This window comes from Lolium rigidum, chromosome 1 (genome assembly GCF_022539505.1).
Source record: "Lolium rigidum isolate FL_2022 chromosome 1, APGP_CSIRO_Lrig_0.1, whole genome shotgun sequence".
Taxonomy (NCBI): domain Eukaryota; kingdom Viridiplantae; phylum Streptophyta; class Magnoliopsida; order Poales; family Poaceae; genus Lolium; species Lolium rigidum.
This window is the reverse complement of record NC_061508.1, coordinates 57,202,046-57,273,806: the sequence shown is the minus strand read 5'-3', so window position 1 is coordinate 57,273,806 and position 71,761 is coordinate 57,202,046. Positions and strand designations below refer to the sequence as shown.

Sequence of the window (71,761 nt, the reverse complement as noted above, 5' to 3'; positions counted from 1 at the left end):
GCATTGCCTGTTTTGCTATGTTTGATGGATTTCTTTGTTCCATTAACTTCAAGTAGCTTTGTGCAATGTCTAGAAGTGTTAATAATGATTATGTCACCTCTGAATATATGAATTATGCACTAACCCTCTAATGAGATTGTTTCGAGTTTGGTGTGGAGGAAGTTTTCAAGGGTCAAGAGAGGAGGATGATACAATATGATCAAGAAGAGTGAAAAGTATAAGCTTGGGGATTCCCCCGTGGTTCATCTCTAAACATTTTAAGAAGACTCAAACATCTAAGCTTGGGGATGCCCAAGGCATCCCTTCTTCATCGACAACTTATCAGGTCACCTCTAGTGAAACTATATTTTTATTCCGTCACATCTTATGTGCTTTACTTGGAGCGTCTGTTTGTTTTTGTTTTTGTTTTTTGTTTGAATAAAATCGGATCCTAGCATTCTTTGTTTGGGAGAGAGACACGCTCCGCTGTTTCGTATGAACACATATGTTCTTAGCTTTATCCTTAATGTTCATGGCGAAGGTTGAACTGCTTCGTTCATTGTTATATGGTTGGAAACGGAAAATGCCGCATGTGGTAAATGGTATAATGTCTTGAATAATTTGATACTTGGCAATTGTTGTGCTCATATATAGACCATGTTTAAGCTCTTGCATCATGTACTTTGCACCCATTAATGAAGAACTACATAGAGCTTGTTAAAATTTGGTTTGCATGATTGATCTCTAGAGTCTAGATATTTTCTCGTTAATGTGTTTGAACAACAAGGAGACAATGTAAAGTCTTATAATACTTACAATATGTTCATATGTGAGTTTTCCTGCACCGTTTTATACTTGAGTTTGCTTCAAACAACCTTGCTAGCCTAGCCTTGTATTGAGAGGAATTCTTCTCGTGCATCCAAATCCTTGAGCCAAAAACTATGCCATTTGTGTCCACCATACCTACCTACTACATGGTATTTCTCTGCCATTCAAAAGTACATTACTTGAGTGCTACCTTTAAAAATTCTATCCTCTGTCTTTGCAATATATAGCTCATGGGAAAATAGCCTTAAAAACTATTGTGGTGAAGAATATGTACTTATGTGTCTTATTTCTTAATAAGTTGCTTGTTGAGCGGTAACCATGTTTCTGAGGACGCCATCAACTATTACACCTTTGTTGAATATCATGCGAGTTGCTTGATGTCTACGGGAGCTTCTATTCTTGTAGACAGTGTTGGGCCTCCAAGAGCAGAGGTTTGTAGAACAGCAGCAAGTTTCCCTTAAGTGGATACCCAAGGTTTATCGAACTCAGGGAGGAAGAGGTCAAAGATATCCCTCTCATGCAACCACTGCAACCACAAAGCAAGAAGTCTCTTGTGTCCCCAACACACCTAATAGGTGCACTAGTTCGGCGAAGAGATAGTGAAATACAGGTGGTATGAATAAGTAGTAGCAACGGCACCGAAAAGTGCTTTGCCCGGGACGAGTAAACAAGCGGTAGTAACGCGGTAGTAGTAACGCGTAGTAGTAACGCAGTAAAACAGTAAACAAGCAGCGATAGCGATATTTAGGAACAAGGCCTAGGGATTACACTTTCACTAGTGGACACTCTCAACATTGATCACATAACGAGAATAGATAAATGCATACTCTACACTTTTGTTGGATGATGAACACATTGCGTAGGATTACACGAACCCTCAATGCCGGAGTTAACAAGCTCCACAATAATGCTCATATTTTAGTAACCTTTAGTGTAAGATAGATCGAAAGACTAAACCAAGTACTAGCATAGCATGCACACTTGTCACCTTCATGCATATGTAGGAGGAATAGATCACATCAATATTATCATAGCAATAGTTAACTTCGCAATCTACAAGAGATCATGATCATAGCATAAACCAAGTACTAACACGGTGCACACCTTGTCACCTTTGCACACGTGCGGGAGGAATAAAACTACTTTAATAACACATCACTAGAGTAGCACATAGATAAATTGTGATACAAAACATATTGCAATCATAAAGAGATATAAATAAGCACCTCACTATGCCATTCAACGGTGAATAAGTATTACGTGAAATCTAGCCTAAGAGACCCACACGGTGCACACACTTGTCACCTTTACACACGTGGGACGAGGAGTCTCCGGAGATCACATAAGTAAAACTCACTTGACTAGCATAATGACATCTAGATTACAAGCATCATCATATGAATCTCAATCATGTAAGGCAGCTCATGAGATTATTGTATTGAAGTACATAGGAGAGAGATGAACCACATAGCTACCGGTACAGCCCCGAGCCTCGATGGAGAACTACTCCCTCCTCATGGGAGCGGCGGCGGTGATGAAGATGGCGGTGGAGATGGCAGCGGTGTCGATGGAGAAGCCTTCGGGGGCACTTCCCCGCTCCGGCGGGGTGCGGAACAGAGACTCCTGTCCCCCGGATCTTGGCTTCGCGATGGCGGCGGCTGCGGAAGGTTTCGTGGTTTTCGTCGAACGCCCCGAGGTTTTTAGGTCGGGGGCTTTATATAGGCGGAGAGGCGGCGCGGGGAGGGCTTACGGGGGGCCCACACCCTAGGGGCGCGCCCCCCTTGGCCGCGCCGGGGTGTGGTGTGGTGGCCCTGCCCCCCTTCTACGGCGGTTCTCGTGTGTTACGGATGCTTCCGGGTAAAATAGGAACACAGGCGTTGATTTCGTCCGATTCCGAGAATATTTCGTTACTAGGATTTACTGAAACCAAAAACAGCGAGAAAACGAGAGCGGCACTTCGGCATCTTGTTAATAGGTTAGTTCCGAGAAAATGCACGAATATGACATAAAGTGTGCATATAACATGTAGATAACATCAATAATGTGGCATGGAACACAAGAAATTATCGATACGTTGGAGACGTATCGGCATCCCCAAGCTTAGTTACTGCTCGTCCCGAGCGAGGTAAAACGATAACAAAGATAATTTACGGAGTGACATGCCATCATAAACTTGATCATACTATTTGTAAAGCATATGTAGTGAATGCAGCGATCAAAACAATGTATATGACATGGGTAAACAAGCTGAATCATAAAGCAAAGACTTTTCATGAATAGCACTTCAAGACAAGCATCAATAAGTCTTGCATAAGAGTTAACTCATAAAGTAATAATTCAAAGTAAAGGTATTGAAGCAACACAAAGGAAGATGAAGTTTCAGCGGTTGCTTTCAACTTATAACATGTATATCTCATGGATAATTGTCAATGCAAAGCAATATAACAAATGCAATATGCAAATATGTAAGAATCAATGCACGAGTTCACACAAGTGTTTGCTTCTTGAGATGGAGAGAAATAGGTGAACTGACTCAACAATGAAAGTAAAAGAATGGTCCTCCATAGAGGAAAAGCATCGATTGCTATATTTGTGCTAGAGCTTTGATTTTGAAAACATGAAACAATTTTGTCAACGGTAGTAATAAAGCATATGCATCATGTAAATTATATCTTATAAGTTGCAAGCCTCATGCATAGTGTACCAATAGTGCCCGCACCTTGTCCTAATTAGCTTGGACTACCGGATTATCACCGCAATACATATGCTTTAACCAAGTTTCACAAAGGGGTACCTCTATGCCGCTCGTACAAAGGTCTAAGGAGAAAGCTCGCATTTGGATTTCTCGCTTTTGATTATTCTCAACTTAGACATCCATACCGGGACAACATAGACAACGAGATAATGGACTCCTCTTTTAATGCTTTAAGCATTTGACAACAATTAATTCTTTTCTCATTAGAGACTTGAGGATGTTTGTCCAAAGCTGAAACTTCCACCATGGATCATGGCTTTAGTTAGCGGCCCAATGTTCTTCTCTCACAATATGCATGCTCAAACCATTCAACTCGGTGTAGATCGCCCTTACTTCGGACAAGACGAACATGCATAGCAACTCACATGAAATTCAACAATGAGTTGATGGCGTTCCCCGATGAACATGGTTATCGCACAACAAGCAACTTAATAAGAGATAAAGTGCATAATTACATATTCAATACCACAATAGTTTTTAAGCTATTTGTCCCATGAGCTATATATTGCAAAGGTGAATGATGGAATTTTAAAGGTAGCACTCAAGCAATTTACTTTGGAATGGCGGGAAAATACCATGTAGTATAGGTAGGTATGGTGGACACAAATGGCATAGTGGTTGGCTCAAGTATTTTGGATGCATGAGAAGTATTCCCTCTCGATACAAGGTTTAGGCTAGCAAGGCTTATTTGAAACAAACACAAGGATGAACCGGTGCAGCAAAACTCACATAAAAGACATATTGAAAACATTATAAGACTCTACACCGTCTTCCTTGTTGTTCAAACTCAATACTAGAAATTATCTAGACTTTAGAGAGACCAATTATGCAAACCAAATTTTAGCATGCTCTATGTATTCTTCACTAATAGGTGCAAAGTATATGATGCAAGAGCTTAAACATGAGCACAACAATTGCCAAGTATCACATTACCCAAGACATTATAGCAATTACTACATGTATCATTTTCCAATTCCAACCATATAACAATTTAACGAAGAGGAAACTTCGCCATGAATATTATGAGCTAAGAACACATGTGTTCATATGAACCAGCGGAGCGTGTCTCTCTCCCACACAAGCATGATGTAATCCAATTTATTCAAACAAAAACAAAAACAAAAGCACACGGACGCTCCAAGTAAAGCACATAAGATGTGACCGAATAAAAATATAGTTTCAAGAGAAGGAACACGATAATTTATCGATGAAGAAGGGGATGCCTTGGGCATCCCCAAGCTTAGACAGCTTGAGTCTTCTTGATATATGCGGGGATGAACCACCGGGGCATCCCCAAGCTTAGACTTTTCACTCTTCTTGATCGTAGTATATCATCCTCCTCTCTTGACCCTTGAAAACTTCCTCCACACCAAACTCGAAACAACTCATTAGAGGGTTAGTGGACAATAAAAATTAACATGTTCAGAGGTGACACAATCATTCTTAACACTTCTGGACATTGCATAAAGCTACTGGACATTAATGGATCAAAGAAATTCATCCAACATAGCAAAAGAGGCAATGCGAAATAAAAGGCAGAATCTGTCAAAACAGAACAGTCCGTAAAGATGGATTTTATTAGGCCACCAGACTTGCTCAAATGAAAATGCTCAAATTGAATGAAAGTTGCGTACATATCTGAGGATCACTCACGTAAATTGGCATAATTTTCTGAGTTACCTACGAGAGAATTAGACCCAGATTCGTGACAGCAAAGAAATCTGTTTCTGCGCAGTAATCCAAATCTAGTACTTACTTTACTATCAAAGACTTTACTTGGCACAACAAAACACAAAACTAAGATAAGGAGAGGTTGCTACAGTAGTAAACAACTTCCAAGACACAAATATAAAACAAAGTACTGTAGCAAAATAACACATGGGTTATCTCCCAAGAAGTTCTTTCTTTTTAGCCATTAAGATGGGCTCAGCGAGTTTTAATGATGCACTCGCAAGAAATAGTATTTGAAGCAAAAGAGAGCATCAAGAGGCAAATTCAAAACACATTTAAGTCTAACATGCTTCCTATGCATAGGAATCTTGTAAATAAACAAGTTCATGAAGAGCAAAGTAACAAGCATAGGAAGATAAAACAAGTGTAGCTTCAAAAATTTCAGCACATAGAGAGGCATTTTAGTAACATGAAAATTTCTACAACCATATTTTCCTCTCTCATAATAACTTTCAGTAGCATCATGAGCAAACTCAACAATATAACTATCACATAAAGCATTCTTATCATGAGTCTCATGCATAAAATTATTACTCTCCACATAAGCATAATCAATTTTATTAGTTGTAGTGGGAGCAAATTCAACAAAGTAGCTATCATTATTATTCTCATCAAGTGTAGGAGGCATAGTATAATCACAACAAAATTTACTCTCCATAGTAGGTGGCACCAAAAGACCACTATCATTATCATCATCAAATAGGAGGCAAAGTATCATCAAAGAAAATTTTCTCCTCAATGCTTGGGGGACTAAAAAGATCATGAAAACCAGCTTCCCCAAGCTTAGAACTTTCTATATCATTATCAACAATGGTGTTCAAAGCGTTCATACTAATATTACTACCAGACATGCAAATAAGATTTCATAGGTTTTTTAATTTTCGCATCAAACAATCCATGTTTTAAATCAGGAAATAGAATAAGAAGCTCACTCTTGTACATTATGCCAAACTAGTGTAAACAAGAAACAACAAGATGCAATTGCAGGATCTAAAGGAAATAGCTTCGAGCACACACACAACGGCGCCGGAAAAATACTTTACACGAGACCGTAGTATGAGAGCCTTTTACCTTTCCTCCCCGGCAACGGCGCCGAGAAAAGTGCTTGATGTCTACGGGAGCTTCTATTCTTGTAGACGAGTGTTGGGCCTCCAAGAGCGAGAGGTTTGTAGAACAGCGGCAAGTTTCCCTTAAGTGGATACCCAAGGTTTATCGAACTCGGGGAGGAAGAGGTCAAAGATATCCCTCTCATGCAACCACTGCAACCACAAAGCAAGAAGTCTCTTGTGTCCCCAACACACCTAATAGGTGCACTAGTTCGGCGAAGAGATAGTGAAATACAGGTGGTATGAATAAGTAGTAGCAACGGCACCGAAAAGTGCTTTGCCCGGGACGAGTAAACAAGCGGTAGTAACGCAGCGGTAGTAACGCGAGTAGTAACGCGATAGAAACGAGTAAACAAGCAGCGATAGCGATATTTAGGAACAAGGCCTAGGGATTACACTTTCACTAGTGGACACTCTCAACATTGATCACATAACGAGAATAGATAAATGCATACTCTACACTTTTGTTGGATGATGAACACATTGCGTAGGATTACACGAACCCTCAATGCCGGAGTTAACAAGCTCCACAATAATGCTCATATTTTAGTAACCTTTAGTGTAAGATAGATCGAAAGACTAAACCAAGTACTAGCATAGCATGCACACTTGTCACCTTCATGCATATGTAGGAGGAATAGATCACATCAATATTATCATAGCAATAGTTAACTTCGCAATCTACAAGAGATCATGATCATAGCATAAACCAAGTACTAACACGGTGCACACATCTGTCACCTTTGCACACGTGCGGGAGGAATAAAACTACTTTAATAACACATCACTAGAGTAGCACATAGATAAATTGTGATACAAAACATATTGCAATCATAAAGAGATATAAATAAGCACCTCACTATGCCATTCAACGGTGAATAAGTATTCCGTGAAATCTAGCCTAAGAGACCCACACGGTGCACACACTTGTCACCTTTACACACGTGGGACGAGGAGTCTCCGGAGATCACATAAGTAAAACTCACTTGACTAGCATAATGACATCTAGATTACAAGCATCATCATATGAATCTCAATCATGTAAGGCAGCTCATGAGATTATTGTATTGAAGTACATAGGAGAGAGATGAACCACATAGCTACCGGTACAGCCCCGAGCCTCGATGGAGAACTACTCCCTCCTCATGGGAGCGAGCAACGGTGATGAAGATGGCGGTGGAGATGGCAGCGGTGTCGATGGAGAAGCCTTCCGGGGGCACTTCCCCGCTCCGGCGGGGTGCCGGAACAGAGACTCCTGTCCCCCAGATCTTGGCTTCGCGATGGCGGCGGCTCTGGAAGGGTTCCGTGGTTTTCGTCGAACGCCCCGAGGTTTTTAGGTCGGGGGCTTTATATAGGCGGAGAGGCGGCGCGGGAGGGCTTACGGGGGCCCACACCCTAGGGGGCGCGCCCCCTTGGCCGCGCCGGGGTGTGGTGTGGTGGCCCTGCCCCCTTCTCCGGCGGTTCTCGTGTGTTCCGGATGCTTCCGGGTAAAATAGGAACACGGGCGTTGATTTCGTCCGATTCCGAGAATATTTCGTTACTAGGATTTCTGAAACCAAAAACAGCGAGAAAACGGAAGCGGCACTTCGGCATCTTGTTAATAGGTTAGTTCCAGAAAATGCACGAATATGACATAAAGTGTGCATATAACATGTAGATAACATCAATAATGTGGCATGGAACACAAGAAATTATCGATACGTTGGAGACGTATCATTGCTATGCATGTTCGTCTTGTCTGAAGTAAGGGCGATTTTCATGATCAAATGGTTTGAGTATGCATATTGTTAGAGAAGAACATTGGGCCGCTAACTAAAGCCATGATTCATGGTGGAAGTTTCAGTTTGGACAATTAATCCTCAATCTCTTATGAGAATTTTAATCGTTGTTGAATGCTTATGCATTAAAGAGGAGTCCATTATCTGTTGTCTATGTTGTCCCGGTATGGATGTCTAAGTTGTGAATAATCAAAAGCGAGAAATCCAATGCGAACTTTCTCCTTAGACCTTTGTACAGGCGGCATAGAGGTACCCCTTTGTGACACTTGGTTGAAACATATGCTATGCAATGATAATCCATGTTAATCCAAGCTAATTAGGACAAGGTGCGAGCACTATTGGTATACTATGCATGAGGCTTGCAACTTATAAGATGTCTTATACATAACACATATGCTTTATTACTACCGTTGACAAAATTGTTTCTTGTTTTCAAAATGAAAAGCTCTAGCACAAATATAGTAATCCATACTTCCTCTGCGAAGGGCCTATCTTCTACTTTATTGTTGAGTCAGTTTACCTACTTCTTTCTATCTTAGAAGCAAACACTTGTATCAACTCGTGTGCATTGATTCCTACATGTTTACCTATTGCACTTGTTATATTACTTTGTGTTGACAATTATCCATGAGATAAATATGTTGAAGTTGAAAGCAACTCGCTGAAACTTATATCTTCCTTTGTGTTGCTTCAATGCCTTTACTTTGAATCTATTGCTTTATGAGTAACTCTTATGCAAGTCTTATTGATGCTTGTCTTGAAAGTATTATTCATGAAAAGTCTTTGCTATATGATTCAGCTTGTTTACTCATTGTCTTCACCATTGCTTCGAATCGCTGCATTCATCTCATATGCTTTACAATAGTATTGATCAAGATTATGATAGCATGTCACTTCGAAATTATCTTTGTTATCGTTTACCTACTCGAGGGCGAGTAGGAACTAAGCTTGGGGATGCTTGATACGTCTCAAACGTATCTATAATTTCTTATGTTCCATGCTACTTTTATGATGATACTCACATGTTTTATACACATTATGTGTCATTATTATGCATTTTCCGGCACTAACCTATTGACGAGATGCCGAAGAGCCAGTTGTTGTTTTCTGCTGTTTTTGGTTTCAGAAATCCTAGTAAGGAAATATTCTCGGAATTGGACGAAATCAACGCCCACGGTCTTATTTTTCCACGAAGCTTCCAGAAGACCGAAAGGACTACGAAGTGGGGCGACGAGGTGACGCCACACTAGGGCGGTGCGGCCCAGGCCCTGGCCGCGCGGCCCTAGCGTGTGGGCCCCTCGTCAGCCCTCCGACTCCGCCCTTCCGCCTACTTAAAGCCTTCGTCGCGAATACCCCAGTACTGAGAGCCACGATACGGAAAACCTTCCAGAGACGCCGCCGCCGCCAATCCCATCTCGGGGGATTCAGGAGATCGCCTCCGGCACCCTGCCGGAGAGGGGAATCATCTCCCACAGGTCTCTTCATCACCATGATCGCCTCCGGATTGATGTGTGAGTAGTTCACCCCTGGACTATGGGTCCATAGCAGTAGCTAGATGGTTGTCTTCTCCTCATTGTGCTATCATGTTAGATCTTGTGAGCTGCCTATCATGATCAAGATCATCTATTTGTAATGCTACATGTTGTGTTTGTTGGGATCCGATGAATATTAAATACTATGTCAAGTTGATTATCAAGCTATCATATATGTTGTTTATGTTCTCGCATGCTCTCCGTTGCTAGTAGAGGCTCTGGCCAAGTTGATACTTGTGACTCCAAGAGGAAGTATTTATGCTCGATAGTGGGTTCATGCCTCCATTGAATCTGGGACAGTGACAAAAAGTTCTAAGGTTGTGGATGTGTTGTTGCCACTAGGGATAAAACATCGATGCTTAGTCTAAGGATATTTGTGTTGATTACATTACGCACCATACTTAATGCAATTGTCTGTTGTTTGCAACTTAATACTGGAAGGGGTTCGGATGATAACCTGAAGGTGGACTTTTTAGGCATAGATGCATGTTGGATGGCGGTCTATGTACTTTGTCGTAATGCCCTGATTAAATCTCATAGTACTCATCATGATATATGTATGTGCATTGTTATGCCTTCTTTATTTGTCAATTGCCCAACTGTAATTTGTTCACCCAACATGCTAATTATCTTATGGGAGAGACACCACTAGTGAACTGTGGACCCCGGCCCATTCTTTACATCTGAAATACAATCTACTGCAATTGTTCTTTACTGTTCTTCGCAAACAAACATCATCTTCCACACTATACATCTAATCCTTTGTTTACAGCAAGCCGGTGAGATTGACAACCTCACTGTTACGTTGGGGCAAAGTACTTTGATTGTGTTGTACAGGTTCCACGTTGGTGCCGGAATCCCTGGTGTTGCGCCGCACTACACTCCGTCACCAACAACCTTCACGTGTTCCTTGACTCCTACTGGTTCGATAACCTTGGTTTCATACTGAGGGAAAACTCGCTGCTGTACGCATCACACCTTCCTCTTGGGGTTCCCAACGGACGTGTGTTAACCACTACCACGCCAACAGCAGTCACCGTCGTCGCCGGCGATTGCGACCACCATCGGCCACGCCGTCAAGCTCTCTGTGCTCCTGGTGAGCTACTCGTTCCACTGGTGCCCTCGGCCAGCTCGATTATGTTGTATATCGTTGCCGCACCGAGAGCCTGTGAGTGCCGCCACTTCACCTCACCGTCGTTCATGCTCCGGCGACCATTAGGTAGCGGCGATCACGTCATTCGCTTCCCCATCGTGTGCTGAAGCCAACCGTAGCACCCAATCGTCCGGGGATGGCCCGAGTCGCCGGCGCTGTCGTCGACTGCTCGCCGGAGAGCTGCTTGCGTGCCACGTCCCGATTTTGACTTGGTCATCCCTCACATGGCAGCCAACGTGGCATTGGCCCCACTAGTCAGTCACTGGGGTAGCACTAGACCGGGTAGCTTTAGTGTTTCTATTTTCAATTTAAATCTCAGAAATCACTGAAACTTTACATAAATAGATTAAATTCATTTTAGCTTAGAAAAATATAAATAATATACCAAAATGCTCGCAAAAATAAACTCTATTCAAATAAAATAAAATAAATAAAAATGTGTGTCAAAAAAAATTCACTTATTTTTAACTTTATTAATTATGCTTTTTCATTTGTTTTAAAAACAATTTGAATTCAATAAATTAGATTAGTTTAAAAATAAAATAATAGTTATTGAGTAAGTAAAGAAAATTTTAAGATTAATTTTCTTAATCTTCTTTTCATTAATTTAAATATTAGAGGTAGTTTATAAACCCTAATTTGAAAATTACCATTTACTATTTTCTTTAAATAATAATAAAGCAATAAAATATTAAAAGCCAATATTATTTTGGTAGCTCAAAAATTGTTTACTTAAACATTCTTTACTTAGAAAGTTATTATTTTTGAATCTAGTAATTATAAAACCCTAGTTTCTAATTAAACCCTAACTAGTAATTGTTTTAATTCTTAAACCCTCTAAAAATTAATAACATGTTAAATTTATTATTAACTTTATTTCAAGTACTTAATCACATTAAACCTAGCACTAATTATTATTTTAAGAATTGTATCACAATGTAGAAACCCTAGTTCTAATATTAACAAGAATCTTGATCTCATTATTTTATGTGTTCATCCTAAATTGTTTCAATTCTAAAAGTCTAATTGTTTATCACATGTGATCATACAATCCACACCTTACTCATATGTCCAATTTAAGATAATGGAATCATGTTTGTGATCCACTAAAATAAAAACCAATTCACATGAGGTCATCATTTCATGTCTTTATTTTTTATTAATACCTTTAGGATCCACTAGTGCCACTTAGGAGCAAACCATAACTTGTTATTCACCTATTAATACCATAGATCATCATTCTTAGTATCACACCATTGAAATCAACCTCAAGTTTCATACCCTAGTAGAATCATGATGATCAATCATAATACTAATCTTGTGTAGTAATTCACATGGCATGCTCATACTCAACTAAACCCTACTTAAGGAATAATAAGACACCTAGCCTAGACACCCATTAGTGATTACTTAATAAAGCAAATGGGAAGACATAGTAAAGCTAATGCTTAACTCATAGCACCACTTTGATAACCATCCTTTGATATGATACCTATAATCAACCATGGTAATAAACATGTCAATTTGCTGCATATTGACACATTCTAAATAAGAACCAACTAGTTCCTAGTAGTGATCTAAATGAATCCCAGTAGTAAACCTTAGAAGCACATAGCTCCTATTTATAGTAGTTCTTGTTCTAATTTAACCTGTTCTTCAAAAGTTATTCTTTTGAAATATAACAATTAATCATCAACCATGCATTAAAGAACTTAAAACTGACCACTACTCTTTATATGTTATGCAACCACTATTCTTTGTGTGCATGATTGTTATAATGCCTTCTATCACTTGTTTACAATATCAATATAACCAAACCCTATTAAGAACCTTGTTTGAGAACCATTCTAAAAGTGCAATACACCCTAATGAAATCTTTACAACTCATCCATCTTAAATCATCGAGGTTAGGTTACGCTCGAGACGATTGCATATCATACTATGCATTATAAAATCTTTGCCAATTCTTTAAACATTGACCTTACCGGACGATGATGATATTTCAGCATTTGGAGTTATTACGTATCGAAGCTTTTGCCTGCATCATCTTGCAGTCAAGAAAGGCAAGTTCATCACTTGATCATGTCATTTGATTATTTTTATCAAACTATATGCAAAGTACTATACTTATCACTCTTGCATTGAAAAGCAAAATATTATTTTACAATTATGAATATGACTATGTGGTGGGCAATGGAACCATGGTATGTTTTGATATGGTGGTGGTTCCATTGCATGGGTGAATGGATCGTAGCGAACAAGAGGGGGGGGGGGGTGAATGGCGCTACGGCAAGTTTTAACCTTTTTCAGTTTTAGCGCAACGGAAGGTAAAGGTGATAACTTTTGCAATAGCGGTGTTCCTACAATGATGCTAGGACATGTGCAACAAGTAAAGGAATCAACAAGATAACGAGAGTAAGGAGCGAGACAACCGGGGGGGCGCGAGGCGAGTCGAGGTTTGTTTCCCGCAGTTCCTTCCAATAAAGGAAGTACGTCTGCGTTGAGGAGGTGCTAGTCTCACACAAGAGACTAGGCGGCCACACCACGAAGGAAGGCCTCACCCTCTTCCTCGAGAGAACTCCACGAAGGTGCTCTCCCTCTTCCACTAAGGCACCGGTCGAGGCGGTGATTCCTTCACAAGGTTGGGGCGAGCTCCACACACAAGGATGCTCCCAACACCCTATGGAGCTAGTACATCACCAAGCTAGACTCCATAGCTGCACATCTCCAATGCTCCACCATAGGAACCCATCTCCAATGCTCCACCAAAGGAACTCTTCCAACGCTCCACCAAGAAGCTCATCCAAGGCTCCACCAAGAAGCTCCTCCAAGGCTCCACCAAGAAGCTCCTCCAAGGCTCCACCAAGAAGCTCCTCCAAGGCTTCACCAAGAAGCTCCTCCAAGGCTCCACCAAGAAGCTCCTCCAAGGCTCCACCAAGAAGCTCTTCCACCAAAGGAACCCTAACACCAAGATCCACTAAGGACTACCACGAATTGGTGAACTTTCTCTCGGTAGTATGATAGATCGGGGTCTCCTCCACCACCTCTCAAAGTATGAGCAAGATTGGTTGGGTGGATGAGGAGATCCCTTCAATTTTGAGCTCAGCAACAATGGAGGAGAGAGAGAGAGAAGAGCTTGGGCTGGCTGGAGAAGAAGGGGCCTTTATATAGGTCCCTCCAAATCCAACCGTTACATGTTGTTTTTGCCTAAGTGGTACTACCGCTTCTGGAAGCGGTACTACCGCTCTGAGTTCGAATCCCCACTGAACTTATCCACGTGGACACATTGCGGTAGTACCGCACGCGGTACCGCTCGAGGTACCGCAACAGGGTCCAGAGCTTACTGGACTCGAAGCGGTACCGAAGCGGTACCACAGCGGTACGACCGTAACGCGTTACGGTACTTGAGCGGTACCGTGGGCGGTACTACCGCTCTCAAGCGGTACTACCGCTCATGGTACCGTAAAGGTACCGCAACGTGTTCTGTGGGGCATTTCCGTGTGCAATCCTCAGAGCGGTATCTCGGGCGGTACCAGTAGGGGTAGCGGTACTACCGCTCCTGGTACCGGTAGTACCGCTATGGCTAAAACAGCTTTTTCCTCTTTTCCTCTCCTACCATGTTACCTCACGACACACACACAAAACCAGAAAACCTAAGATCTACGCTTCAGTCTTCCGATCATAGTGTGTTCAGCGAGGGCACCGTACACCTACAAATCCATCAAAGATAATCTTTGTGCACGGTTAGAATTGTTCGAGTGTTGTTATCAAACACACAAAACAAGGGTCATAGATCTTGCTCTTACAATCTCCCCTTTTTGGTGTTTGATGACAACACACGAATTTGCAATAATTCATAGGATATTATGATAAGGTATATGATTTGTAAGAGTAGACGAAGCTCCCCTAGATGTGTGCATATTTAGAATATGCATTTGTATACAAATGCACACATCCTAGAGAGAAACTCCCCCTAGATTCTACAAACCAAGCATAAGTGCTAAGAAGAACATATGATAAGATCATATAGCACAAGTACACTTTAGAGGCAAGAGCAATTGTATATAGGGGAGTTTGGATGAACCTTTTCATACCTTTGCCTTGAGAAAACCCAAACTCATCATAATAATAAGTGCCTCCATAGGAATGATGTGGCCAATCAAAGAATAAATAATGGAGACCATTGACCATTAAGCTACGCACGATTAAGTCTTAGTACAAACGGGGCGATCGGGAGATCCACGAATAGAGTAGCAAACACACATATGAATAAAGTTTCGAATAACTAGGGGAAAGATTTGATGCCAAGGCCGAAAGAACCAAAACGAAGCCACCAAGCCCTTGGCATCCCCTTGCAAATTCCCGTCCTAATAGATCAACTTCTCCCCATTTGGCATCGAGACACCAAAAAGGAAGAAGGAGCATACTAGCATCCCAAGAGAATCACTCGTCGTCGTCATCCTCCTCGTCATCATCATCCTCGTTGTCATCACCTTCATCCTCGACATCCTCCTCCTCTTCATCTTCGTCTTCATCATCATCGTCTCCATCTTGAGCAAGACCCTTGCCATGAGGTGGTGGAGATGGACGAACAATGTGCTCGGTGATAGATTCTTCGGAGCTTGACCAAACGAGTTTCGACTTCCACTCACCGGGAGGAGTGATGCTGTCCTCGGACCCCTCGGAAACTGGGAGTTGCATGTGCCTCATCATGGCCTTTTGACGTTGGCGGATCTTCTTGTTGTCGTGATGAGCTTGATACATCCTATCTTCGAGATCCCTCTTGAAGCAAAAGGACTTCTTTAGGCGGGCGGTGAGCTTGGCGAAGAGGCCCTTGGTCTTGACGGAGTTGGGCACATAGTCGGAGTCGTCGCTATCGGCTTCGTCTTCATCCTTGTCCTTGGGAGCTCCTTTTCCAAACCTTGGAAGGTCATGGTCCTTGACAAGAGGACTCTTCTCCTTGTAGATTGTGACGTTGGGTCGGCATTGTTCCAGAAGATTTCCTCGCCCTTCTTGACTCCACTTGATACAAATGAGCCTCATGAGGTAAGGAGCGTGCCGAGGAGCTTGCGAAGGAATGCACAATCACGCATCTCATGGCAAATGTAATCCATGATGTCCAGTTGCTTGCCACTGCCCCTCATCTCATGTGTGCGCACAAGGAGATTCACAAGGAACCCATGCACCTCATCGTGGTTGGTATGCTTGGGGTTGATGGTGCTCCGATAGATGCGGTTCATGATGTCGTAGACGGGTAGAAGGCCTTTGGTGCTTCCACACAACATCCTCCCTCGAATGTAGAGATCGGCCATTTTCTCCTTGGCCATTGGCTTAGCTTGGAGATGAATGCGGAAGGTGTTGGAGTCGTCTTCGGGGAGCTCATACCCAATGCCTCTAGCAAAGTCTTGCCATGAGGCCTCCATCACATGCTCCTTTGTCATCCACTTCAAAGAGCGATAGCCTCCATCATCCTCAAGAAAGACGACCGTGGCATAGAATTGGCAAATCACCTCCCGGGAGAAATCATGAGAAAAGGTCATTATAGGAATAAGACCTTGTTCATCACATATTTCAAGTGCTTCTCCAAAGTAGTCGAGGTCGGAGTTGAGCTTGTCCATGCTTATGGAGTATTGGGGGCAACACTTGAACTCTTTGGCCCCATAGACCTCAGTGTAGATCCTCTCTTGATTGACATGATAAAAAAAAGCATTGGGGCATTGACGAGCATTTCTTGGGAGCAAATAAGGATTGGCCCCCCGCACCTCCAAGAACTGGCCTTTCTTTACATCAAGCATTGATTTTTGAGGTCCCCTTGCCCCTGCTGCAGCTTCTCTCTGTCGCTTAGTTGTCCTTGTTGGCATGATCTCCTCTTGCACTTCCTCTCGATGACGACGAGAGGATGGCTTGACCTTGCCACCACGGGTCTTAGGTGCTCATGTGAATAGCAAAGGTTTGGGAGGGAATAGGGGATAAGTGCACAAGCCGAGCAAATAAGGATCAAAGAGGACACTAACAAGCAACATTGGTGACTTTAGACAGAGCGGTAGTACCACAATTCAATCCGGTAGTGCCGCTTTGACCGGTAGTACCGCCCAAGGATGAGCGGTACTAACGCTTAAGCTCGCACAGCCAAAATCGAGATTGGGTTGCATGGTAAAATCGATCTAGAGTCACACATTGTTGCTAGCTAGTATCCCTGCACATGAATAGCTTCCAAGAGTGCCTCTCCACCACAAAACTCCAACAAACCCTAGCATATGCATCTAGGGAGTTCAACACACCCTAGAGAGAGAATTTAGGGTTCATACCGGAGGACATGGCGGAGAAGAGGTTGGGGAAGATTCTCCACGGAGGAGATTTGGCCGGCGGTGGCTGGAAAAGGAGATCGGGGCCGATCTCCTCGAGGTCTTGAGCTTGTAGGAGCCTTTTGAATTGAGGTGGAAGAGGAAATGTGGGGATTTGGGGAAGACCCGACCCCAACCGGTACCTCTTGTCAAAAGATGCAAGCGGTAGTACCGCTCGTACAAGCGGTAGTACCGCTTATCGGTACTAGTCCGGTACTTAGAGCGGTAGTACTGTTCTGGGGATAATTGTTCAGTTTCGTCAGAGAACTACCCCAGAGCGGTAGTACCGGTCCAAGAAGCGGTAGTACCATCCTCCAAATTCAAAGACCTCAGATTTTGGTGTAGACTTGTGCTTTTAGACTGAGTTGGCTCAAGAGATAGATGATGGCTTAGGATTAGATTACGAAACTGTTAAGGTACTACCCAACCAAGCTTGCAAGAATCAAAGCAATTAGAAGCCAATCTTGGGTGAATCTCCCGTGAAGAAACAAAGAGAAAAGAAGAAACGACAAACAAAAACCAAGGAGAGAAAAGAAAAAGAAAAACAAAGAGAACAAAAACTCCTCGAGGAGGAGGTTTGGTGGCCGAAGCCACCGTGTAAGAGTTTGGTAGTGTGAGGTCGCATAGATACCTAGGACTCACGACTACAACTCAACATGAAGCTCATAGTCACTTGATTGACGAATGGCATATGCTTTTGGGTTTCTTTGTGCATCATGGGGGGAGGGATAGCTCAATAATTTAAACCGCACTCCCCCTATGTTCATGCGTGCTTTACACCTAGACATATGGCACAAGAGTGGTATAGGTATCCACTTATGACACAATGTCCGGATGAGAAGCACAAAGGTAGAGGGGAAAACCTTGACGATAATCGATAGAGAGTAAGACCATTGTCTTGTTGGGCGCATTCGGGAAGAATTGATACTTGGGATTGCTATACCGTTGAATCCCATCATATCTTGCTCTTGAGTATGTCTTGTTCTTTGCTTGAATTATGAGAGAGTCTTGACGCTTTAGCATCCCGGCGAGAATCGATCAAGAGGATAGGTTCTTGTGAAGTTCCTTGATCTTCATCATGATTTGGGTCCTCGCCTTGACCTCATTGATGTTGATGCCGAACTTGAGGTTGTGGAAGAGGTGACCTAGCACTCGGTTGTTCATTGGAAGAGACTTGGCCTTGTGGTGTAGATGGCTCCATATAGATGGAACTTTGTCCTTCCCCGGTACTCATAGAAGGTAGCTTTTGAGATTGGCGAGTGCCAACACTCATCCTTCCTACGGTAATCGGGGGAATTGCATCTCCTTTCTCACAAGAAGCACTTCGCCTTCTCCAAAGAACTATCATATCTATCGAAAAAGTCTCATCACTCAATACCACAAGCCTCTCAATAGACTCATACTCCATCATTTCGCTTGAGTGTCTTCTTAGGTTTGTCTCTCACTTCCGGCAACCCTATGAGGTTAGGGTAAGAGTATGGCTAGGAGCAAAAGGTGGATTCCTTCTTTGCCAATGAAGAAATCCAAGATCTTGAGAACAAACTCCGTTCCATTGTTGCTTCTTCTTGCAAGGATTATGTCATAGGACTTGTATCGAAATTGTTTGAGAAGCTTCATCATGATTCATTTCCTTTCAACACAATTCCTACAAAACACAATCTCTACACAAAGAAGCAAATTCCATTAGTCCTAGACCGTGGCCTCTTGAAGAGACTAGCTCCACAAGAGGACCACTACATGTTCATAATAGTAGGTACAAAGACCCAAGAGTGTAGAGCAATGAACAAAGAGTACATATGTAAGAGTCTTGACAAGGTAGGACTTGATCACCACCTTGTCAAGGCTCCAATACTTTAAGCTCGTTTGTGTTGTCGTCATGAAAAAGATGGATATAAGGACTTGATGACGACAATAAATTCCTTGCTTCCGGACATAAGACTTGTGGCTTCAAGATAACCACCCAATAAGCATCTCCGAAAGCAAGGCCCTTCATGGATCAAGAGTTGGAAATAGGAGCCCATTTTACAATGGGCCCTATCTTGACGCTCCTCTTTATCTTGATCCTTCTTCTCCTCTTCCCCTTTGGCTTTTTAGCCGTTCCTCCTTCATCGCGAGAGATATCATTGGCCTTATCTCTATTCTCAATGACTCCTTCCAAGTATTGTGCTTGAATTTGGAGCCTTTCAATTTTGGACTTCAAACGGTTGACTTCATAAACATGATCCGGATGAGAATGAGTGTTGTTGAATTCTTGAGCCTCTTTCTCCTTGTTCACTCGGAAATATTCCAACAAAGCTTCCTTTTGAAGAGAATTCATGGTCAAAAGTGAGCGCATTTGTCTTTCCAAGGTGGCAATATCGTCTTCATGATTGCGGCAAATATAGTCTTTGCTAGCTCGTTTATATTCCATCAAGGCTTCCTCATACATGGTCTTGATCACCATAAGCTTGTCATTTCTTTTCTTGAGGGTAGCAATTTCGTCCTCATGGTCACAACAAGTTTCCTTTCCTTTACTCAACCGAAAGTACTCCATCAAGGACTCATTTTGCCTATCATTCACTTCAACTAGCTTGACCTTGTGTCTCTTTAGAGCGGCAATCTCTTCTATATGGTCGCAACATGACACCTTCTCTTTGCTCAAACGAAAGTACTCATCCAAAGCTTCCTCTTGGTGAGAGATGATATCCAAGAGTCTTGCATTATGTCTTCTCAACCAACCTAGAGCATAATCTTGATCCTTGATGAGTTGGGAGACGAAGTAATTATTTGAATCTTCAAGAACCATGGCACTAGTTTCAAGAGACATGCGCATGCACCATTCTTCCTCATAGGCTTGAGTGAGAGAGATAAGTTCCAATTCCTTCTTCTTTTCAAGCCCTTCGTTTAAGGAAGAGCTTTGGATGTTCACATGTTCGAGGATGAGTATGTCAAGTTTGTCCCAAGCTTCCTTGGCGGTCTTGAGCGAGTGGATATGAGCGCGGTCCTTAGGAGAAATAGCCAAGAGAATCATGTCGATGGCGATGGCGTTGAGTTGGTGGTCCACCACTTCCCTACTTGTCAAGTTCATTGGGTCTTGTGGTGAATATCCTTCTTCAATGATACGCCAAAGCTCGGTAGAGGTGTTGCGCACATAAGAACGCATTAAGAGTTTCCAATCACCAAAGCTATTAGATTCAAGTAATGGTGGTGGACCATGAGACAAGATGCAAGGCATGGGCATTGGAACATTTACGGCACAATCATTTGGTGGAGATACATCCTTCCCCTTTGAAGAGGTGTCAACATCCTCAAGACCCTTTTCCCGATGTGAATTTGTTGATTGCTCAACAATCTCAACACAAGGAAAAGAGTCAACTTGTGGTGGGGAAACGTTGACACCACTCTTAGAATCTATGGTGGGGTTTGGTTTTGGAGTAATCAACTCCATCATCATCGCCTTCAATTGAGATACAATGGATGACTCCAATTTCTTGAGGTCATGCAAAGTAGCCGGAGTATTATCGGCACTTGATGATGGAGATGATTGCTCACGGGGAAGGACTCCATTCACAACCACCTCTTGTTCGGCCATTTCTTAGGCGGTTAAGCCCGAGCAAGAAAACCTTGCTCTGATACCACTTGAATGGATCGTAGCGAACAAGAGGGGGGGTGAATGGCGCTACGGCAAGTTTTAACCTTTTTCAATTTTAGCGCAACGGAAGGTAAAGGTGATAACTTTTGCAATAGCGGTGTTCCTACAATGATGCTAGGACATGTGCAACAAGTAAAGGAATCAACAAGATAACGAGAGTAAGGAGCGAGACAACCGGGGGGGCGCGAGGCGAGTCGAGGTTTGTTTCCCGCGAGTTCCTTCCACTAAAGGAAGTACGTCCGCGTTGAGGAGGTGCTAGTCTCACACAAGAGACTAGGCGGCCACACCGCGAAGGAAGGCCTCACCCTCTTCCTCGAGAGAGCTCCACGAAGGTGCTCTCCCTCTTCCACTAAGGCACCGGTCGAGGCGGTGATTCCTTCACAAGGTTGGGGCGAGCTCCACACACAAGGATGCTCCCAACACCCTATGGAGCTAGTACATCACCAAGCTAGACTCCATAGCTGCACATCTCCAATGCTCCACCATAGGAACCCATCTCCAATGCTCCACCAAAGGAACTCTTCCAATGCTCCACCAAGAAGCTCCTCCAAGGCTCCACCAAGAAGCTCCTCCAAGGCTCCACCAAGAAGCTCCTCCAAGGCTCCACCAAGAAGCTCCTCCAAGGCTTCACCAAGAAGCTCCTCCAAGGCTCCACCAAGAAGCTCCTCCAAGGCTCCACCAAGAAGCTCTTCCACCAAAGGAACCCTAACACCAAGATCCACTAAGGACTACCACGAATTGGTGAACTTCCTCTCGGTAGTATGATAGATCGGGGTCTCCTCCACCACCTCTCAAAGTATGAGCAAGATTGGTTGGGTGGATGAGGAGATCCCTTCAATTTTGAGCTCAGCAACAATGGAGGAGAGAGAGAGAGAAGATCTTGGGCTGGCTGGAGAAGAAGGGGCTTTTATATAGGTCCCTCCAAATCCAACCGTTACATGCTGTTTTTGCCTAAGCGGTACTACCGCTTCTGGAAGCGGTACTACCGCTCTGAGTTCGAATCCCCACTGAACTTATCCACGTGGAAACATTGCGGTAGTACCGCACGCGGTACCGCTCGAGGTACCGCAACAGGGTCCAGAGCTTACTGGACTCGAAGCGGTACCGAAGCGGTACCACAGCGGTATGACCGTAACGCGTTACGGTACTTGAGCGGTACCGTGGGCGGTACTACCGCTCTCAAGCGGTACTACCGCTCATGGTACCGTAAAGGTACCGCAACGTGTTCTGTGGGGCATTTCCGTGTGCAATCCTCAGAGCGGTATCTCGGGCGGTACCGAGTAGGGGTAGCGGTACTACCGCTCCCGGTACCGGTAGTACCGCTATGGCTAAAACAGCTTTTTCCTCTTTTCCTCTCCTACCATGTTACCTCACGACACACACACAAAACCGAAAACCTAAGATCTACGCTTCGGTCTTCCGATCATAGTGTGTTCAGCGAGGGCACCGTACACCTACAAATCCATCAAAGATAATCTTTGTGCACGGTTAGAATTGTTCGAGTGTTGTTATCAAACACACAAAACAAGGGTCATAGATCTTGCTCTTACAATGGGCACTACTCATCTAGGACTAAGTACCAATGACGTCCAGTGATTCTAGCGCCGTATATATCTCGTTGAACATAAGATCTATAATGGCTCTAGGGAAGTCAGTTGTATATTTTCTCTCTTGCATATCAACGGACTTGATGGAGCCTGGCTGGGTGTTGGGGATAACACTGTAGTAGGTTGGGAAATCTTTTAAAATCCCCATCCGTGTGGATGAGAGGCTCTATCGTCTATGAGGGATTGTCCATAGTACACCGGGGGTAAAGCCATATAATCGGGAGATGTCTACCGGGGGTGTACGGATGGACAAAAGGGTGGATATGCAAGGTCGCGGAGAAGGCAGTGATTGATTTGGATCTTACACCCACACCAAGGAAGTGTGGACGAGCATGCATCTCGGATAGGTATCAAGGATAAGTTCTCTTATGGGAAAAGTAACGCACCTCTGCAGAGGGTATCAAAATTGTGGCTGTCACTCCCTGCTCCGGGAAGGGAACTACGAACGCGGCAGGAAAGAAACTCCATGAAGTTCTGTTCAACCTGTGAAGACTGACGGGCATAGTTTTCAGAATAAAATAAACCTTTTGAAGAAATGTTTATGAAAACTTGCATTTGCCTATGACTTTACGGTACGTAGGTCATGAGCTGATGCATGATACACCTATTTCCTAATATGAACTTGCTGAGTACGCTCGTACTCATTCCCTCCCATTTAAGGCACCGAAGGAGAAACTACCGTGGAACTCGAAGACAAAAGAGTCAACTGCAACAAGATAAAGAATCCAAGCAAAAAGTCAACTACGCAAAGAACTAGAGTGGAAACTTAGACTAGTAATAGAAGGAAACCTTTTCCCTAATCCTAGCACCTAAGAAGCTAGATTTCTATAGCGAGCCTAGTAGCTCTTAAGATGGAGTTAGCAATAAGTTAGACTACGAGTCGTTCTTCTGGAGCTTTATTTGAAGTTTTACCTCACTGTAAAGTAGGAGACTGTGTTGATCTTCTGTAAACAATTAATCTATCCTTCTATAGACATACCTTGGACTCGCATATGTTTCTGTTGTACCACTCTGAGGGATGTAACATGGGTGGAACGGTGTTTCACTTGTTTTATATCAACGACTTGTGTACTACACCATGCAGTGGTACGCTGGGTCACCACACGGGCGGATGGAGGGTGCTCCATGGATGGTGCCCCGGTGTGCACCGACGTAGAGGCCGATTTTTGTCGGGCCGGCCGGTGGTGGGTGAAAGGACACGGATGTCGCCTAGAGGGGGGGTGAATAGGCGATTTAAAACTTTTACGAGATGGGCTTAACAAATGCGGAATAAAACTAGTGTTTACTTTGTCAAGCCCAAAGCCTATATACTATTGTTCACCTATGTGCACCAACAACTTATGCTAAGCAATACAAGCAAGTATGTGATAGCAAGATATATATAACTTCAAGCACGATGGCTATCACAAGGTAAAGTGCATAAGTAAAGAGCTCGGGTATAGAGATAACCGAGGCACGCGGGAGACGATGATTTATCCCGGAGTTCACACTCTTGCGAGTGCTAATCTCCGGTGGAGAGGTGCGGTTGCTTAGTGCTCCCGAACGCTACAAGAGGCTCACCTTGAGGTGTGGTTGCTCGATGCACACCAACGCCACAAAGGCCTCACCCCAAGATGCGGTACTCACACCACACACCGAACGCCACGAAGGCGCCTCACCTAAATCTCCGGGTACCCTCGCCACAAAGGCCTAGGTCACGGTTCCACTAAGGGATTTCCTTCGAGGCGGAAACCGGGCCTTACACAAAGGTTGGGGCACACATCCACAACTTAATTGGAGGCTCCCAACAAATCACCACAAAGGTCTAGAATCCATCTAGGGTTCCAAGAACCCAAGAGTAACAACCTTCTTGCTTTCACCACCACGAATCACCGTGGAGAACTCAAACCGATGCACCAAATGCAATGGCAAGAACACCACAAAGATGCTCAAGTCCTTCTCTCTCAAATTCCAACAAAGCTACAAAAGCTATTGGGGGAATAAGAGAGGAAGAACAAAGAGGAGAACACAAAATTCTCCAAGATCTAGATCCCAAAGATTCACTCACAAAGAGATGATTTGGTTTGGTCAAAGTGTGGATCTAGATCCCCTCAATCTTTCTCTCAAATAGATGCAAGAATCATGGGAAGGGGAGAAAGATCTCAAGCTTCAAAAAGTCAACAACAATGGAGGAGCAAAGCTTGAGAAGAGAGGAGGAAGAAGAAGAAGCAAGCCGTAAAAAAACAGGAGAGAGAGGGGGCTTAAAAGGATGCCCCAATTTCTGCCCGTTGGAGTGCTGCGCGCGGGGAAGAAGGGGACCGGTAGTACCGGCCCTTGGTGGCCGGTACTACCGGCCAGTGTTGGCAGGAGGTGGTGGAGGGAGAGCCGCGGGCTGGGAGGGGGAGGCCGGAGCCTCCGGCCATGGTACCGGCCGGGGTACCGCCGAACCTCCCCACAGCCCTGGAACATCTCTACAAGGCATGGCTCCTAAGCGGTACCGCGGGCGGTACCGAGCCTGGAGGCTCCGGCCATGGTGAGGCTGGTGGTACCGCCCGTGCCTCCGGCGGCTGCCTCTCCTCCCCTTTTTCTTTTCTTTTACTTTTCTTTCTTTTAAACCCAAATAGAAGACAAACTTCAAAAGATAATATCTAGAGTTTGGAAACTCCGATCAAGACGAAACCAATTTTGTTGGAAAGAGGACAACAAGAGCTACCCAAATAACATGAGAAACCGAGAAAATCACCAAACTCGAAAACGCAACAAGTGATTTATGCGAAATCCGTTTTCGAAGAACTAGAGCTTGTCATGAGAAAAAGCACAAGCTCTAAAATATCACATGGATAAGATCCAAATAACAACCAAGAAAGATGATGCAATGATGCAAATGTTTGAGCTCTCTCCGAACGATACGATCGAGTTACTCACTCGAGAGCCCTCTTGATAGTACGGCAACTAAACTATGAACCGGTCTCCAACTACACCATGAGACCGGTGAGAAAGAAACCCTATCAAGAGCAAACCTTAACCTTGCGCATTCCACTTGAGCTTGATGATGATGGTCTTGACCGCAACAAGATGGAGCGCCTTTCTTGATTGTGCTTGCTTGACGAAGTCTTGTAGATTGCTCCCCCATAATCCACCATGGGAGAGCTTCTTCTTCGGCGCATCTTCTCAAATCCATGAACACCATATGGATGGCAAGCTTCAAGCATATGATCTCTTCGAGTTGGCTCATCTTGAACTTGCGCATCATTTCTTCATTCTTCATCATGTTGAAGTCTTGAGATAACTTGAGGGCTCACTTCATCTTCATCTTCAAGACATACTTGACACTTGATATCCTTCATCAATTTCTTCTTATTGCAACCTTGAAGTCAACATATGGTTCAAGCATTGCCTATGGACAACTCCTACAAATATAACTCAATGCAAACATTAGTCCATAGGGATTGTCATTAATTACCAAAACCACACATGGGGGCTCCATGCACTTTCAGTGGGGCTGGTGCCACCGGGCACGGGCCGGACCGTCCGGTGTGACGGCCGGTCGGCCGAGCCTGGCACCGGATTCTTGACGAATCTGCTGCATCTTCTTCCCGACTCCAAGCACAGATTTTCCCGATTTTGCTTGAAACAGCAGCCCTAGATAGCAGAGAATCTACGTCCCAGCAGAGATCAACATCACAAAACCTTCCTCCCATTCGATCAACACGAACCCTAGGCAAATCTCCTCCGATGCAAACCGATTTAGATGAGATCGATCAGCAACTCCTCACTGTGAGCAACCCAGAGCTCTGATACCAAGATGATACGTGTCGTTGGCCCGATCTTTCACGGTGCACCTCCTCGATCCAATGGATCCGATAACTCTCCCAATCACGTGTGTGATACACGTAACCTGAAGATGGGGAATGCCAATCCGGCGAGCAACTCGACGAAGAACGCCGAACCTCAAGCTGGATAGACACGTCAAGCTCGATAACCCTCGACAGTTCGAGGACCTTCTCGCACGCATGAACGCTCTTGACAGATTCAAGAACTCACACGCCTTTATTGATGGATAACTGGACGAATGTCCGAGACGCCGTCACCCACGCCGATCCCATAGGAACGGTGATAATAAGAACTTCAAGTTCTACATTATTCTGAATCAACTCTAAGCTTCTAAACCCTAGGCCGCACCATCCCCTTATATGAGGGAGAGGTGGCCGACCAACCCCTATTGGGCCTAACCTAGTTGACTTGGACATGCCCAAGTCAAAGAGACACACTTAAAACCCTAATTAGCCCACCACATGACCGGGCTACATTATTTCCTAATAACAATACTATGATAAAATACTGGTATAACCTTAGACTTAATCATCATATCGCGGGTTGTCCTAGTGTACCAAGCTGTCTGGATTTTCCTGTTCCTCGCGAATTTTTCCTCTTCCTTGCTGCCGCCACCTCCTCCCCATGAACGAAGGCTTGCTCGATCTTCACCAACAGTATGGCAACGGATTACCCAGTGGTATCCACTCCAAATCGAGAAAAACAACAGCCATCAACAATCAATTTGCGAGCGTGATCAACCTAGCGCTCTGATACCAAGATGATATGTGTCGTTGGCCCGATCTTTCACGGTGCACCTCCTCGATCCAATGGATCCGATAACTCTCCCAATCACGTGTGTGATACACGTAACCTGAAGATGGGGAACGCCAATCCGGCGAGCAACTCGACGAAGAATGCCGAACCTCAAGTTGGATAGACACGCTAAGCTCGATAACCCTCGACAGTTCGAGGACCTTCTCGCACACACGAACGCTCTTGACAGATTCAAGAACTCTCACGCCTTTATTGATGGATAACTCGACAAACGTTCGAGACGCCGTCACCGACACCGATCCCATAGGAACGGTGATAATAAGAACTTCAAGTTCTACATTATTCTGAATCAACTTTAAGCTTCTAAACCCTAGGCCGCACCATCCCCTTATATGAGGGAGAGGTGGCCGGCCAGCCCCTATTGGGCCTAACCTAGTAGACTTGGACATGCCCAAGTCAAACAGACACACTTAAAACCCTAATTGGCCCACCACATGACCTGGCTACATTATTTCCTAATAACAATACTATGATAAAATACTGGTATAACCTTGGAGTTAATCATCATATCACGGGCTGTCCTAGTGTACAAAGCTGCCTGGATTTTCCTGTTCCTCTTGAATTTTTCCTCTTCCTTGCTGCCGCCACCTCCTCCGCATGAACGAAGGCTTCCTCGATCTTCACCAACAGTATGGCGACGGATTACCCAATGGTATCCACTCCAAATCGAGAAAAACAACAGCCAACAACAATCAATTTGCACCGTGATCAACCTAGCGCTCTGATACCAAGATGATACGTGTCGTTGGCCCGGTCTTTCATGGTGCACCTCCTCGATCCAATGGATCCAATAACTCTCCCAATCACGTGTGCGATACACGTAACCTGAAGATGGGGACCGCCAATCCGGCGAGCAACTCGACGAAGAACACCGAACCTCAAGCTGGATAGACATGCCAAGCTCGATAACCCTCGACAGTTCGGGGACCTTCTCGCACGCACGAACGCTCTTGACAAATTCAAGAACTCTCACGCCTTTATTGATGGATAAGTGGACGAACGTCCGAGACGCCATCACCCACGCCGATCCCATAGGAATGGTGATAATAAGAACTTCAAGTTCTACATTATTCTAAATCAACTCTAACCTTCTAAACCCTAGGCCACACCATCCCCTTATATGAGGGAGAGGTGGTCGGCCAGCCCCTATTGGGCCTAACCTAGTTGACTTGGACAGGCCCAAGTCAAACAGACACACTGAAAATCCTAATTGGCCCACCACATGATCTGGCTTCATTATTTCCTAATAACAATACTATGATAAAATACTAGTACATTCTTAAACTTAATCATCATATCACGGGTTATCCTAGTGTACCAAGCTGCCTGGATATTCATCATGTTCTTCACTGCCTTGCCGGCAAGGGCTGAGGCGAGGGACATATTGGTGGCCGCCATTGCTCTGCTAAACACCTGAGTTGTGTCCTGTAGGTTCTCAGAGAGCGAGGCTTGAGTATGAGATGGTTTGAAAGAGCATAGCAGAAGGGAGCTATTTAAGGCAGCATAGCAACTACTGTAGCAAGCAAAGGCCGCTAGAAGATTTTCTGGTGTACGACTGGCACGATGGAGAGGGACAGAGAAGGAAATCGGTTGTTGTGCTGCCATTGGTGCAGCGTGAGCCCCATGAGGATCAGATACACTTGTGGCTATGGGTAGGTGATTGGTTTATGTTGATGCAATATCGATCTTGATTTTTTTTTCGCGTGTTGTACTAGCACAAAAATGTTATTAAGGTGATTTATGATTTTTCTAAAACTAAATAATGTCAACCTGATCAAAGCATATATGAAATTATAAACACGTACCTAAACCGCTTTTATGTGCATGGTTTGGGCATACAATGGTGCGAAGTGCAACTAGCTAGTTGGACGAATGTCGGATGTGCAAAATATTCTATGATTTAATTTACTTCCTAATAAAACAAAATGACAGCACCGCAATTACTAGGTAATTGAGTATCTCTATCATGTTTTCCCTTCACAGAAATATTATTTAACCTATAAAAATAGGTAGCAAATCATAAAAAATACAAAATAACTACTAATTCACTATGATGTTTATACCATGCGGACGATGGTTTTTTTTTTTTAGAGGTAAGACCTTAGCCCAGCTTTAAATTAATAAAGCCAACAACGGCAGATACAAACGTGCTTACAGACAGCACAAAGGACCAGGCAACACAAGCAAACTAAAGATCGAAACATGAACAACACTTGGGATGCCCACACCACAGCTAGACATCGAGGAGAGCACCAGGAAGGCAGCGAGAGCTTGGGGAGGCTACCGGACCATGTCGTCGTCCGCACCCACTAGGCAAAACTAGATCAAACCTCCACCGTCTCCACCTCCGGAAAGGGACCCCTTGTCCCTCGCCCTAGATCGAAGGGCACCGTACCGTCGGGAGGCGGAGGAGTTCCCCCAAGAACAAAGCGGAAAAGATGGAGCTAGAGTGCCAAAGGGAACGCCATCAGAGACGGCAGGGAGCATCACCGAGACCACCACCATCGCCAGAGCACCCACCACATCAAACTGAAGCTGCAGGAAGAACACGCAGCGAAGAAGAAACGACGGAAGAGGGCACAACCAGCCCCCACGGATGAACATGACCACCATGGCATGGTCGCTCGCCAGCCCAACATCGCTACTGCCGTAAAGGGGAACCCTTTCCCCTTTTGCCAGTCGGACGATGGTTTTTAGACACCCAACTTTAAATAAGTAACATCAAACTTCCAGTGAGGATACATGGTGCCAACGTAGTCAACTTACTACTCCATATTACGGTGCACTGCATTGCGCTACACATTTTAGCCGGTAGTATATAATTGAGGGAATTCCTTAATTAATCTAACGGTTAAAATTGATTGTGTGAGTTTTGGACCAGGACTAATAGGCAATTTTTGGATAGAACGGTTCTATAATATGTTAATATTAATCCGAAATCGCCGTGCCATCTGTTTCTGCCCACCGCAGCGTCCTCGCCACCGATTGCGCGGCCCTAATAGCTTACAGATGGAGAAAGTACATGAAGAGACGTGCGGAGGACGGACACGATGGACTCTCGGAGGCCGTGCTATGGTGCACCATGCCAAAATGATGTGGGCAACGTGATGCTGGTTGATATACCGCAGACATGATAGAAACCCAGCGTTGGAGCCATCATGCGCTCGCCGAGGCTCAGCCACACCGACTGCACCTGCGTGCCGAGGCTGAGTGACAGCTGAGTGGTCAGTGGTGACTACGATGTGCCATCGAGCCAACACGCATTTAGAAATCGCTTCAAGGCCTCATTAGAGTAGCGGTCAATGACCGAAGGCGAAGCAAATATATGATCGTTATGATGGAGATGTGACAATTGAGGAAATCATAGCCACATCTACAACAAGGAAAACTACACCACATGTATCCACTTCCAAATATCACTGCCCTCATGGTCAAGGTAGAGACACATGCCGCCGCCACGTGCTGGTCGACATCGGTAGAGTAGAGAGAAGTGGATGAGGAGGTGTTTATAGTAGTAGAACCATGAGCCGCATGAGTGGCTCGCGGAGGAAATTGCAGGAACCAACGGCTATAACTGATATTGCTAGACAATTACTCCTTTTACCTATTCCTTTGCACACAGGTATAAATCTAAGATTAAGCTGATTACCGCAAATCTGGTGAGTGGTATCCACGAGGCAACGATGATGTGTCATCCACGTGTTATTATGTAGTGTTTTTTTCAAAATTTTCAAAAACATGAAAGAGATGTTGTAACTGAAACAATATAAAGTAACTAATATGGGAAATTTGAGACAATTTGAATCAGCCATTTGAAAGTTTTATCCCTTTTTGTTCGATTGGCCACATCATCTCTGACTCGTGGTCCCTGTCACCAGATCTACTATTAACGAACTTAATAGAGATTTAGACATATGCGTAACACATTATTACACAAATAATTGTTTGTGCAAAAGAGAACGGGCAAATTGAGTAGTTCTTGCAAGTTGCAACAAAGACATCAATAGTTGGTGGTCTATGCAGTTTATTGTGGCCGATGAGGCGCGTAGTCCATTTGTTTGAAAAACGCAGGTTTTGATCATCGAATTTATAACTTAAATTGGGAACATTATTGTTGGTGAAATATCACATCATAGAATATGTGTGACCAAACTGTACCCTACTACCATAGAGAAAAGCATTAGTACCGTATATAGACTGATTTTAGTCGAATTCGCAAAAAAAAAAGATTGATTGTACTCTCACCCATATGATCCCAAATACAAGTGGCATGCAACCGTCTTTTTTTTTTTTTTGCCACAAGTTAGGTGCAAGTGCAACATTGCTGTTTCCTTGTTGTCCTTTAACTCTCCTACTATGAAGCAACAGAAAGGAAACTACACATATTTCCTTCTTTTTTAAGGATAAAATAACGCCAGTTTTCGAAAATGTTCCTCCTTTAACTCTCACCCCCTTGGTGGGTGTGTAAACTGCTCTCCATTTTGAATTTCCGTTCCACATGTCTCTAGTGTTGCCTACGAAGCAATATGAAAGGAAACTACAAATATTTCCTTCTTTTTTAAGAATAACGCCAATTTTCGAAAACACACACTTTTATTGAAAATAAAATAATAAACCTCGTAAACTTTACTTTTGTTCGTTCAAGTTTGAGCATCCAAGATTGAGATTATTCCCACAGGCTACAGGTCACCTAGAGTTTTGATATCTGCTGCCCGAACGCCACAAAATTTCCAGGCGTATACGACTGAATAAGTTATCCTCTCGAGAAGCAAATGATGACATTGGTTGAATACTTGAAAGAGTGTCGAAATATTACTGTGATGATCACAAAAATAGCTAGATGTAGGACATGAGAAACAATGTGGACGAACCAAACAATGCTTTTCCACGCATCCTTGTAATTTACATCATGGTAGTGCTACACATCACACCACCCGACAGCTCAGCTTATGCAACAAAAGTCGGTGCCTTACTTTCCGGGCACGAAATTGGTGGCGAATGCCCAAGCATTGTTGTTAACAGGGTCGGCGATATGGTCAGCGAGATTCTCGAGCGGGCCCTTACCGGTAACGATGGCCTGCACAAAGAAGCCGAACATGGAGAACATAGCGAGGCGGCCGTTTTTGAGCTCCTTCACCTTGAGCTCCGCGAATGCCTCGGGATCGTCGGCTAGGCCCAGTGGGTCAAAGCTGCCTCCAGGGTAAAGTGGGTCGACAATCTCACCGAGTGGGCCACCAGCAATGCGGAACCCCTCGACGGCACCCATGAGCACAACTTGGACAGCCCAGATGGCCAGGATACTCTGAGCGTGGACGAGACTAGGGTTGCCAAGATAGTCGAGGCCGCCCTCACTGAAGATTTGGGAGCCGGCCTTGAACCAAACGGCCTCGCCAAACTTGACTCCATTGCGGGCGAGCAACTCAGGAAAGACGCAGCCGAGCGCGCCGAGCATGGCCCACCGAGAGTGGATCACCTCCAGTTCGCGGTTCTTGGCGAAGGTCTCGGGGTCGGCCGAGAGCCCAGCGGTATCCCACCCATAATCACCGGGGAACTCACCTGTCAAGTAGCTTGGGGGCTCGCCGGATAGTGGGCCAAGATAGAGCACACGATCCGCGCCATACCATGGACTGCTCGAGGCAGCTGGTTTTGCCTTCGCCGCGGCCTTGCGCATGGTGACACGAGCCTCGCCGAAGAGAGCCGTGGCGTGCACATTCTTCACCGCCTTACCGGTGAATGCCGAGGAAGAGAGGGACATAGTGATCGCCACCATTGCGCTGCTAAGACTGGAGTTGTTGTTGTTGTTGTTGTTGTTGTTGTAGAGATGGCTTGAGAGAACTGAACAGAAGGAGTGGGCTATTTAAGGCAGCATAGAGAGCAGGGCCATCTACCGGTGTAAGCTGACGAGAGGGACAAGAACACCGAAAGAAATCTGTTGTTGCAATGCCATTGGTGCATGGAGAGCCCCAAGGGGATCAGATACACTTGTGGCTATGGCTAGCTGGCGATCTCCTTAGTGCGAGGATTGGATTGTGTTGAGGATTGGAGCATTTAACACTCGATAAGTGTTTTTACCAAACCTTTTTAATTTGGTCCAAAGTTTCTCGTGTCATGTTTTACCAATTGCCCCATAATGCAAACTTTACAGTGCAACCGGCAACACAGATAATGACTGGAATTTGAAAGTGTAATTTACTCAGCAATTCAACTCATTTTCAATACACCAATTTAAACAAAATACAGTCATTAGTTAACTGGCGGGATATCTCTATCATAATTCATTTAAGAAAAAATATATAATATTTATCTAAAAAACAAGTAGCTAGACGACAAAATGCAGAAAACAAACATTCTAATCCTGATGCAACCTTATAATAAAGGAAAAAAAACAAGCAGGTGATATAGTCCCACTTTTTTTTTCTTTATCCATTAAGCAATGCAAGTCTCTGTATTCATGTACTTCCCTTATGGAGCTTGCGAACCGCCAATTGGAACGATCAATTTACTTCCATTTCATGTAGCGCCTGCATTTTGCAGTTCGTACATTCCAAATCTGGCCCCAAGTCTATATACATATATGTCAAATTGTTGTTCTACAAGCTACAGGTGATTAAAATGAACCTTCACTTTCCATGGTACGTACATAACTCAGAAGCAATCAAATAAAGATCCAAAAATGTATCTGCCTTGGACTCTTGGTGACCAAAGGAAACGAATACAGACCCAGGAAAAGGGGAACAAATTACATTTTCTTGTGATGATATGCTCTATTCCCTATGTATGTAAATGGTTCTACCAAGTATGGAGTGGAAGATCAGCTGGATTTTGAAGATATTGAAGAAACAATCTCAGCTCTAGCCTTCTCAAGGGCATCTGGTAAGTTCTCTGGCTTCCGACCACCAGCCTGGGCAAAGTTCGGTTTGCCGCCACCACCTCCACCACAAAGTTTGGCTATTCCACCCACGAACTTGCCTGCCTGAATTCCCATTTTTACGACTCCAGGACTGAAGGCGGCGACCAGGCTGACCTTACCTTCTCCTGGACATGAACCTAAAATCACCGCGGCAGGGTCTTGCAGGGCTCCCACGAGATGCTCCGCGGCGCTTTTCAGCCCATCAGCATCCACATCACCCATGTTTTCAACTAAGATCCTACAGGACACAGGTTTTGGTATAAAATGTGAATAAGCACAAAGCACTTGTATATTTTGTTAAAGACCAGACAGACAGTAATGTGATGCATAAGAATGGCAACAGCTGAAGCAAGTACCTGACATTCTGAGGTTCAATTATTGCAGCTTTACTTGCAAGAGTTGCTGCTTTCAGCACTGCAATTTTACTGCGTAGAGATGATACTTCATTTCTGGTTGTTCTTAGTTCTTCAAGAACTGTCTCTACTCTACTGTTGACATCTTCTGCTTTAACCTGAAAAAGTAAGTTACATAGTATAAAGATGTAATGATTCATCCGAAAAATATTTTGAAATATCGATCACACATGCAAGGAAAATTTGAATGGCAAGTCAGCAGAATGTAACTTGCTCTTGCACTTTTAGTGACACTACCCACATTGGACAAGGTATTGAATGTAAGTTGTAATGAGCATGAATCATCTAGTCAAGTGATCTACAGATAACTATTTATGTTCAAGACAAGCAAGTTTCTTCCTATTTTATATTAAATTAAACTACCGTGTTAGCTTCGAAATAAAAATGTTATGAACCTTGTACGACCTTGACAGGAGAAAGGTGCCCTGTGAGATTTGAAATACTTTGCTACTAATTCCCAGCTGCAAGTGGATTGATGTTTGAATTGAAAATCTGCACATCAACCTAACCTAATGCAGTATGTATATTTCTAACAGATCAACAGAGACGAATGATGCTAAATCCATTTGAACAAGAGACAAAGACCATCAGATGCACATATTGCACTCCTCAAGGCAAATATGGCACATCAAGGAATAGAGCAAATTTGCTCAGTGAGTAGCACCATACCTTAAGTGACGAGCATAAGTGCCGCATATAGTTGTCACGAGAACAAACATACTCAACAAATGCATCACCTGCAACTGCCTCAATCCTTCTGATTCCGGAAGCTATTCCCTGTTCTGAGATTATCCTGAATCCACGAATCTCAGCTGTATTATTGACATGAGTTCCACCACACAGTTCCATCGACACCCCAGGGACCTCTACGACTCTGACCTAACAGAATTGAGGACAAATTTAAACATCCGTCTGTTATATCATATGACTTTGCAGCCATGTTTCTGTAATATCATAATTTCTAGTGCTGTAGTGCTTTTTAGATACTAACCTGTTCGCCATATTTTTCTCCAAACATAGCAGTGGCACCAGCATTTTTTGCATCTTGCAGAGCCATCACATTTGTCTCAAGATGTGTTGCATTGCTAATCCACTGGTTCACCAGTGATTCAATTTCCAGTAGTTCCTCTTCTGAAAGAGGCCGGTGGAAACTAAAGTCAAATCGGAGACGGTCAAAAGCCACAAGGGATCCCGCCTGTGATGTCTCTGAACCAATGACACTTTTAAGAGCTGACTGTAGTAGATGTGTAGCAGTATGATGAACCTAGACAAAGAAACACAAAGAAGTTAAAGAAGAGAACATTAATAGAGGTGTTAAAGCAAAAGGTGCAAGATGCAACTGGTAACTTCCTAAACAAGCATTTGCTAAGGCCAAACATTTTGTTTCAAGGCACCAGCATCATGTTCCAAAATGCTAACAAAACACCAGATAATTAAAGTAAAAGGGAGTTTATTTGCTCTTACTGATATTAATGTCAGTTATCAGAAACATCTTTGCAGGCAATCAGACATTTTATGGGAATGTATGCTAAGCAGCTGACACCAAAAATGAGATAACTATCCGAAGCAAATATTCCTTCTTTCTTATTTAAAGCCTGTAGAGGTGCCGAGATGAAATTTGTTGAAGCTCATGAAATAATTACAAACATCTAGTTAACACAAACTTCACATAAATAAAATAACCAATGGAACATTAAAATGCCAGCCACCAAAAACACACAGATGCCCTAATAACAATTAAATATTCATAAAATGCGTGAAAACATAAAAAGACTTGCAGTACCATACCTTGGCTCCCTGCCTCAGTTTTCCATCAACCGCAGCATCAATTTTCTTTCCAACCTCGACTGAACCCTGTTTAATAGTGGCTTTGTGAACAAAGATATTTCCGAGGGATTTTTGGACGTCTTTGATTTCTATTACTGCATTTTGTTCTCCACCTTCCTCTTCATAAGCATACAGGAAACCATTATCTCCAATTTGACCACCCGATTCAGCATAGAATGGTGTTCGGTCTAATAGTATTTCCACATCAGAACCTTCTGAAACATTTTCTACTGGGTTTCCATTAATTAAAAGACCTTTAACAACAGCAGTTGCGAAAAGAGATTCATATCCCAAGAACTCTGTATCAGGGATACTTTTGACAATCTCATTCTCATTTCCTACAGAAAGTTTGATAACATTATGAGCTGCCTGAGATTGTTTTCTTTGGTTTTCCATTTCAACATCAAACCCCTTCATATCAACACTAACACCCCGTTCGCTCGCTATTTCAGCTGTAATCTCTACAGGGAAGCCATATGTATCATATAAAAGGAAAACATTTTTCCCAGATAGGCATGGCTTATCTCCGTTATCAGCAGCACTTACTAATGCCTCATCTAAAAGTTCATCTAATAACTTTTCACCTCTTCCCAGAGTCTGTACAAATCGCAGCTCTTCCCTCTGAAGTTCTCCAAGAATCGATTTCCGCCTTGATTTAACATCTGGATCTATCTCACTGCTAAGGCTAATTACTGTCTCAGCTAGTGAGGGTAAAAATGTATCATCAGAGTTTTCATGCCCATCACCTCTCATACCTATCAATCTACCAGTCCGGACTACCCTTCTTATAAGCCTTCGAACAACATATCCTCTCCCAATATTTGAGGGGATAACCCCATCTGATATGAGATAAACAACCGCCCTCATGTGATCACCAATTATCTAGCAAAAGAGAAAATTCCAAAGGTTATGTCTATCCAACGAATTTATCATGAAATAGGGGATTCAGATTTATTCACTTTAAGATTTGTCGTCATAGCATCATCAGCTGTGCTGTAGGAAACCAGCGCCATGCTTGCTGCCTTTTCTATAATTGGGAAAATCAAGTCTGTCTCGTAATTGTTTGGTACCTGTGGTAACAGTTAATCCAAGTTAGACAATTGCTCAAGACAAATAACAATGTTATAAATCATTTGAATAACTGAGAAGCATTACATTTTGAAGAATGCGCGCCATACGCTCAAGCCCCATGCCTGTATCAATGTTCTTTTGTTTCAATGGTTCTAGAGATCCATCATCGTTTTTGTTGTATTGCATGAAGACAAGATTATAGAATTCAATGAATCGACTATCATCATTCAAATCCTGCACAGAACTATATGAACATCACTAATTTCAGTTACTGGAGAACCTCAAACAAAATATCAAATACCTAACATTTAACCACCTATACCAGAGAATCTTTCCATACCGCGTTCAATGATCCTCTCTCCGGATGGAAGTCATAATACATTTCAGAGCAGGGTCCACAAGGTCCAGTAGCACCGCTAGTCCAAAAGTTATCATCCTCGCCCATCCGTTTTATACGTTCCTTTGGTACACCAACCTTGATAAAATAAGCAGGAAGAAATCTGTTACTATAAGCTTAACCGAATACTAACACAATCCCTGCACTTCTTAATAAAATGCGCAAGTTAAATCCAAAACAACTACTGAGGAATCATAAATTTATTACATGGAATCTCTACTCTCTTTTTGATTAAGTTGAGTTGTTACGGAAACATGCATACTTTTGTTAGTGATCTTAAAGTTTTTTTGTTTGCGAATATATCTCGTCAAGTCTTAGCGGAAGAGGCGAGCATTAACATTGAGACATCATTAAATGTACTACATAATCCATCATTGCGGGAACAGACAACAGAGAAGAAATGCAAAACCGCTGAAATATTCAGTTTAGACAACTGACCTCACTGAGCCAAATGGAAAATGCCTCATCGTCATCTTCAAATACACTAATCCACAGTCTTTCTGGGGGCAATCCATACCTAAACAAAGTTCACAAACAGAATGAATGCTAAACAGGCACACATGAAAAAGAATTGCAGGAATACTGTTGTGTGGCACCTCAAAGCATGTCCAAAAGATGCCATACAATTAAGGAAACATTCCACTTTCCTCTGAAGTAGCACACATATTCAACCGATCCCCCTGGACTATTTTTGTCCACTTAAAACTTTTGAGACTAATACCAGATCATTTCATCCCCACCAGACTGGTTTTGGAGTAGTAGGCTGACATCATTTTCTACAGCATGGTAAGTGTGTCCAACTAATCAACCCATACTGAGCGCAAAGCGGGTAGAAGATGATATTAGCATCCACGTATGATGTCATGGTGCAAAAACCAGCATTGGGAAGTAAAGTGGCCCAGTGCTAGTGTACTACAAGTGGCAGGGGTTAAGTGGACCAGAAAAGTGAAGGGGGCTAACTGCACATCATTGACACCCCAGTGGAGTAAACTGGATTCTTTTTCCTAAAGTAATGCTCAAAATGCAAGTAACATCATTAAGGTAAAATAAGAGCAGTTTAAGAAGCTTGACAAAGTAAATCAATTTGGACAGTACAAAGCTCATATGTGACATAATAAGCCATTTGACATGCGTGAACATCTCTATGTAGCAAGCAGAGACATGGCAATCTTTTTCAGATGAACAACTTAAAGTTTACCATCATCGAGATCATGATGCATGTAGAATAAAGGAAATTGTTCATACTCCTTGGTAGTCAGCTCCCATGCCCATTTGATTGCATCCTTCTTGAAGTAATCGCCAAAACTGAAGTTCCCAAGCATCTCAAAGAAGGTTTGATGCCGGGATGTTCGCCCCACATTCTCAATGTCATTTGTTCTTATGCATTTCTGGGAGGTAGTGGCACATGGTACACGCCTAGGTTCCTATAGTAGCAATACAGGGACTTCTTCATGTAGTAAAACAAAAAGGCAAAAGCTGCAATATGGTGTGCATTCACATGATCTAGATACAACAATGAAGTTCCTTCCCTGTTACTGAGAAGGCAACAACTAAAAACTAAACTCAACTATAGACATCAATATTATTATAGACAACAAATAATGATAAGAATTGTGCTCATGGATTGTCTAAACATATGGCCTCTGATATATATAGGAAATTTTCAGGTTTCTATTCCTTGGGATTTTTTCACGTCTCTGACTTGTAGGATTTAAACTACAAGAAATTTTCATATGGATTTTTTTTACAAAGGGAATATATTAATATCATGAAGATACCAATTACACCTACCATCTGCAACAACGCAGTGCCCTAATGGCAATACCGATGACACAGAAAAAAAATCATATGGACTATTTTGTATGCAGATCGAAAGAAAATATCTGTTGAATCCAATTTTTGCATCGCGTCTATGACAACTATAGCAAACACCTAACATGAAACAACTTCAATTACATGTTTTTGAGATCGGGGAGGATCTTGTCATGACATGCAATTCCTACATTTTCCTATTCCTGCCCTTCTGGAATGGCACGAACCGAACAGGCCCTAAACAAAACGAGGCTGCCAGGATTTCAGAAATGATTGGCGCAATGCTGACGTACCTTTCCGAGAAATATCGGCTTGAACTGAAGCATGCCAGCAATGGTGAGGAACACAGTCGGGTCATCGGGCACGAGGGACGAGCTCGGCAGGATCTTGTGGCCACGGGCAGCATAAAAATCGAGGAAACGTCGGCGTATCGTGTCCCCGCTCCACTCGTGTGAACTATCTGTACCTAACACCGTTGCGGGATTCGCTACAGGCAGGGAACCCGAGCAGCGCACCACGGGTGTCGCTGACGTCCTCCTCGCCGGCGCCCCTCGACCATGCTGTCGCCGGAGTCCGAGAGAGCGCGGCGCAGGGAAGATGTGTGGGTAGACGGCTGGGATGGTAGCAGAAGAAGCGAGACGGCGCGCCGGGATTAGCATGAGGGCGGCGGGGTGGAAGGAGCAGGCGACGCCGGCAAGGTAAGGCGGGGAGGATAGTACGAGACGAGCTCGGGAGTTCAGGGTGATGGTGTGTGGCTGGGCTGGCCCAAAAACCTTATCTTTCCTTCAGCTTTCTCGTTTCACCAGACAATTATTAGGCCTCTTTTGCAAATAAAAACAAAGACGCTAAATAAAGGACATGCTGTTTCTGCTCCCGGGAGCACATGCACCTGGTTTTTAAAATTAAATTTCAACATATTATATAATGTCAAAAAAATCTGATAAAAAATGTTACGGATACATCTTGATGTTCTATGTGTTTGCAAAGTCGTTTCACGAAAAATCGATACTTTTTGTGTCATGTGTAAAAAAGTTAAAATTTGGTGCTAAATATAAGCTCTTCACAAGACTTTGCTTGTCATTTTTACACAGGACACCAAACCTACCGATTTCACGCGAAACTTGGCATACACATATGGACTGTTGACATATACGCGTGACATATACGCGTGAAATTTGTGTTCGTACACAGGACACCAAACTTATTACTTTTGCACTACAGTTTTTGTTTCGCCATCGTGTTGTTCAGATGCCATTCTCCAGTCTTATGCTGCTTTGTTTGATGAATGATGGTTTTACTAAAAAAAAAAAGTGGAGCTTCTCCTTCAATGAATATAAGAGAATCTCCAGTCGCGTCCCCCAAACCGTCTCCCAAATGATGCTGGATCGAGCGTTTGGGGGACGAGTTTTGTTCGTACCACGTTTGGAGGACGTCGCTCCCCAGCCGGGTCCCCCAAACGACGTCTCCAATCAGAAATTCAAATAGTTTGCATTCAAAAGAGATCGTTCTCGTTGAAGTCATCGCGATCAGAGTAGCAGCGATCAAAGTACTGGACGCGCGATCATATTACAAGCTGACGCAAGAATTAGAAGAAGGGGTTGGGCGACACCGACGCCGACGGCGCATCCTGAGTCGACGTAGGCCCGTCGATCACGATGAACTCGTCGTGATCTGCCCGGTGTGCATGCTCTGTCGCCGACGGCGAGGCAGAGGCCGACGTAGGTGTAGTAGCCGATGTTGTGGCAAACGTGTCTGCCGGCTCTTGCTCGGGGGTTGGGGTTGCTACAGCTTCCGCTGCCTGGGCTGCCGCCATTTTAGCTTCGATGTCGTCGAGGATCTGGCCTTTGAAGAAGTTGTGCACCGCCCGCGTCCGGAGAGACATTCCTTCTGTCGACGCTCTCAGCAGGGACATGTCGTCCCTGCGTTTCTTGAGCTCCATCTTCTCCTCTTGCCTCTTGAGCATCGCCGCCCACCTTTCGTCGGCTTTTTTGTGGCGGGAGAGCAAGGTCAAGGAGACCTCGATGAGGCATTGCGTGATCGACGCCTGCGTCTTCTTGGACGACGCAGCATCGGCCAAGGCGGCCTTGGCATCCTTGTTGCCGATAGGACGTCCTGCCGATGTTGCCAGCGGCGCATCCAGATCAATGACGTCTTTCCCCTTCGACAACGAAACGTGCGTCAACTGCCATTTGGGGTTCTTTTTGAGCTTGCTATAGCAATGCATCAGCGCGGACGACTTATTCTCGTTCGAGTTCTTCCGGTACAAATCCATGGCCTTGTCAAACTAACCAAAGGAAGCGCAATTATTTCATCGTATAAAATGTAGGCGCTATAGATTATGTAAGAAAGAGTCGTACCATTTGGTTGACGTCGCTGCCGCTGTCGGCTCTGGTCTTGATCTCGTGATGGAACCCATGGAACAAGTTCACCAACACTTGGATGATAGCCTATCGCGTCGACATTGCCTTTTGGCTCCTCCTCATTGTCACTTTGTTGTAGTCGATGTTGATCAGCTTGTGCTCATCGAACTCGGCCTTGATCCTCGCCCAATACTTCCCGTATTTTTGGTTGGCGCCGATGATGGAGTCATGGCTCACCGTCGACCACGACTCGCACAGACATTGATCCTCTAGAGGCATCCACTTGGGGCCTCGTATGCCCGACGTCTTCTTCTTCTTCTTCTTCCTCACGTCGTCCGTGTCAACCTCCACGAGATCATCGGCATCCTCACTGGCACCCTCGTCGTCCTCTTCATCGCTTCCCTCTTCGTCCTCGTTGTCGTCATCGTCCTCCATCCCCTCCCCCTCCTCCTCCTCGTCCTCCTCCCCCTCCTCATCCTCCTCAGCACCGGCGCCGTCGAATTCGAGCGGGCCCCTACGGCCAGTGAACGGGGTGCCGTTCGAACCGGGTCCTGGCTCGCGCTGGGGCGCTTGCTCGTACACCAGGGAGTATAAGACGGCGTTGGGGTTGAAACCGCCATGCGGCAACGTATCCTGGTAGTGCGGTGAAAAGTTTTGCGTCACGCACCCGGGAGTGGCGGAGGGGCTGTCGTTGTAGAACTCGGATGTCGACGGAGACACCACTCCCGGAATGTACGTCGGCACCGACGTACTCCATCGGCTCGCGTTGTTGGCAGCGAAAGACCCGGCCAGCGCGTGCTGGTGCGCGCGCGTCGCCAACACCTTCTTCTCCAGCTGCGCCGCCCTCCGTCCTTTCCGCTCCGCCCTCGACATCTTCCGACGCAGACAGTCTTGATGCCACTAATCATCGGTCCAGCCTTCCGGCTTCTTCTTCGGAGCCGGCGCCTTCCGCGGCTTCGCGAAGGGCGTTTTCACCCTCGTCTCATTGCTCGGCGGCTTCTTGGCCGCTTTCTTGGCCATTTTTGGGGGCTGTCGGCGGCGCCATGGATGAGGAGAGGGTAGCGGTGGCGGTAGGAACAACATAGCGACGACGGGATGGAGAAATAAATCGGCGGGATAGGTCAAATGTGTTGGGATGGCAAAAATGCGCGGCGGGTGAGTGATGACCCACAAGTATAGGGGATCGCAACAGTCTTCGAGGAAAGTAAAACCCAATTTATTGATTCGACACAAGGGGAGACAAAGAATACTTGAAAGCCTTAACAGCGGAGTTGTCAATTCAGCCGCACTCGGAAATAGACTTGCTCGCAAGAGTTTATCGAGTAGTAACAGTTTTATAGCAGTAGCAGTAGTGAAATAACAGCAGCAGAGTAACAAAGACAACAGTAGTGATTATAGTAAACAGCAAGATTAAAATACTGTAGGCACAGGGATGGATGAACGGGCGTTGCATGGATGAGAGAAACTCATGTAACAATCAAAGCAGGGCATTTGCAGATAATAATAAAACGGTATCCAAGTACTAATCAATCAATAGGCATGTGTTCCATATATAGTCATACGTGCTCGCAATGAGAAACTTGCACAACATCTTTTGTCCTACCAGCCGGTGGCAGCCGGGCCTCTAGGGAATCTACTGGAAATTAAGGCACTCCTTTTAATAGAGCACCGGAGCAAAGCATTAACACTCCGTGAACACATGTGATCCTCATATCACCGCCATCCCCTCCGGTTGTCCCAATTTCTGTCACTTTGGGGCCTCGGGTTCCGGACAGCAATACGTGTATACAACTTGCAGGTAAGATCATAAAGCAATGAATATCATAATGAAACAATAACATGTTCAGATCTGAGATCATGGCACTCGGGCCCTAGTGACAAGCATTAAGCATAACAAGTTGCAACAATATCATAAAAGTACCAATTACGGACACTAGGCACTATGCCCTAACAATCTTATGCTATTACATGACCAATCTCATCCAATCCCTACCATCCCCTTCGGCCTACAGCGGAGGAATTACTCACACATGGATGGGGAAAACATGGCTGGTCGATGGAGAGGCGTCGGTGGTGATGATGGCGATGATCTCCTCCAATTCCCCGTCCCGGCGGAGTGCAGGAACGGAGTTTCTGGTCCCGAGACGGAGTTTCGCGACGGTGGCGGCGTACTGGATGGTTTCTGGCGATTTCGACTAACTCCCCGTGCGTTTTTAGGTCGAAGGCAATAAGTAGTCCGAAGGAGGGCGTCGGGGGCCGGCCGAGGCCGCCACACACTAGGGCCGCGCGCCCTCCTCCGGGCCGCGCCGGCCTAGCGTGTGGGGCCCTCGGCCCCCACCGTTTGCCCTTCCGGCTCCGTCGCATTCGGGAAAATAGGACCTTTCGCATAAATTCCGAGGATTTTCCCGAAAGTTGGATTTCTGCACAAAAACGAGACACCAGAGCAGTTCTGCTAAAAACAGCGTTAGTCCGTGTTAGTTGCATCCAAAATACACAAATTAGAGGCAAAACAATAGCAAAAGTGTTCGGGAAAGTAGATACGTTTTGGACGTATCAGTGAGGCGCGATTTGGTGGGAGAGGGAGAGGAATTTTTCCTGTGCCGCTGACGCGTCGGTCCCGCCACTCACTGCCTCGGTTTTCGGTGTGTCCGACGTCCCCAGAGCGTCCCCTATGGGGCGGGGACAGGCTCGGGGCGCCGGACACCGTATCGGGCCGCGCCGGACAAAAAACGGGTTTGGGGGACGCGGCTGGGAACGTTTTTTTGTCTGGCGCTCCCCAAATCCCTTTGGGGGACGGTTTGGGGGACGTGACTGGAGATGCTCTAAGCCATATAGTTATTCGCGAAAAAAATCCAGAATATAGGTTGTAGTGCGACACACCACTTGTATGGATTTTTTTAGGGGGATCCGATTATATGTTCTTATATTTTGAAAAGCCCTCTATTTTCTCATGTCAAATGTTTAGAGGTAATCCCGCCCTAACCTGGTGTAATTTTCTCTCAATATGCGTCTTTTAATTTTCGTGCCAAAAATTATATGGCTTATATTTAGAAACGGATGGAGTATATTATAGAGCCTGGGTTTGGGCAGTCGATATGGTGAGCAGGCATGGTAGGCTAGTTATAAAACCGAATGAATATTAAACAATAGAAACCCAAGAAGAGACGGACAAAGATAAAAGAAAACTAAGAACAAGTAAAGTAAGATTGTGACACATGGATTGTTGATTTTTCATGTCGTCCTAACTCAACCAGAAGTGGGGGTAGTTGTGACCACGGACTTTGCGTCTTAGCCTTCACCAACAAGAACAGATGATAGCACCGACTATCCAAACCTCGGGGTACACCTTTATGTTTGTGATCCCCTTCCCTAACTCCTTTACTTTCAATATACTTTGGCAAGTTTTATGTTTGTAGAATTGCATGTGTCGGATGTTGAAGGAAACCGATAGAAAAGTATTTTCCAGTACATAACTTTTTTTATCATCACCTCTTCAACCTCTCTAATTGTTGTAGGTGATTTTTTCAGGCCGTTATGGATGCCAACAATACCTATCAAGAAGCAAAGTCACGTTGCTCGTCGAAGCATGTTAGGCAACAAGGGTTGATGCACGCTAGCAACTATTCGCTGGAAGGAAATGCACCAAGACGAGCGTATTTCACTGACGAGTCGGGGAGCCGAACAAGTCTAGATCCAAGGTTGAGGCTGGCGGGTCGATGATAACTAGGAGGGTATGCGATGAGTGGCAATGTGACATATAGGGAGGAAATGACATGCACGATAGAGGAGGAAGAAGATCTGCTTTGGTACCTCAGGAGTAGACCGAGAGCGATCCATGAGGTGTATTGGGAGTAACGTGTCATTAAAATTTCTAACGAGCTGACTAGTTACACATGTGGTATAATAAAGAAAAGGGTTCTCGGTCGAATGAAACTAGGTTAGTTCCTAGCCAAATGACGTCATCAAATCTTAGTCAAAACACATATTGCAACTCATGACTTATATAAATCGAAACATTTTTCTCAGCTATAACCTCACTTGCAACCGACAAACCTCTAAATTACAAACCAATTTGCAACATATAAGTGCACGGAATGGTGATATAACTGAGGGTGTAGAGATTGACCGAGCACAAATTAATTTTCAGCTGCTAGGTGAGAGTTTGCAAAACCGTGAAACAAATTTACATTTCGCGAAGCAATTGAAGAAGTCGAGCAAGATCGAACCAACTTTGCAACAAGTGGATAATGTCTCTTCCCTGTCGCAGGACCTGACTTGAAAATTCCGCAACCATAAGCAAGAACCCAACTAATCAACCATAGGAACCCATCTGTCAGTGACCGGTACTTCGTGGGGCCCACCACCTTGTTGCACCCAAAATATCGCCGGACCGGAAAAGCTAATCAGAAAGAGTTGAGAACACGACCCCGCGAGCGCGAGGTCAGTTCACCCGCCGCCGCCCGACCCAACCCATTTCCTCCCAGCCGCGCGGCGGCGATGCACTTCTTCACAGGCGGCGGCCGCCCGGGCGCCCTCCTCCCGACCACCGCCAAGCCCAAGCCGCACCACCACCGCGCCAAGGTCCTCTCCTCCCCGGCCTCCTCCTCCTCCCGCCGCCGCGGCCCCCACCCCGCCCCATCCTCCTCCCGCCGCGCCCTCTACCTCGCCGCCGCCTTCTTCCTCCTCCTCTTCCTCTTCGCCTTCCTCCGCCTCGGCCTCCCCACCTCCCGCTCCTCCGCCAGGCCGCCCCCCACCCGGCCCCGCGCGCGCCTCACCCGCAGGCCGGCCTTCCGCCGCGACTCCGCGGCGGCGGAGGCCGCCGCGGCCGCCGTCGCCGCGCGGGCCGGCCGCGAGGCGCCCGTCGACATCACCACCAGGGACCTCTACGACCGGATCCAGTTCCAGGACGCGGACGGCGGCGCCTGGAAGCAGGGCTGGGAGGTCTCCTACAAGGGCCACGAGTGGGACGCCGAGAAGCTCAAGGTCTTCGTCGCGCCCCACTCCCACAACGACCCCGGGTGGATCCACACCGTCGAGGAGTACTACCAGCGACAGTCGCGACACATCCTCGACACCATCATCGAATCCCTCTCCAAGGTCGGTCGGTCGGTTCCACATAATAGATCTCCGCCCGCGCGCGCGCGCGTGCCCGGATCGTGTCTTCTCACGCTGAATTCTCGTCTCCTCCTCTAGGATCCGCGCAGGAAATTCATATGGGAGGAGATGTCCTACCTCGAGAGGTGGTGGCGCGACGCCCCGAAGAAGAAGCAGGAGGACTTGGCCAAGCTAGTGCGCAATGGCCAGCTCGAGATTGTTAGTGGCGGATGGGTCATGAACGATGAGGTGAGGGAAGCACAATTTTGTGGTTTAGATAGGGTTTTAACGAGTATAACATCGTTTCTTTTGCTTCAGTTATTTATATTTGGCATGGTATCACCGTCTCTGTTTGCTTGAATTGTTTATATTTGGCATGGTATCACCATTTCTGTTTGCTTGAATTGTTTATATTTGGCATGGTATGTTTTGTCTTTGTTCGTGTTTTTGCTTGTTATTTTTGGCATACTATGTTTCCATTTGTGGCTTGGCCATACATGGAATGTATTCTCATTTCTTCTTATGTTTTACCTAACTGGCTCACGGTTAATGCTTACTGGTTATTTTGGGTGTATTATTTGTATGACTGTCCACTGTCGTGTATATGCGAATGCGTTGACATCATCATGGCTTTGAAACTTGCAAATTCCATGAGCATGTTTTTTTTTATAAAAGGAAATATATTAATATCGCAAAAGACACCAATTACACCCAGCCCTGATCCATGAGTATGTGCGTGATGCTACTTGAACTATCGATGCCACACTCTAAAAAAACAGAGTTGATATTTTGCTGCTGCACATAGAGAGGAGATTCTACATTTAACACCATGTCTAAATGATCACAAATAGCATTGGCATGTCCGGTATGTTTTCTTTCAATAGTTTGGTTCTGCTGTGATCTTCTTTGTGCTAGTTAGTCATTTTTAATGACATTTATAATTAGACCATGACAAAGCTAAGTCTGTTTGTTTTACTTTGAGAATAATAATCTGAACTGTGACCGATATTATCATATGAGTGGAGCATTGATGAATACTCCGTTACCGATATTTCGCTGATTCTCGCTTATATAGATGTACCTTGGCGACTTCTTACTTGCTGTGTTTTGGATGTTCGTTTAATCCTCTGAATTGTTATCTTCAAACATGACATGCTTGCTTATCACTCAATTTTTTCACAATCTTCCCCTTTCTGAAATAAGGTACATACATATGATCCCATTTATTTCTTAAATGCAGGCAAACTCCCACTACTTTGCCATCATAGAGCAGGCAAGTACACTCAAATCATTAGTTGTAGTATTTATGGTTTTTGCACTATATTCCTGATCTTCTGCATGCTAAATATGTCAGTGTTATGATTTTCATCTGTACCTGATTTGTGGATGAAGTGTTCTTTGTTCCTTTCGTATTGTGCATCTCATTGTTTTGGAAATACGAGAAAGAATGAATTGTACAAAGCGAGGAACCAACTCAGTAGGATGTTTTTTAAATATAATCTGCGGTTTAATGCTATTTAATAACCATGCTGTTCTTCTCATGCTTTTAAGCTACACTCGGCCTTGCTTGGTGCTGTTTTTCTCATGCTTTTAATTGGTCTGGAAGTGGACTAATGGATCTTCTTCTGTCCTCCATTTATGTTAAGTTATAATAATTTTGATTGGTACCATCTTACTCTACGCTTGGGAATACACTCTGAAGAACGTATGGGGAAGAACTGCATAATAGATAGAATCAATGTACTTTCTAGTTGATTTCACTGTCCATGTAAAGTTACATGTATAATAACGACAGTTCATATGAGTAATGAAGTATACTAATTTGGTGCAATATATGCTTATAATATGGGTTGGAAATTATTGGTGCAATATAATATGACCTCCTATTTTTCTTTACCTCAGATGATGGAGGGGAACATGTGGCTCAATGATACCATTGGAGTTGTTCCTAAAAATTCTTGGTCCATTGACCCATTTGGCTATTCATCTACCATGGCTTATCTACTGAGGAGAATGGGTTTCCACAATATGTTAATCCAGCGAACACACTATGAGCTGAAAAAGGAGCTAGCGATGAAACAGAATCTTGAGTATTTGTGGAGGCAAAACTGGGATATCGAAGAAACGACCGACATATTTGTTCATATGATGCCCTTCTATTCTTATGACATACCACACACCTGCGGACCAGAGCCAGCTATCTGCTGCCAGTTTGACTTTGCTCGAATGCGTGGTTTCAGCTACGAATCTTGCCCATGGAGGTTTGACCCAGTTGAAACAGATTCGAACAATGTTCAAGAGAGAGCAACAAAACTTCTAGATCAATACAGGAAAAAATCAACCCTGTACAGAACAAATACACTTCTCATTCCTTTGGGAGATGATTTCCGGTATGTTAATACCGAGGAAGCAGAAGCTCAGTTCCGCAATTATGAAAAACTTTTTGATTACATAAATTCTAATCCCCATCTGAATGCTGAAATCCAATTTGGAACCCTGGAGGATTACTTCTCTACACTGAGAGATGAAGCTGAAAAGATAAACTACTCACGCCCTGGTGAAGTTGGTTCTGTTGAGCTGCAAGGTTTTCCAACACTTTCAGGGGATTTCTTTACATATGCTGATAGAAATCAGGATTACTGGAGTGGTTACTATGTATCAAGGCCATTCTTCAAAGCAGTTGACCGCGTTCTGGAGCAGACGCTCCGTGCCTCAGAGATTCTGAGTTCATTTGTTCTTGGATACTGCCAGAGATTTCAGTGTGCAAAACTTTCCATCAGTTTCTCTCACAAACTAACAGCAGCAAGGAGGAATCTGGCACTTTTTCAGCATCATGATGGGGTGACTGGCACGGCTAAGGATCATGTTGTAGTGGACTATGGGACTCGAATGCACACTTCTTTGCAAGACTTGCAGCTATTTATGTCCAGGGCAGTTGAAGTGCTTTTGGGAGATGTCCATGATAGATCTGATCCTACCATTTTATCACATTTTGAGCCAGAGCAGGAAAGGTCAAAGTTTGATGTTCAACCTGTGCATAGGGTTCTCAAGCCTCAAGAAGGGAAGACACATTCTGTTGTCCTTTTTAACCCATTAGAGCAAACAAGGAATGAGATTGTAATGATCGTTGTAAGTAATCCTGATGTATCTGTTCTCAATTCAACTGGGTCCTGTTTGAAAAGTCAAATTTCCCCTGAGTGGCAGTATGTGAGTGGCGAAAAGATTTTTACTGGCCGGCACCGCCTTTATTGGAGAGCTTCTGTTCCTGCACTGGGTTTAGAGACCTACTATGTGGCTGCTGGCCAGGATTGTGAAAAGGCTACTCCTGCTGTCGTAAAAACATTCACAGCTTCCCAAGAATTTCCTTGTCCTGAACCATATCATTGTTCAAATCTTGAAGGCGAAACTACGGATATGAAAAACTCTTATCATACTCTTTCTTTTGATGTCAGTCATGGCCTCCTCCGGACCGTAACTCGTCACAAACATGGGGAACAAACTGTGATAGGCGAAGAAATTGCAATGTACAGCAGTCGTGGAAGTGGGGCATACTTGTTCAAACCTATTGGGGAAGCGCACCCAATTGTTAAGGAGGGAGGATATTTCATCCTAACTGAAGGGCCATTGGTTCAAGAAGCCCATTCCCTTCCCAAGACGGAGTGGGATAAGTCACCTCTCTCGCATAGCACACGGATTTATAGTTGCGGGGACTCTACACAGGATATGCTAATTGAGAAGGAATACCATGTTGAACTTGTAGGTCGTGTATTTGATGACAGGGAGGTGATAGTCAGATACAAGACAGGTATTGACAACCAGAGAGTTTTCTACTCTGATCTAAATGGCTTTCAGATGAGCAGGAGGCAGACATATGATAAGATCCCATTGCAGGGCAATTATTACCCAATGCCATCACTTTCCTTCCTACAGGATTCGCTTGGCAACCGGTTTTCAGTACACTCTAAGCAATCATTAGGGGCGGCAAGCTTACAAAATGGATGGATGGAGATTATGTTGGATCGTAGGCTGGTTCGGGATGATGGTCGTGGTTTAGGGCAGGGGGTAATGGACAACCGGCCCATGAATGTGATCTTCCATCTCCTCATGGAGTCTAACATGTCTGCTTTGCCTAAATCCCACAGTTTGCTTACTCTCCAACCGTCAATCCTCTCCCACCGTGTGGGGGCACACCTGAACTATCCAATGCATGCTTTTGTGAGCAAAAACCTTCTTTCAAAATCCTTCAAGCTTCATCAACAGACATTTGCTCCATTAGCTACTTCTTTGCCCTGTGATCTACATATTGTCAACTTGAAGGTCCCTCAGCCTCTAAAATTTCCTCATGCTGAAGCAGCTGAGCCAAGATTTGCCATGTTGTTGCAGAGAAGGGGCTGGGATGCATCGTACTGCAAAAAGGGTGGGTTACAGTGTACAAGTATTGGGGAAGAGCCTGTAAATCTCTTCGACATGTTCAAAGATCTGTCGGTTTTAAATGTGAAGGCAACATCTCTGAACCTCTTGAATGATGACCCTGAAATGCTAGGGTATCTGGAGCAGATCGGTGATGTGGCTCAGGAGGGTAACGTTCTCATCTCACCAATGGAAATTCAGGCGTATAAGTTAGACCTACAGCCACCGTCATCACCAGAGGAATAGTATGTCAAAACAGTACGTTGACACTGCTTTGCCACTAACTGGAGAATGATTTACTTGGAATAGTTAGTAGTTGCATCTCGATGGTGCTGCTGGAACACCTGCTCTGCCGCATGTATATGTGTTCATCTGGTTGACATACATATGATGAATTGAAAGTGATTGCCAAGATGTTTTGTATACGTACTGGCGTTTAGTTTTATGGAAGCTCCAGACATTACCCTGAGAATTCCAGCTCAGTTATTTGGTTGAAGCCCTTTTTTATCTGCGAGGGTGCATATGCTTCATGCTCTCCTTGGTGATTGCTGCTTAACAAAATGGAAGACGCAAGTTGACTGGGGTACCATGCGTTTCTATGTGCAGTTGCCTGTGCTGTTATTCCAGCTTTGCGCCCACTATTGTGGTGTATCATTTCGGCTATGCTACGATGATAGGAACCTATATCTGAACAAGTTCAATGTATATCATTTTTTGCATCCGAGTTTTCTAGCGAGGAACCTGATGAGCAAGATCTGAGATAGTACAGGCACATGATACTTGTTATGACTGCTTTCATATCTGCAAATTGTACTCGTATGCTGAGAGGCACGCCCAGGAGCTTTCTGGGGCATATTCATGAACCATTGCTATGAATCTGCAAATGTTTGTTCAGTGTTTGGTACAGAAACTGGGATGTCGTGTGTTCTGTTCTGGGATATGTAGATCTGTTCTTGCCGAGCGTTTCTGCATGCTGGTAACATTAGGGCATATGTTTTGTGTTTGTTTCAATACCATGTGTTGTTAAACCTTTTCAGGATTATATGATTGCTGTCAAGCGCTCTTGGTCTACTTTCAGTAACATTTTACTGGTGCATCTGAAAATAAAATGATCGAACAAGCAAATAGTCGCAATGCCAAATGAAACCTTGGCTCGTTGACAACGTGATGTACTCCATAGTCCATACATCATCATGTAAAGTTTTGCTATTCACTGCACAGAAATTAAGTACTCAAAGGACAAGAACAGGGCAACATTGTTGGATCTTTTGCCTTCATCATCTCGACATGAGCATACTCAAGAACATTTGCTCAATGCGTGTCGCGCTCAAAGGAACTGCTGTATCCAAACTATGTACAAGCAGTACAAGATACATCCGTACACTAAGATCTAAAACTCACACATGCTTTTTACCCTCGGACCTTGGTACACCCGCAATAACCGTCTCAGGGCCGGATGTGTATAACACAGTGTTCACCTCACAGTCAACATGGTCTTGCTTCAGAATCTAGGCTCTGTTCCGCAGGGGTCTGAATTGTTGAAGCGACTCCCAAAGAAAAAAAAAACTCCATAACTCATGTACATCTCAGCTTTGAATTCTGGAGAAAAGAGGAAAAGCCCCCAAAGAATGTAGTGAAGTGACACATTTCAGATGACCCCGCCTTGTGTTAATAATGCAGTTGGTTCAGATTTCAGATGGGGCATCTTTGTCTCGCCTAACATATCCTGAATAAAATGGAAACGGGGGAAATACATTAATTGCCGAGAATACGTTATAAGTTATAACAGGGAATTCAATAATAAATGTGGGTGTGCAAGAAATGACAAGGTAGTGTCATCATAATTGGGAGGAAAATCTGTGAAGATGCATTACATAATGGTGGAATGGTACCATAAAGTAGACAACTCTGAAGGAAAATTCTGTGAAGGTGCATTGCATGATGTAGGAATGGTAACATAAATTAGAAAACTCCAAAAAATGCTATATGCAAGAAAAGAAAACAGCTACTTCTACGTTGCCATGTTATTGTCAGTGTTTTCAAGGTGTCCTCAGCACATCTGGTTGGCATACCTACCATATCTAGTCGTGTGGACTTGCTTACTTACAAATACTGATGTTGAATTCGCATAGATCGACTTACCTATCTCGCCTTGTATTGGGCTGAATTATGCCTCCTGCCTTCCTGAGCCAATGTGCTCCTTACAAACGAAGCGTTCGGCTCTGCTAGTGGGTTGGTGACAAACCCACCATGAACTCCAAACTTCTGCCTCTCCCACATATGAGAAGTTTTGCTGTCCCCCGAGTAGTTTGCTATGTCGGTGACAGGGTACCTTGAAGAGTATCTACCGCCATCATTTCTCCTCCAGAATTTTGGGCTCGGGATGCAGCAGGAGTTCATGCCAGGTTCACTGTTTGGCATCCTTCCTGAAGAGGCCGCCATATCACGCGAGATCTCGTCCAGTGCCATTTCCAGACCGTTCACCCTTGTCTCCAAGGAACGTATCCCATTCTGGGAGCTCCCCATAAATTTCTGATGAACAAAAGGAGTTGAAGTGTTAGATGTGTTCTCAGTCTCTGATGAACCCAAAAAAGAGGAAAAATGTATAAAAAGCATTTGGTGCGTTATGTGGAAAATAACACAAGATCATAATAAGCTCAATAGATTTGCTGATAGAAACATTGCCATGTAGGCACTAAATGTCATGCACCTGTCCAGGTTGTCCCCATACCATGCCATTGCTCATGTCTTGATGTATCACTGGACTAGTGCCATCAAGAGACATTCAATGGATGCATGATTCGTACCAATCATCATTGGTCAGTGCTACGCACTAAGACCAACTTCAACATCCACAAGGTTATCTGAAAACCCACGGAATGCATGAACTTGCATCGACCAACGTTTTTTTTCCTTTTACTTCTCAATTGCACATGTCTAAACCCTACCATCAACTGTTCGTTGATTTTGATGTAAACTTCAAAATCAAAATCAAACTCCCATCCCCTATATTACCTATGATGCCCTTGCTCAAATACTAAAGAAATTTGATGGGTTAAGATAGTACATTTTTTTAATTTGTTTATTAGGTTAAACTGTATCCTCAACTTTATCCAATATTAGACGCCAGCCAGCCCAGGTAGCAAGTGCTTGCATGAATCCCGATAATTAGGAGTTTCGATGGAACCTGAAGACATGACATGCACCATAACAAGGGAATGGTTTTTCCAATAAAGATAAGGGGGAGTTACCTGCAGAAGATCAAGTAAGTTTGTCTGTTGATTCTCAATCTGAACTAGCTGCATCCTGATCTTCGACAGGTCCTCATCTTTGTGAGCTGACTCAAGCTCCTCAGGCTCTTCTGACTGAAACTCTTCAGGCCGATCCTCAACCTCGGTACTCTCTTCCGAGTCACCGTCACCGTTGTATGGAACAACTCTAGACCCCGACTTGATCCCGGCCAACTTCTTGTAACCCTTCTCCCCACTCTTCTGGAAAAGCATCTTCCGCGCTTCAAGCCTCGCTCTAACATTGCCCTCTTTCAGAAGCTTCTCCTCGGTCACCGCCTTGATCGGGGTGGCATCTGCGGCAACGGTAACGTCAACCTTATAGTCGTATTTCTTGGCTTGGCCTGCCTCGCTGCTGCGTGAAGGCGACGAACCCTTCTTGTTTCTGATGGGGGAAGGGGGGCAGCTCCTTCTGTTATTGACATTGCGCATTGCATCTGACGGGGGCGACCTGCTTGCCGGCAGCGTGTTCCTCCTTGTAACCGATTGGACGGAGTTGAAGCCTAGGGAATCGGCCGGGTATCGAGCATCACTACTTGCGCTGTCTGCTTGATTGCAAAACCAAACAATGTCAGAATTCAGAAAGGCCATGTAGCAGGAGATCCAAGAAATGTGTGGTAGCATGCATATATATCCAAACGGAACATTTTAGAAATTCCTTTTGTCAGATATACCAGGAAATAACAGTCTTGCCTAGTTAGTGAACCCACTCCACTTCTGTCTTTCACCAAACAAATTCATATACACTAGCAGTAGTTCAGAGTCCAAACTATAGAGAACAGTTCACTCAATCCTCCAAAAGACAAAAGTTTATTCAATCCTCCAAAAGACAACAGTTTACTCAATCCTCGAAAAGACAACAGTTTACTCAAACAGCCAAATAATGGAACAAACAGTAGTGACTAGAGCCAGACTGACAAAAAAAAAAAGGCACATCACCTGTTAGAGAAGATCTGGGCTGGGACGGCGGCGCGTCGGAGGAGCACACATCCTCCTCCATGTCCGGGATCTCCCTCCACGCCTCGATCATCCGGTTCATGGATTCCCGCACAATCTTCACCTGCATTGCCGGGAATTCGTTAGAAATCTTGACACGGACGGAAGCAGATCCACGACCAGGAGGATGGCGCAGCAAAATCTCAACCTTATCGAATCTCTTGGCCTCGAAGACTGCAATGCAGCCGGGTTTGTGTGCGGCGAGGTCGTCCCCGTGCTCCAGGGCCAGCAGCGCGAGCGCCTCGGCGGCGGCTTTTCGCGCGGCCCAGTCGTCCCCGGCGAGCGCGTCGCGGAGGCACGGCACGGCGGTGGCGGCGGCCTCGGCGTCGGTGGCGGCCGAGGCGGCGCCGATGAGGGAGATGAGGGCCGGCTTGGCCTTAAAGGCGGCGCCGCGGAGGAGCTTGAGGAGGCGCGGGAGGAGCGGCAGGAGGTAGGCGGCGAGGTCGGAGGTCGGGGCGGAGGCCTCGACGGCGGCGGCGGCCGCGAGCGCGGCGGAGAGCTGCGCGCACTGGTCCTGCTCGTGGAGCACGGCGTCGGCGAGCGGGCCCAGCGCGGCGGGCGCCGAGGGGGAGGCGGCCCCGGCGGCGCGCGCGGCGTCGACGAGCGCGGCGCGCACGGAGGAGTCCGGGTCGCGCACCCGGCGCAGCGCGGCGGCGACGAGCCGCGGCACCAGCGGCGCCACGGCGTCGCGCGGGTGCGCGGCGACGAGGAGGGCGAGGAGGCGGAGGGAGTGCCGGCGGAGCGGGGTCTTGTCGGTGGGCCGCGTGTCGGAGACGGCGGCGAGGAAGACGGGCAGCTCGTCGGCGTCCAGGCCGCGCGCGATGGCGTCCAGCTCGTTGGCGGCCATGGCCTCCGTGTCCCGGTCGGAGAGGCGGTGCAGGCAGCGGTTCACCCGCTGCTTCATGGGCTCCCTCGGCGCTGGCCCCATGGCTCGGCCTTCAACTGTAGCTCCGGCGGCAGGTGGCAGCCGGCGGTCGGCGAGGGGTTGGGATGGGAGGCAGCTGGGGGAAGAAGGCGTCGCGGCTACTAATAGCGAGGTGGGAGGTGGCGGGTGAGAAAAGGTAGAGGGTGGAGATCTTGGTGTGGACTGAGCATTCATATATGTCTTCTTCTGGTGTGTTTTACTACTACTAGTAGTATTTTTTTCTTGTATTTTCGAAATGGTGATGTTTTTTTTTTGTACTCCAGTCAGTACATTGCACCTTGCCGAAAACTTTCAAATGTGGCTCATCTTGCGGTGCTTTGTGTTTTGGATGAGGTAGCCGTGTTTTGGTTGGTGTATGGTTGGGGTGACTCATGAGTGTATCAGATGAGCTTCTGGGGACCAAGCTTTTCAGGTGGTTTTCAAAGGAGCAAACTTAATCCATTATGAGGCAGCAACTTCCTTCTTAGAGCAAATCACAAGTACTAGCAAATTATTATATAGAAGAGAGTAATGGTACACCAAATTGTATATAGAGAAAAAAAGTTATAGTATAGGGCGTGCCACTCGCATAGATTCATCCATTCCCGCCGCTTTCCACCATCCTCCTTCCGTCCAATTCTCATTGTGCGCTTCCCTCCGTGCCACTGCTTCCGCAGTGGCTTAGATCATGGTGTTGCCAGTTGTTATCAACACCAGCGTCATCCAAGCAGAGAGAGGCGACCTTGACGGGTCTCATAGAGGTCCATGTGAGCTTAGGTATCCACTGTGGGTTTTCCTCTTTTGAACCTCAACGTTAAGTGTACGTCATTGCTACTAATTGAAAAATCCTTATTGGCACACATGAATGTTAAATTATAGAGCGTCCGATTGGAAAAAAATGATGCTACCACAATCCGCTAAGTTCACGGACTATAGGTAAACGGGCACAAACCATCAACATTAGCCAAATGGTAAATATACCGACAGTAATAAATTTAAACACCCACTCCCCACCCCCCACCCCCACCCGCCTCCACGCGACATGGTTTGCAACTTTCATAAGATGGGATCGACTGACTGTTGGATGTGGCCTCATGGATGGGGAGGATCAGGTCCTTCGACCCTCGTTTGATTACGATGACCGGCATGGATGAAATCTCACGAGACCCGCCCACTATCACTAAAAAATGCCCTGGCCTGGCACCTTCGGCGATGAGGCCTTTTCATGTATGTTCCAACCTGTTGCAAGCGTTCAACATTTTTTTTTTGGAAAACTTTGTTAGTTTTCGTGGATTTTACTTGTCGTTGTCGCACTTTCAAAATCTTACTTTTGCAACAATGAATGACCCCGTCCAATATCATACTTTCCATCGTAGCCCAGAATCTTTTTCGGCGTGGTTTGTACACAAGAAAATCTGTATTTGTATTTATTTTGTACCGACAGTCATATATTATGGCAAGTAATGATAATACATAGAAATGTGACAGCTATATCCGAAACCAAAACAGCTTGCATGATGGTAACAATGCGTAAAAACTTTCCAAGTAAGAAATGACCATTAACCTGAGAAAATTAGTACTCTCCAGCAGGACCAGCACCATATAGATTTGTCTCGTCACCTATCATGATTCCTCGCCACCAAAATTTTCACCCGGCCACCTGTCAACACATTGTAAATTAGCTACCTTGTAAAGGGTTAGCAGCACCTAGACAAGAGTGAGAATAAAAATGTTAGCCCAAGTAAGTAAAATATTTCACCGCCCATGGATGATCTGCACACTAGTGGTAATCTCCTGTAGTATTAAACCCGATGTGCTTACCACAGGTGACGCAACGCATCGAGATCCAGGAGCATGTGCCTAGAAATTCCAATCTTTATCCACAACCCAGAGTCCCAGGGCGGGTATAAGAGCATCCCCAGCTGTTGGGGCTCCCCAGGCCGAAATCCGGCGTTATTTAGCGCCGGATGGATGAAGTTTTTGGCCTGGGGAGGCCATTTTTTCAGCCGCGAGCCCATGGACGCGCACCCACCGTGTGCATAGCGACGGCGCAGTCACCGGGAAGGGCAATCGTCGGAGTTCCCTCAACGCATTGAACCGTCGCGAAGTGGATCGGAGAGCCGAAACGACTCGTCGGGAACGGCCGAAGTGGCCTCGATGCGAGAACCGCCGTAATGGAGCACGAACTCCGCGGAAGAGCAACCGCCGCTCTCTTTCGTCGAGAGACCTACATATACGGTTTCCGACGGCCGACGCCATTCATCCGTTCTCTCGTCACCATCCTCCGTCAACCATGAGCGATCTCTCTTGGCCATCGGACACCGACAGCGGGGAAGCCGCCCGGACGGCGACATTGGTGGGATAAAGCCGCATCGTCCAGGCAGCCGACGATTCCCCTCCGCCGGCCGGCCGAGGACGACGACGAGGAGGACGAGGAGGAGGCCGAAGAGGCCAAGGAGCGAGGCCGAGGAAGAGGCCGACGAAAAGGAGGAGGAAGAGGCCGAGGAAAAGGAGGAGGACGACGAAGAGGCCGAGGACACTGACGAGGAGGAGGAGTCAACTTCCTCCGACGAGGAGGTGACGAGCCGGAAGCGTCGCCGCGACGACGATGAGGCGGGGCCTTCTAAGAAGAAGAAGTAGTTTAAGTTAGTTTTAAAGTTTTTATATGTAATTTTTATGTTTATTCGAATTATATTCGAAATATATATAATCTATCTATGTTGCACCACTTGAGAGTTCAAAGCTTTCGTTCGACGAGGGTATTGCCGTAGATCGGGAAGACGAGGGTTTTGCCGTACATCGGGAAGACGAGGGTTTTGCCGTAGATCGGAGGCCATTGTCGCCGACAAGTTGGGGCCACGCGCGCTTTCGTTTCGTCCGGAGTCCCCGAGCGCTCCCGGGGGCCGGGGATGGCGTGGGATCGCCGGATGAATTTAGGCCCAAATCCGGACGAAAACGAGGAACCGGGGGCGCGATTGGGCCGAATTACGCCGTCCGGATGGAAAAAACGCTCGCCGGGGGCCTGTTCGGGGGGACGAGTGGAGATGCTCTAAGAGCATCTCCAACAGACCCTCTAAAAGGCGCGCGCGGCAAAATACCTGCTAGTTTGGCGCGCGCGAGCGCTCGCGCGAAGCTCCAGCAGACGCGGGAAAAGGGCGCGCGGGAAAAATTTTGCCGCGCCCGCGCGTTTGCGCTATCCCACGCGGGAAAATTGCCGCGTCCGCTACCGCGCGCGCTATAAAGACGACACGCGCGAACGGGCCAACCCGCCTCCCGCGTCCGAAACTTCCGCGTGTCGCTCCGCCTCTCCCCCACCGCTCTGCCTCCGCGCCACCGCTCTGCCTCCGCGCCGACAGTCCGCCTCCGTCTCCGGCGCCATGCCTCCGCGCCGCCGCTCCGCCTCTGGCTACCGCGGCGTCCGCGCGCGGCCGAGCGGCCGCTTCGACGCTGAGATTCGCTCCGGCGAGGAGCGGATCCGGCTCGGTACCTTCGACACCGCGCATGAGGCGGCGCGAGCCTACGACGCCATCGCGTGGCGCCTCGGCCGCCCCCGCCGGCAGATGAATTTCGACGATGTTTGGACGCGCGAGCGTGCGGAGATGCTCGCGCCGCCATCGCCGCTCATCACGACCGAGCAGCCGGCGCCGCGCCCGCGACCTCGAGCAGCCGCCGCGCGTGGCGGAGCGGGATGAGCGCAATCGCCTTGAGTGGGCGTGCGCGTTCCCGGAGGACGTCGCCGCCACGGAGGCCTTCTACGCGCGTGAAGGAGGGGGACAAGGCGGCGATGGCGGCGATGAAGAAGGCGAGTCGCGAGAAGCGCCGCGCCGAGTCCGCGGCGAGGAAGAAGGCGAGGGCGACGCGGCGGCGAGGAGGAAGGAGGAAAGGCGGAACGCCGCAGGGCCGTCGACCGTCGTCCTCTCGTCCTCCTCCGAGTTCCAGCACACGACGACGTCGACGCCGGTGCTCGGACACGACACCGAGCAGCTCCGACTTCGACTGGGAGTCCGACGACGGCGAGGAGTAGTTTATTTTAGTATTTTCGTTAAAATGTCGCATTGTATCGCGCACTTTTAAAATATATTCGTATTTTCGATCATATTTACATAGTTTGTTTGATGAATTAAAAAAAAAACGGTCGGATTAGCAATTTGTGACGCGCGCGCTGCAAAATAGCGCCTCTGGCGGAGGTGCGTTTTTCGCACACCAACGCGCGCTGCAAAATACAGCCTCCGCCGGGGGCAAATTCGCTATGCCGCACGTGAGCGGTATACAGCGCGCCCAATCGCCGGTATAGCGCGCGAGATTTTACAGCGCCCGTTGGAGATGCTCTAAGTAAATCTTGTCCCTAGCCGCTGCCCCCTTCTGATCGCCCAGTCTGTCAACCCCAATTGCTTAAACGGTTCTTCAGAAAGGAACAAAAACAATTACAGGCAGTGGCCAATGGGCGCCTCCAAATCTCACAGTTTCCCAGTGTCAAACTCATCCGGTGAAACATGGCCGCATGTGTGTTCGCCAGATGCGCTTGCACACGAGACGGCCATGTGATCGCCCTCGCGTGCTCCGTCCATCCACCGGATGGTGAACCGGTGATCTACCGATCTGTTTTGTTTGTTTAGTTTACCTGCCTGGTGGTTTGGGTGGATTTTTGTGCGGCCACTGGGAGAAACGAACTACTGCCAGTGTCAGGGAGAACTAACTACGTGGGTGACATGTTGGTTTGCATCATCATCATCGGTCGTCGATGAATCTTCTCTTGGTTTGCTTGGGACTTTTAAATTGGTTCTGCTATATAAGGGGATTTTTTAAGGGGTTTGCTTGGAGATGTTTTTGTGTATTGGTGTGCTGTCAGTGCCTAGGCACAGTGCGATACTAGCTTTCACAACATTTTTCCTGCCAGCTGTTATAGTCAAGTGTGTCTGTCATGTCATGGTCTTGGTTTTGAAGAGCTTGGAAGAATATGGGCTCTACCGTTTCCCTCTTCTTTTAATTTAATCTTCCCTATGACGCAGAAACTTCACATAAACTTAGAGCTGGAACCTACTCTCTTCGTTCATTTTAATAAAATAGACCATTATCAAAAATATATTATGTGATATGTAAGGCCACTAGTACTAATCGAGTAAAATTAAGTATATTTCTGCCCCATATGATGGTGTTCATTAATGTAAAAGTTTATGCAACACATGCAATATGTTTAATTAACCCAAAATACGATAGCATTACCAAATAAATAATTGTGATATTTATTAGTTGGTTGTACTTTTTTTTGTTAAATGGAATATATTAATATCGTGAAGAAACCAATTACACCCAATTTCTGCAACAAAGCAAAAAAAAAAAGTTCCACTATAGTGTTTTAGTCCTTGTAGCAGCAACACAAATACCACCAAGACAATACTTAAAGTCCAAGTACTCCAAAAACAACGCATCCAAGAAGAAAAACAATGCGCAAGCACAGTCGCCGCTCAATCGATCTTAGAGCATCTCCAGTCGCGTCCCCCAAACCGTCCCCCAAAGCGCGCCGGATTGAGCGTTTGGGGGACGTGTTTTGTTCGTGCCGCGTTTGGGGGACGTCGCTCCCCAGCCGCGTCCCCCAAACGCCGCCCCCAAACATTTAAAATAATTTTTTTAACACATAAACCATTTATATCAAATGTAGCATATGAAAAAAATGTTTTCGAGGATTGTTTTCAAATTAAATTACAACAAACAATAAAACAAGTAATCAAATATAATAAAAAGGGCTAGATGATACATCAAGGTGCCACGGTATTTCCTTTGATCCTCCACAAATGCTCAACGAGATCAGCTTGAAGTTGCTCATGCACATTGCTCGTCACGGATCTCTCGCGTGCATGACCACAAAATCAGCAAAATCTGCAGGCACCTCATGATCAACCTCCGCGAGAGGTCCTTGACACTCATAGGGACCAACATGTGACCTAACATGATTCTTGCGGTCATCCTCGATGATCATGTTGTGCATGATCACACAAGCCTCGCATCACCTCCCACATTTGGTCGTGAGACCAGCTTAGAGCAGAGTACCGGACAATGGCAAATTGTGCTTGAAGCACACCAAATGCCCGCTCGACATCCTTCCCGCAAGCCTCCCGTCGTGTAGCAAAGTGAGAATTCTTCAGACCCGATGGATTCGAGATTGTTTTGACAAAAGTGGCCCATTTTGGATATATACCATCGGCTAGATAATAGCCTTTGGTATATTGGTGGCCATTGATCTCATAGTTGCATGGTGGAGCATGCCCTTCCACTAGTCTCGCCGAACACCGGAGACCGCCGCAACACGTTGATGTCATTGTGTGATCCCGCCATGCCAAAGAAAGAATGCCAAATCCACAGGTCATAATCTGCCACGGCTTCAAGCACCACACTCGCAATATCCATGACGCCCTTTGTATATACCTTGCCAAGCAAACGGGCAGTTCTTCCATGCCCGGTGCATGCAATCGATGCTTCCAAGCATTCCAGAAATCCTCCGGCAGCATTTTGTGCCATGATCCTTGCGGTCTCTTCCTCGCTTGGCCCTCTCAAGTAGTATTTGCCAAACTTTCCCACCACAGACTCGGCAAAACTTGTACATGCACTCAATGGCAGTAGACTCACTCATGCGAAGGTAGTCGTCCCGTGTATCGGCAGGTGCTCCGTATGCAAGCATCCTCATGGCGGCGGTGCACTTCCGAATGGATGAGAACCCGAGAATGCCTACGGCGTCGAGCTTGAGCTTGAAGTAGGGGTCGAACTCTCGAACGCCGTGGAGGATATTCATGAACAGGCCCTTGCTCATCTCTGTACCGGCGCCGAAAATTGTCGGCATGTGTTGCCCCGTCGGCGAAGTAGTCGTTGTGCAGCATGGCATGCCCCTCCATCCTCTGCCGGGGCTTCGACTTCCTTCTTCCCGGCCTTGATCCTCCGCGGCGCGGCCTCTTCCTCTTCTCCGCCTCGGCGTCAAGCATGTCCCGGAGGGACGCGATGATCGGCAAATGCTCCCGCAGGTCGTCGTCGAACGCTTGCTCGTCCTCCAGCGAGCGGGGCAACCATCTCATCGTCGCTGTCCATGGCTAAAGCAAAATCAATGGTTAAAATTGCGCCGAGGCGGACGACGCAACAAACAAGCGACCAATCGCGCCTACTCGGCAAGTCGTCGAGCACCTTCCGTGCGCGGAGGTGGGGCGGATTTGACGGCGCGTTCGGGAGGCGCCGGCGACGCGGCGGCGGCGGCACGACCGGCGGGAGCCCCGGCCGCGACAACGGTGCTGACTCGTAGCACGGATCGGACGCCCAAACGGCCGGGAAATCCGGCGGCGGCGGTGGGGTGGGAGGCGCGGGAAGGAAGGAGCGACGAGAAAAGAGGCGCGAACCAACAGTTTATGCAAATAGTCGCCGACATGTGGGAGCCCGCCTCGCTTTTCGTTGTGTCCGGCGTCCCCGGTGCGTCCCCTGTGGGACGGGGACGGGCTCGGGGCGCCGGACACCGTATCGGGGCGCGCCGGACAAAAAAGGGCTTTGGGGGACGCGGCTGGAACGCTTTTTTTGTCCGGCGCGCCCCAAATCGCTTTGGGGGACGGTTTGGGGGACGCGACTGGAGATGCTCTTAGGTTTCACCCTGAAGAAAGTCTTCGCTCTCAAATAATATCTTCAACAAGGACATTGCTAGGCACAACCAATTACGGCAAGATCTTGGATTTTCATACTGAAAGCTAAGGCTTTAAACTTCTCCTAAAACCTACCCCCTCAGTTTTAATACGTAAATCCACTATTAAAAATACATTTTGAAATATGTAAAGCCACTCATACTAATTGAACAAAATTGATTATATTTCTACCTCGTATGATGGTGTTCATTATTGCAAAAGTTTCATGCAAGCATAGAGAATGAGGCACTACATGCTACATGTTCAGTTAACCAAAATACTATAGCATTACCACATAAATAATTGTGTTACTTATTATTTGGTTGGTTTTTGTAATAAAGAGAATATATTAATATCGCAAATATACTAATTACACCTAGCATCTACGACAACCCAATACCGTAATGACTGCATGGATGCACACCACCAAAAAAAAGAGGAAGAAGCTAAAAAACAAAATTCCCACTATAGTGTTCCAATCATTGTAGGATCAACACAAACACCCATAAATATAACACTAGAGTCGAAGCTCTAAAAAAACGACGACTCAAAGAAGAAAACATTGCATAAGCGCAATCGTCGTCTGATCAAAGATCTTAGGTTTTCCCCCTGAAGAAAGTCTCCGTTCTTGCCTTCAACATGGACATTGCCAGACACAACCAATTAAGGCCAATCCTTGGATTTGAAGGCTTTGAACTTCTCTTGTGATGTCTCTCCCACTTGCATGCCATTGCTACGACTAGAATCACCAAGCAAGTTCCTCACCGCGCAAGGACTCGAACCACCATTATTAGTCCTCAGATCTCGGTCATGCCATTCTTCACCTCTGATTTCATCATGAAACTCAAAAGACATGTCCCATAATGGCAACAAATAGTAGAGCTTTGTGTCGCTCCCTCCTGAAACCAAACATTCGGAAAAGGACATGGGTGCGCATGACCAAATCCCATCCGATTCAGCAATCTCTAGGCATGAGGCGCCCAAGGGAGTTAGTTGGCGGAGCGTTCCAGAACTTGATGCTTCGGCCAGATCAAGGAGGTCAAACATCAAGCAGATCTTTGTCTTGGTGCGAGATGAACCCTAGGACCACCGCCTTTAGTAGGTAGAACGACGACCCCCACGCAGTCCCCTGCCAGCTCCCAATTGTAGCCGGGGATCTTAGCGGACACCGACGCTGCCACCTGTACCATGTGGAGACGAGGGGCTTAGCCGCGCCAAGTCCCCCACCCACCAAATCAGGTGTCGTGCCGCCCTCGCGGCCACACCGTTCGCCAAGATCGTCGAAGAAAACCGGGGCCACCGCCTCGGCGTCTGTCTCCTCCGCGTGCACCTCGTCGTCTATGGCCACCGATCTGTAGCAGCCAAAGATCCTGCCGCGTGGGGATGAAAGGCCCACGCCGCCACCCGTCGCGCGAGGAGATGAAGGTCCGCCGCTGTCAGCCGCGCATGCTTTGCCCGGTGACTTCCTCCTCCGGCGGCGGCGACGGAGGTGGAGGGGTGGGGGGCGGTGGCTGGAATCTGGATGGTATAGGCATTTTTTTTCTTTCTTTTTTGGTATCTAAAATGTGACTTTTGCAGCCTTAATTATAAATAAAAACCGGAGGCGGTACTCCCGGAAAAGCAGATGGCAGATTAGAGTAATGCATTGGAAGGGACGCATGTTGCTCTAAACTAATGTTGTATATGCTGATTTGCTAATGAAATAATCATGGGAGATCGGGCCGGAGACTTCATGATGCCTACTTTGTAGCTAGAGCGTGAACGAGAGCGAGCGTCCTCCAAAATCCGTTGGGGCCGGCTGGGAAAACAAAATAAGATCGAGAAGAACGCGGAGAATAATGGAAAAAATGATAACAACTTCGTAGCTAGAGCATCCCTACGCAATAATGATTGATCTCGACGTCGCAACACGAGAATACTGGTTCTGGTCGTGATATTCTCTTGTATCGTCGTGTTAATTAGCAGCGACGCTTCGCATGTGTTGCCCGTGTCATGCCATCCTTCCTACCGATCGACTGGGAAAATAGGCATAACACTGGTCCGGTGCCGTGGTAGCTAGCTCCACCCTGCCCTCAACACGCTAATGAATATTCGTTATAGACATTGCTCTCCTGTATTCGGATTAGACGGGAAACCAATTGGTGGGGAATGGCTAATCCCGATATCATGAATTAAGGAAGAACGCGATGTTAACCAACAAAAAAATTGGTGCAATATGAACTTCACCGAGAACGATTTAGCAACCCAATACCAACTAAATGAAGAAGCTTGAAAGAGAGAGAACTAGATGAAGCCAGGTTCTGAAGAATATCTTGTACAATGCGAACGACGCTGCATCAGCAATGAAAAAATCTGTACATCTGCTCTTATCATATTAGCTAGTTCCAATTTGATTTTTGAAAGACGACTAATTCTTGGTTAGACGACATCGTCCAATTTCACTGGTAAGTTTTTGTGTGACTGGGAAATTTGGTTGCAATTACATTCCTACGTGCAACTGCAACCCCTGCGAGGTGCACAAATCACGATGCAGATCTAACGATTCTGGAGTTGACCAAAAATTATAAGTGATTCATTACTCCCTCTGTGTTTTATCACTCTACGTTCCGGGTTTGGTCAAATAAAAAATCTAAGATCTAGGCCCGGCTCAAAAGGGGGAATACAAGATGAATCTTGGATTTAAATAAATATATCTTGTCCATCAGTAAAGAAAAATATGTGCATTGGTCCAATTTAAATTCATGAGCGGACGATTTCGCGCCTCTCATTGATGATTACTGTTTCTTAAACATGGTAAAAGATTCATCATTTTAATTAATTGATAAAAAGTTTTAGAGATAAATTTCTAGGCTAGGCCATATGACTTAAAAGCGGGGCACTCCGGGAGCACTAAAGATTCGCAATAGAGTTTCTTTTGAGAGGAAATTGATTAAACCACCATTAGAGTTAATTTGATGTCAGTGTGGTTTCATGTCATATTGGACATGTTTCCATCTACAGCAGGAAAGACAAGAAATTGCGAGGATTTTGTAGCACTCCTACCTCTTACCGGGGGGGGGGGGATTCGACTAGTTCATGACAACCTATGAGGATTGATGGCCCCATTGATTCAACAGATGGCTCCGACTAATCTAGGACAACCCATGAGGATTGATGGTCCTGCTGATTGTGGATATCATACAAAAGATGGGAACATAGAAGAAGATTGATGCTTGAGGAAGATGGCGTCGAAACTATGGATGGAGGGCTGCAGTAAAGATGAAGTTCTTGCTGAACAAGGTACCAAGCAAAAAAGGAAAAAAAGTTCGGTGGTGCTTCTCGGTTTTAATAAAATGCGTCCACCAATGCCCAAAATTGTTTTAATAAAAAAATATAATTATGGATTTTGAATTTCTCAATACTTGTTTTAACGCGGCTCCTTAGAAAAGGGTTGGTCCACGGTCATTAGAGATAATGTAGCAACAACTAAAGTTTTGTGCAAAATCATCTATGTGCAAACGAGAAAGAAAGATATATTTTTTAATACATAAAAAATATATCAATACCAAGAAGATATCAAATACACCCAACTCCTACAACAACATAATGACTAGAGTAAGTTAGACATTTAGGATGTACGCAGCCGGAAAAATAGAAGGAAAAAAACCCTGCCCAAACAATTAGAGACTGCAACAGCAATATCACTATCAGTGGTGACCACACCTCAACTTAGAAAGCTTCTCCAAAAACGACATCTATAGGTAGGTAATAGTGAACGAACACCGTCGTCGTCCAGTCTAACCATCATGATTAGATCCTATGTGTTTCACCCTAGAGAAGATCCAAGCTTCAATCAACGGGTTCAACAAGGAAATTGTTAAGCTTCATGCACTAGCCACTTGAACCAAAAGTCCGAACTGGCTAGGGAATCTACTTGTACACTTCACAACACCCCCACTCGCGTGTGACGGGAGAAGAGAAAGTCAACACGTGAAAGAAGAAGAGCACACCGAAACAGGGCATCAACGGTGGCTAAAGAGGGGGACAACATCAATTTTTAGGCTTAATTGCGAAAACCATGAACAACAGCAATTTTTAGGCTTAATTGCGAAAACCATGTGAAAGCCAGGATTTGAACTTGAGACCTGGGGCTCTGATACCATGTTAAGCTTCATGCACTAGCCACTTAAACCAAAAGTCCGAACTGATGGAAAGGGTTAGGCAATCTACTTGTACACTTCACAACAGAAATGACTAGGAAACCACCATTGCCAGGTACAACCACTTGAGGTCAGACCTAGGGTTTTGACTCCAGAAACTGAGACACGGAGCTCCACCAACGCCGCCAAAAAACGAAGTCGGCTAAGGTCACCGCCAAGAAAAAGAATATATATCCTACAAGAAAGCATAGTCACAATACGTTCTTTTAATAGAAAAAACATGGGTTACATTAATAAAGACATACTAATCCGGTATACATATTTATTGGAACTCTAAAAATGTGCATTGATCACTACACCGGATCCACACTTTAATCATTTTTTCATCTAGCTTAAATACAAATCATCTCAAACTGATATTTCGCTGGTTTGTGGGATACATACATACAACGCTGGCTACTTGCAGAATTTGTTGCGGTGGAATTTGTTTGAAGCTCGGAAATGATTTTCGATCTCGGTATGTAACGGCATCGCTGGGGCTGGAGCCTGTGACCGTGCAGAACTAGGATAGCAGGGCCACGGCGCCCCCGGCCCCCGGCCAAGCGCCGCGAAGCTAGACTGGTGGCTAGATGGTAGATGGAGCATATGCGGCGTACGTCCCGTCCGTCTCCATGTGTGGTAGTGCTAGCTAGCGCCGTGTCGAGTGGGCAAAACCGCCCGAGGACACAGAAAAAGAATCAACACCGACGGTAGGGTACGTACGCTCTCTCGTTTCATTTCATTTTTTTTTTTTGCGAATCCGTTTCATTTCATTTCAGCTGTACGCTATTCCCCGTGCCGCGCGATTTCTCTGTTCTGTACCTGTACAGCCGCAGCTAGCGCTGCCTGCGTGATCGAGGCCGGCCGGCTTGACCGCATCAGGACGCAGCATCGTTGTTGTTTTTTTCCCCCGATAACCATCCAATATCGTTGATTCTTGGCAGTTGGCACCAAGCTAGCTTCCTTCCCGACGTGTGTACTACGTACCACAGTACCATGCCGTGCAGTCTCGTCTCCCATGGTGTCTGCAGCACCGCTACAGCGTACAGGCAGATTCGCCTCGTCTTCTTTCGTGGTTCGCTTTTCATGGCGGGCGGGTAGTCCTATCTAAATTACATGAACTTTATAGTTTATTGTTATATATTTCAACATATTTGCATGTTATAAGATGTTATATTCATGTTTTGCATTGATTATAGGATTTCATTAATCTCTTTCATTAGTTTACAACTCAACTCTCTGCAGAACAAAAGATCTCTGTTTTGTGTATTTTTAAATTTGGAAACTCAAATGGAGCGAGGATTTCTTTTGGAGTGAATATTTTTCGGGAGACACAATATGAAATGAAGAAGTACCGGAGGGGCCCATGAGTCCCGAACAAGCGCAGGTGGCACGGCCCCAGCCTAGGCCGCACCACCATGTCTCGTCCCATCCTCAAGGGTCCGCATCCGTCTGTTGTGATCTCAAACTAACGGGCTTGACTTAAACCACTATATATAGACTTACCGAGCAGTGGCGGAGCCAGTGCATCAATAATGGGTGTACAAAGTACACTAAATTCATAGTTTTACTCACATTTTCCCTAATTGATTTAATGCATAGTGCTCTGAATGTATATTGGACATAGATATACGAGCCTTTGCCCAAAATAATGGGTGTACAATTGTACACCCATGTAATGATCTCCCTCCGTGTTGTGGGTATACTTCATGGGTGTACCATCGACAGTGCCTAGATCCGGCAAGCCCGGGTGGCCCACAGACGGTGATGAGGCATGTGGCCCATCGGGCGGCCCGATTCTTGTTGATCATGCGGGAAGAAGTCCGGCCCGGGATCAATAAGCCGGATCCGTACTGATGTTAGGAGTAACCCGGATCCATGGAGGCCCATGAGGAACCCGGATCCAGTACGACGTATGTGGAAGGCGGATCCGTGACGTGCACGGTAAGATATTGTACCGTAGCTAGGCAGTCTGTAATCCGGCTAGGACTCTCCATGTAAACCCTAGATCCGTGCGCCTTTATAAGCCGGATCCCGGGAGCCCTAGAGGCACAACCACAACTCATTGTAACAACGCGAAAGCGCCCGGATAATTCCGGACAAGCGGCGGTAGGCCCTGTCATCGTGCGAGTGTTCCGAAGGCCGGGTAACTCGCGCACCACCGTCCCGTGTGCACTCCGCCCTATGGCCCCTACTTCTTCTCCCCTCGTGAGGATCCCTCCTCCGAGGTACCGTCGATTGGGCAACGACATTTGGCGCCCACCGTGGGGCTCGCGGCGTACGGAGGCCGGAGCCGGGAGGGTTCCGCCATGGGAAGCTACAACGACACCATCGGCGTGGGGCGTGTCCTTTACGCCGGAAATCTGCCGATCGTCCCTCCGGATGAGTGTTGGATTCCGGCTAAAACCGACCCCGTCAAGCTCTCCATCGTCCCGGTTGGCGGCATACACATCTTCATCGGGGAAACCGTCGATTCCGACGGAAACCCGGCTGGTAAGTAGCGCCGACGCGACCGCCGCCGAGCGGGACGCGGTCGCGAAGATCCGATCCGAGACGCAGGAACTTCCTAGCGAAGATTCCGCCTTAGATCCGAAAAAATCAAAACCCACCCAATCCGCCCCCGAGCAGGAAATAACGGTGGAAGACCAATGCGGATCCGCCCGGGTCTCCCGGGTGTTAGAGAAGCAAAGGTGTCACTTCGTACACTTCTTGGCCCATACCGCCGGAACCGCCCCTCATGAAGTCGGAGCTGGTCCCGAGCAGGTCGAGGCCCCGGAAAACAACGCTGCTCCGGATCGGCAAGAGGTCTGTCGGAGAAAGCGAAACTCCAGTCGAAGAGTCGATTTTGGGAAATCTAAGCCCAATCTCCGGGAGACACCCGAGTCCATGGACACCGAAGAGTTCGATCGCAAGGTGAAGGAATATGGATACGGCGACCAGCCCGAAGTTGATTCCGCCCGGCCAAAGCGGTACTTGCAAGCGTAGTGGCGCTCGGAGAAAACGGATCGGAAGAGGCGGGCACCCAATCCGACCCCCAGCCATCTCACCACGGATCTCCGATGTCGCGGGAGCGGCCCCGTAGGGATTCTTCCTCGGAGAGCCTCCTGTCGCTCGAAGAGATGGTCGCACAAGCGAGGCATGGATGCGGTTTATCGCTCGGATATTCTTAATAAACCCATCACTCCCGAAGACGTGGAAGCTTTAGAAGCTAAAAGAGTGGAAGCTGTTGGCCACGGCCAAGAAGTTTAAGGACACCGCGGCCGCCATCGTCGGAGGAGAGGAAGCATGCCGCGGTTTTGTGGAAGACTTCATCCGGCGTGAGCGAGGAGGTGGACGAAGGACCGGCGAAGGTCAAGGAACTCCGAAAGCATCGGGAG

At 46.0% G+C, this 71,761-nt stretch overlaps 4 protein-coding genes across 4 annotated transcripts; 1 reads left to right on the top strand and 3 right to left on the bottom strand.

Moving 5' to 3' along the window:
* Positions 1–31,935: 31,935 nt before the first annotated feature.
* Positions 31,936–32,909, bottom strand: LOC124685385 (chlorophyll a-b binding protein of LHCII type 1-like). Its single transcript, XM_047219726.1, has one exon. The coding sequence runs from the start codon at positions 32,841–32,843 to the stop codon at positions 32,043–32,045; it is 801 nt and encodes a 266-aa protein (XP_047075682.1). The 5' UTR covers positions 32,844–32,909; the 3' UTR covers positions 31,936–32,042.
* A 702-nt stretch (positions 32,910–33,611) lies between these two features.
* On the bottom strand, positions 33,612–40,259 carry LOC124685384 (alanine--tRNA ligase, chloroplastic/mitochondrial-like). The gene is made up of 11 exons (XM_047219725.1): positions 39,797–40,259; positions 38,937–39,115; positions 38,130–38,208; positions 37,635–37,769; positions 37,379–37,528; positions 37,183–37,293; positions 36,185–37,105; positions 35,388–35,660; positions 35,066–35,275; positions 34,340–34,494; positions 33,612–34,221 (listed from the first exon to the last, which is right to left on the bottom strand). The coding sequence occupies exons 1-11, from the start codon at positions 40,160–40,162 to the stop codon at positions 33,885–33,887; spliced, it is 2,916 nt and encodes a 971-aa protein (XP_047075681.1). The 5' UTR covers positions 40,163–40,259; the 3' UTR covers positions 33,612–33,884.
* A 6,101-nt stretch (positions 40,260–46,360) lies between these two features.
* On the top strand, positions 46,361–52,424 carry LOC124685381 (alpha-mannosidase 2-like). Its single transcript, XM_047219723.1, has 4 exons — positions 46,361–46,960; positions 47,057–47,206; positions 48,198–48,230; positions 48,860–52,424. Exons 1-4 carry the CDS (start codon positions 46,361–46,363, stop codon positions 51,611–51,613), a joined length of 3,537 nt encoding a protein of 1,178 aa, XP_047075679.1. The 3' UTR covers positions 51,614–52,424.
* Positions 52,425–52,609: 185 nt separating this feature from the next.
* On the bottom strand, positions 52,610–56,617 carry LOC124685382 (TORTIFOLIA1-like protein 5). Its single transcript, XM_047219724.1, has 5 exons — positions 55,799–56,617; positions 55,594–55,714; positions 54,619–55,199; positions 53,510–53,899; positions 52,610–53,093 (listed from the first exon to the last, which is right to left on the bottom strand). The coding sequence occupies exons 1-4, from the start codon at positions 56,576–56,578 to the stop codon at positions 53,510–53,512; spliced, it is 1,872 nt and encodes a 623-aa protein (XP_047075680.1). The 5' UTR covers positions 56,579–56,617; the 3' UTR covers positions 52,610–53,093.
* Between the last annotated feature and the right edge of the window lie 15,144 nt (positions 56,618–71,761).

What these genes read in the sequence shown, in the direction of transcription:
- LOC124685385 (XM_047219726.1), bottom strand. Translation starts at nt 32,843, where the DNA reads ATGGTGGCGATCACTATGTCCCTCTCTTCCTCGGCATTCACCGGTAAG.
- LOC124685384 (XM_047219725.1), bottom strand. Translation starts at nt 40,162, where the DNA reads ATGCTAATCCCGGCGCGCCGTCTCGCTTCTTCTGCTACCATCCCAGCC. An exon ending in CTATGACGACAAATCTTAAA is followed by an intron (nt 37,106 to 37,182) that starts GTGAATAAATCT and finishes CTCTTTTGCTAG; the next exon opens with ATAATTGGTGATCACATGAG. An exon ending in ATTGAACCTCAGAATGTCAG is followed by an intron (nt 34,222 to 34,339) that starts GTACTTGCTTCA and finishes TGTGTCCTGTAG; the next exon opens with GATCTTAGTTGAAAACATGG.
- LOC124685382 (XM_047219724.1), bottom strand. Translation starts at nt 56,578, where the DNA reads ATGGGGCCAGCGCCGAGGGAGCCCATGAAGCAGCGGGTGAACCGCTGC. An exon ending in AGGCCAAGAGATTCGATAAG is followed by an intron (nt 55,715 to 55,798) that starts GTTGAGATTTTG and finishes CCGGCAATGCAG; the next exon opens with GTGAAGATTGTGCGGGAATC. An exon ending in GCCCAGATCTTCTCTAACAG is followed by an intron (nt 55,200 to 55,593) that starts GTGATGTGCCTT and finishes GCAATCAAGCAG; the next exon opens with ACAGCGCAAGTAGTGATGCT.
- LOC124685381 (XM_047219723.1), top strand. Translation starts at nt 46,361, where the DNA reads ATGCACTTCTTCACAGGCGGCGGCCGCCCGGGCGCCCTCCTCCCGACC. An exon ending in TCATCGAATCCCTCTCCAAG is followed by an intron (nt 46,961 to 47,056) that starts GTCGGTCGGTCG and finishes CTCCTCCTCTAG; the next exon opens with GATCCGCGCAGGAAATTCAT. An exon ending in ACTTTGCCATCATAGAGCAG is followed by an intron (nt 48,231 to 48,859) that starts GCAAGTACACTC and finishes TCTTTACCTCAG; the next exon opens with ATGATGGAGGGGAACATGTG.